This window comes from Rana temporaria, chromosome 3 (assembly GCF_905171775.1).
Source record: "Rana temporaria chromosome 3, aRanTem1.1, whole genome shotgun sequence".
NCBI classification, from domain to species: domain Eukaryota; kingdom Metazoa; phylum Chordata; class Amphibia; order Anura; family Ranidae; genus Rana; species Rana temporaria.
In genome coordinates this window covers 357955369-358027457 of record NC_053491.1, presented here as the reverse complement: position 1 = coordinate 358027457, position 72089 = coordinate 357955369, and positions in this window count along the sequence as shown.

Here is a 72089-nt window from a genome sequence, read left to right as displayed (position 1 = left end):
TAAAAAAAAAACTGGGGGGTTGGCGCTCCGAGACATAAAAAGATATTACCAGGCTGTAATTATAGCAAGGTTAGCTGAATGGACATACAAATACACTAAAAAGAACTGGGCACAGATGGAAGACACAAAAAGTTTGACACAATTAAATAAGAATGTTTGGATTCCACCTAAATTTAGAAAAATGGGCACGGACACACACAGCATAATGAAGAATGTATTTAAAATTTGGGACACACTGTATAGGCGGGAAAAATGGGAATATAACTCCCCATTGATCCCATTAGCAGGCACACATTTTTTTCCACCAGTCAACAAGACACGAATGGGAAAGTATTTGGGTACTAAAAGATTAGGGGAAGTGGTTACACAAGGGAAAATAAGGTCAAGAAATGACCTTCAAACACAGGAAGGGGTTTAACAATTAAGTGATTGGGAATACTTTCAATTGAAACATTTTGTGAGCACTTTACCACAGCCGATAAGAGATGATAAAACTTTAAACTCAATAGAAAAATAATGTTCCATTGGAAAACCATTAAAACATGGAATTGCGGTACTATATGGGATATTAACAGACTTAGAGACGAAGGGAACACTGACATGCGTAGAAAAGTGGGGACAAGACATTGGGAAAAACCTAGATGACTCACAAATGATAGGAGCAGTGTTCAACTATGCTACTTACATTACCACGATTGAGACAAATTATAAATGTATGGCTCACTGGCATCTGACCCCTGAGAGAATGAACAAAATACATCCAAAAAACTCTGCGTTGTGTTGGAGGGAATGTTATCTAGTAGGAACCACGATGCATGTTTGGTGGGACTGCCCGAGAATACAAGAGTACTGGAAAGAAGTCCTAGAATATATAGAAGAAATTACAGGTGAAAAGATCCTGCGAAATCCCTTGACCTGTTTGTTCCACGGACCGGAAAGGTAAAAAAAACAGTATGGATCGACTTTGGTTCCGGTGTTGCTGAATGCAGCAAAGGGCTTAATCCCAAAAAACTGGCTACACCCACAGAGGCCATCCATAAAAGAATGGATACACCGAGTTGATTATATATCAGAAATGGAATATCTGGGACGAGGAGAAATGGGAGGAGAGGCCGGAAGCAGAACAGTCTGGGAGAAATGGAAAGCTTTCAAAACGTCAGAAAAATTCACACAGGCAATGATAGAAATAGACAGGTGAGGCCTAGGTATAAACAGAGAAATTAAACCTAAACAGCGACCGACAGAACCGAAGGGAGGTGGGGGGGGGGTTAGGACTTGGGGGGAACAAAGGACGAAAGAAGAGCAGTAACTCAGGGGCGGGATTCTCTCTATGTAACGAGGGTCACAACTAATAATGTGCATTCAAAAGTGATTGTTCTCGGTATATAGCTGTAAGAAAAGAAACGTATAAAAAAAAGGGAAAAAAAAACATATTATAAAATAAGAAAAAAGAAAAAGAGGTAAACAAATTGATAAACCACATGTGATGCGAGGCCACAGAGGAGACGTAAAGGGCGGATTTACCGCATGTCTCGCTGTCCTGCTTCCTGGTTGAGTCTGATGTGGATAAAAAAAAAAAAGTCACGGGGAAAAAGTATGGGAACTCCCACCCAAGATCCACTCCCCCACCAAAAAAAAAATGATACGCTCATATGCATAATTACTAAACCGCATGTTTTTTTTTTTTTTTTTGATCCACTGTACCTTAGTAATCCTTTATGTTACTGCCCGCTTTCTGTATATGGATTCATCAGGTATTCCGTCACTTCCTCGGCTTCTTTCTAAATCTCTCGTTAACTCACGGCAGACCTCCGCAATGTCTCCTGGGAACAATGACAAAAGCTCCCAGGAGACATTGCGGCATCGAGGAAGTGACGGAATACCTGCACACTACTCGATGAATCCATATACAGGAAGCAGCCAGTAACATAAAGGATTACTAAGGATCGCCTGCCCCTAACAGTGACTCGAGCTGGGCATCGCTGCTTAGTGAAGGATTGGCTCGGGCGGCTCGGCTGCTCTAGTCCTGCAAAGGGAACTGAGTTCCTGCTGTGAAAAAAGTGCAGGAAGTCCGTTCCCACGCGTTCCCGCAGGACTTGAGCCCTGAAAATAACCCCATCATGAACCTAAGGCCATAGCTCCCAATTGTCCCTGATTTTGAGGGACTGTCCCTTATTTGGAATAAAGTCCCTCTGTCTCTTTTTCCTCCTCCCTTTTTTGGTCTGATCTATATAGTTGTATATAAAATGCAATATTTATCTTTCAAAACATGTTTCCCTCTGCTAAACCTTTCTTCCAGTTTCTAAATTGCTGCATTTGTAAATTTCAAAAGCCAATATAAGGAAATAGTAGTGGTAAAACAGTCCCATTTATCTGCCACTCCAAAGACATGCTGGTAGATTAATTGGCTTCTGTCTAAATTGGCTCTAGTATATGAATGTGAGTTAGGGATTTTAGATTGTAAGCTCCTTGAGCATAGGGACCGATGTGAATATACAATGTATACGTAAAGCACTGCGTGAATTGAGGGTGCTATAAAAGTACCTTAAATAATAATAATAATAATCTGCCTATTAGAGAAATGCACTATATTATCAAAAGTATTGGGACACCCATCTTTACACGCACATGAACTGTAATAGCATCCCAGTCTCAGTCTGTAGGGTTCAATATTGAGTTGGCCCACCCTTTGCAGCTATAACAGCTTCAACTCTTCTGGGAAGGCTAAAGAAGAAAGAGGAGCAGAGAACACAGCAGCCCGGGAAGCGTCATCACCTGACATGCTGTAAGTGACCGAGGACACCGTCACTACATACAGACCTAACCTGGCTCTGTATACCACCCTAACCTTTCTCTATATACCACCCTAACCTGGATCTATATACCACCCTAACCTCGCACTATATCACCTAACCTGGCTCTATATACCACCCTAACCTGGCACTATATCACCTAACCTGGGACTATATCAACTAACTACTATATACCACCCTAGCGTGGCTCTATGTCACCCTAACCTGGCACTATATACCACCCTAATCTGGCTCTATATCACCTAACCTGGCTCTATATACCACCCTAACCTGGCACAATATCACCCTAACCTGGCACAGTATCACCCTAACCCGGCTCCATATAACCTAACATGGCACTATATCACCCAAAAGGGTTAAAGGCATATATACCCTAAGGCTACCTACAAGACGAGGCGATTTCGACAAAGTGTTACACCAAAAAGAAAAGTGGTGGATATACACTTTGAAATCTCTGGCGCCCCTCGGAATCAATACCGAGATGAGTATGCAACCTTTCCTTTAAATTAATAGTCACACTATTGTTTTTCTACGGTTAGCCTCGCCATCTTGAATCCCTGACAGTACTCGTATGGAGAATCCATATTTCTGGCTACACTATACTGTGACTACCAGGCACTTTGATAGCCTGGGCGTTGGTTGTGCTCACAATATTGATCGGGGTTCCTAATGTTATATACCCCCTATTTTACTTTTATAACACAATATGGAATGACACAAATCCATATATTCAATTTAAGTATACCTCCTATGGAGGCTGATATCTCAAATTTGCTTGATGTTATGATGTGTGTTGTATGTTTTAATTTTAGTCTTTTGTTGTCTCCTGTTCACGGTCCCCCATAGAATACATACTAAGCTGTACTGTTTGATGATATTATTTGGAAAAATTAATCAGCTTCTTAGTCAACTACGTTGATTAAAACGGGGTACGCATGGCAAAAACATGTTACAACACAGCAAAGATCAAAACATCACAATGCTATTGACACGGCAACCTACTTACATACCATAAAGGAACCTATCAGGTTTTATGAACAATATACGACCTAATCAACAAACACTCTAAAACAAAATTGGTGAACGTATAGTTCAGGAAAGTGGGCGTGCATAGCATAACGCATAAAAAGGAGTGATGCACGGCCCCTTACCAAGTGTCCAGATGAAGCTACGCAAGTCATTTGCGAAACGCGTTGACACACACACCCCTTTCACCAGCTGATGATACTCCGACTTCTATTGTTGACAGTTCTGGACATTACTAGCCATTGGGCATAATTTACCTTTACCGGTGGGCCCTACTATTCGATCCATGCACCAGCCGACATTTGTAGAGTATTTATCATCATATAGACAACAGGTCATATAAGGTTTTCTCCTTTTCAAGCTGTCTGCTCCCCCCACCCCGCAGTGTCACCCCTGTGGTTTGTTCACCATAGACTCGATTTATACCCATATATATTATATTATACTTTTTCCTTAAATTAATAGGGGTTTTCCCTTGGTGAGCCATCACAGAGGTGATATCTTTGTGTCCGGACTGTCTGAGTCTCATTGTTATATGTCTGTCATTGTTTATTGTTTGTTTGTCTGATACTTGCAATACCGCCATCGCGGGAGCATTTTGTTCTACCAAATCAGCTCTGCCACATGTTCAATTTGTATCCACAGTTGATCAGTTTTAATCATGTTTTGTAGCAAACTTAAAATTTTCATTAAATATTCATATTTTTGCACATTTTGAGTATAGTCCTTGTTTAGCTTCCCACCCAGAGGTGGCCTTTCTCCTTAGGGTCACTATCTGGGTATTCTTGTATATATTTAGTTGGCTTTTGGCTACGGCAAATCCCCTTCAAATCATGAGGGTGTGTCTTCTCAGTGTTCTTGCTACTTTTCATTATTAGGTTAGTACATGGGATGCATTTTCTTTTCCCTTTTTTTTTCGCACTATATCACCCAAACCTGGCACTATATCACCTAACCAGGCAGTATACTACCCTAACGTCACGTGACATCGACATGTGGTGCGCTTCCTACCTGCATGGGGGGAGGGTGCCAGATATAGGATCCGCCTCAGGTACCAAATGCTCTAGGTACGTCCCTGGTGTAAAGGTAGGTGTCCCAATACTTTTGGTAATATAGTGTATGTAATTAAGATAACCCATCGCAAATGTAAGGCCTATTTTATATAAAGTGCTGTATTTATTTTTCAAATGTACATTTTTATGTTATTAGAAATCTATGCTTACAGATATAAACTATATAGCCAAAATGTTGTTGACACTGTGTTTCAACCTGGAAGAATAGTTTATAGGGTGATAAGGAAGCAGCATTTGGGGTAAATTGTTTAAGGTTTATAGCCCATAATGGGACTTATATATTAAGGGCTTGTTCACACTGGATAAACACCATTCATCACTAGGAAACATAGACATGGGCGTCCGCAGGTAAGGGCAAGGGGAGGGGGGGCAAGTGCCCCCCCCTGGAATCAGGGATCGAATGGGGGGGTTCCCCACTCTGTCCTAACCTAGGGCTGGGGGCCTCCCCTGAATGACATGTGCTCATGCTAATGGGTTAAGGATAATAACTGTAGTACTTATATGTATATGACAAAACATAGAAAATAGTATAGATTTCAATGCATGGTTATACAAACACAAAGTAATTGTGAATAGCAACGAACAAATCGTTGCTGGATATTTAAAAAAAGGTTTACTGAAAAAAAAAAACAATCAATAAATGTAAATCTGAAAATCATGAATGTATAAAAAAGCTATTAAAAGTACAAATTTTTATATATAAAACCATTTCAAAGGAGTATTGGGCCAGATTCAGGTACATGTACGTTGCTCCGCGGCGGCGTAACGTATCTGATTTACGCTACACCGCCGCAAGTTTACAGCGTAAGTGCCTGATTCACAAAGCTCTTACCTGTAAACTTGCGGCGGTGTAGCGTAAATCCGCTCAGCGCAAGCCCGCCTAATTCAAATGGGGCGGGCACCATTTAAATTAGGCGCGTTCCCGCGCCGAACGTACTGCGCATGCTCCGTCGGGAAAATTACCCGACGTGCATTGTGCTAAATGACGTCGCACGGACGTCATTTGTTTAGACGTTAACGTAAATGGCGTCCAGCGGCATTCACGGACGACTTACGCAAACTACGTGATTTTTTAAATTTTGACGCGGGAACGACGGCCATACTTAACATTGGTTAGTCGAAATAGAGGGCATCCCTAGTTTTACGCGGCGTATCTTGACGGAAACGATGTAAAGTTAGAGCGACGGGTAACGCGGACGTTCGTGAATCGCCATAACTAGTCATTTGCATATTCTACGCCGACCGCTATGGAATCGCCACCTAGCGGCCGGCCTAGAATTGCATTCTAAGATCCGACGGTGTAATTCAATTACACCTGTCGGATCTTAGGGCTATCTATGCGGAACTGATTCTATGAATCAGCCGCATAGATACGACGGCGTATCAGGAGATACGCCGTCGTATCTCTGCTGTGAATCTGGCCCATAGTTACTATTCTTCAAAAAACACACACTTCCACTGACATAAATACAAAAATTGTAGAAAGATACAATAGATTAACCAAAAACAGGCTCATAGGTGCATATATATATATATATATATATATATATATATATATATATATATATATATATATATATATATATATATATATATATATATATATATATATATATATATATAATGCACACATTGCCTTATCAATAAGGAATCAAAAAACAGCCTGTATTAAAATAAAAAAATGCATATGATGTCGGGAATGTGTGAAAAAGGGGGGGGGGGCACCCTAGGCTTTATTTTATGAGATGTGATAATAGAATAATATAATGATATACATTTAAATACTATATTTGAGCAGGGGGACTACATAGACTAGATGAGCAACAGTGTTATACATTTTCTCCCCTGATCATATTCTGACACAGTAGATGTTGGTTAATGGTTGTGCAGCATACAAGGCATATGTCACTCCTGCACAGTGTTGCTCATCTTACTTTAAAAAAATAATTAGTTACTCAGCAAAGTAACTGACTTTTTTTTTGCCGGCGTATAAGACGACCCCCTAATTTTCCAGCTAAAATGTTGGTTTTGGGATATGCTCACTGTATAAGACGACCCCTCACTGTGCCATCATACATGCTTCACTGTGCCAACATACATGCCTCACTGTGCCATCTGTAACATGCCCCACTGTGCCATCATACATGCCTCACTGTGCCGCCTGTAACATGCCTCACTGTGCCGCCTGTAACATGCCTCACTGTGCTGCCTGTAACATGCCTTACTGTGCCACCTGTAACATGCCTCACTGTGCCATCATACATGCCTCACTGTGCCTGTAACATGCCTCACTGTGCCGCCTGTAACATGCCTCACTGCCTGTATCATGCCTCACTGTGCCTGTAACATGCCTCACTGTGCCGCCTGTAACATGCCTCACTGTGCCTGTAACATGCCTCACTGTGCCGCCTGTAACATGCCTCACTGTGCCGCCTGTAACATGCCTCACCGTGCCGCCTGTAACATGCCTCACTTTGCTGCCTGTAACATGCCTCACTGTGCCGCTTGTAACATGCCTCACTGTGCCGCCTGTAACATGCCTCACTGTGCCACCTGTAACATGCCTCACTGTGCCACCTGTAACATGCCTCACTGTGCCGCCTGTAACATGCCTCGACGACGATCTCCCTACCTTCTCCTGTTCTCCGTATGTCAGACGTCGGCGGCCATCCATTATTCAAAAGCCGCGCCTCCTCCTCAGGCTGTTCCGTGATAGGCTGAACAGTAATTATCCCAGCAGAGCCTCTGTTCAGTGTTCCGCCTATCACGGATGTCCTCTCGTCCGAGGCCGTGTTCCATGATAGGTGGAACACTAAACAGAGGCTCTGCTGGGAAAATTAGTGTTCCGCCTATCACGGAACAGTCAGAGGAGGAGGCGGGCTTTTTTAATAATGGATGGCCGACGGCTGAGCTGACACACAGGTACATGTAATTGCGGTAACGCCGCCCAAGTAATGGGAATGGCAGTACCGCGAGGGGGAAGAGTAATCTGGTAGATTACTCGTTACCCTCAAAAGGGGCATCGTTAGGTAACGGCGTTTATTTTAATGCTGTTACTTACAACACTGCTCCTGCACCAGCCTTAAACAACTACAGTAATATTGTAACCGATCCAAAAAGGATACATAATATATTAAATGTCATGGAAACAAAAAGAGAAATACAATGCTACACTACACCAATTATATATGCTAACTTGAGACCATAATAGGAAACAAAAAAATTCAAAAAAGGCTTCAAGAAAACGTAAAAAAAATTGGAAAAATAGTCATATTGTACGGGACCATAGTCTCTCTCAAATTGCTGCAGCCGAAGCCGTAATGCGCCTAATTAGCCAAAAGGGGCATAGAAGGGCAAAAAGTAACCAGCCATAAAAAAACTATAATGGTGATGGATCCAAAAAAAGAAGCATAATACATAAGTGTCGAAAAATAAGAAAAAGAGAAAAATGCTACTCACAACAATTGTATATGTTAGCTTAAAACTACAATTGAAAACGAAAAACTTCAAAAGCACAGTCATATGACACAAGACCATAGTCTCCCTCAACTTGCTGAAGCTGAAGCTGTAATATGCCTAAATAGCCACAGGGGGCATACACGGGCAAAGAATAACAGAAGAAACGAAAATATGTAATTTGTCCTTATGAAAAGATCTTAAAATGAAAGAAAAAATATATGAAAAAATGTAAAACAGAAAGTGGGTACACTGCAGAACGTAGAGAATCTACCTTTTAGAAAAAAATACTATTATGAGGTGAATTTATTCATAAAAATGAGACACATGCCATTCAAAATTAAGTCCATTGGGATGTCTGCTATTTAGAATAAATATCCACCAAACTTCTTGTTTGCACAAAATACCGAATTTAGCACCACCTCTAAGGCCCCGTACACACGACCGAGTTTCTCGGCAGAATTCAGCCAGAAACTCGATCAGATGCCGACGATGAACTCGTCGGGCCGAATAGAGAACATGTTCTCTATTTCCTCGTTGTTCAATGAGGAAAGTCGGCCCGCCGAGATCCTCGGCGGCTTCAACACTGAACTCGACGAGGAACTCGATGTGTTTGGCACGTCGAGTTCCTCGGTCGTGTGTACGGGGCCTCAGAGATCTAACAATTTTTTCTATACCTTGAATACTTAAACTGGATGTATCTTTCTGGTAAAGATTGTTCCAATGGCGTGCAACATTTGTGGCATGGTTTTTCTCTTTGTTACGGAGATGGTCATAATGACAATCCCTAAGCCTACGGATAGTTCTACCGACATATTGGACTGCACATATTGTACACGTGATGACATATACAATGTACTGTGTATTGCAGTTGATGAAGGAATGAATTTTATGTTTGCCTGTGGAAGTGACAACATCACCGCCTTGAATAAAAAAGCAATATGTACAACCTCGACCACCACATTTGAAAGTGCCCTTAAAAGATAGCCAATGGGCGGAAGGTTTCTTGCTTGTGAAGAGACTAGGTGATAATAAGCCACTAAGTGAGGGTGCTCTTCTGGATACGGTGCACATACCTTTGTCTAAAATTTGAGAATAAATGAGATCATTGCACAATACCGGTAGATATTTAGTGACAATTTTCTGTACTTTGTGGAATTTGGCACTATACAGAGTGGAAAAAGTAGGTATTGCTGCCCAAAGACCAGAGCACTTTTTGCGATTCTGGACTGCGTCGCTTTAACTGACAATTGCGCGGTCGTGCAACGTGGCTCCCAAACAAAATTGGCGTCCTTTTTTCCCCACAAATAGAGCTTTCTTTTGGTGGTATTTGATCACCTCTGTGGTTTTTATTTTTTGCGCTATAAACAAAAATAGAGCGACAATTTTGAAAAAAATGAATATTTTTTACTTTTTGCTGTAATAAATATTCCCAAAAATATATAAAAAAAAATGTTTTCCTCAGTTTAGGACAATACGTATTCTTCTACATATTTTTCGTAAAAAAAAATCGCAATAGGCGTTTATTGATTGATTGGTGGATAACACACCCGTTTATTGATTGGTTTGCGCAAAAGTTATAGCGTTTACAAAATAGGGGGTATTTTTATGTCATTTTTATTAATATATTTTTTTTACTAGTAATGGCGGCGATCAGCGATTTTTTTCCGGTACTGCGACATTATGGCGGACACTTCGGACACTTTTGACACATTTTTGGGACCATTGGCATTTTTATAGCGATCAGTGCTATAAAAATGCATTGGATTACTATAAAAATGCCACTGGCAGTGAAGGGGTTAACACTAGGGGGCGGGGAAGGGGTTAAGTATGTTCCCTGGGTGTGTTCTTACTGTGGGGGGGAGTGGCCTCACTAGGGGAAACACTGATCTTCTGTTCATACATTGTATGAACAGAGGATCAGTGTTTCCCACCCTGACAGGACCGGGAGCTGCGTTTACACACACAGCTCCCGTTCCCCGCTCTGTAACGAGCAATCGCGGGTGCCCGGCGGCGATCGCGCCCGCCGGGCACCCGCCCGGGAGTAACGGATGAGCGGGTGGCGCGCACGCGCCCCTAGTGGCCACTAAAAGAGCCGACGTATAGCTACGGGCTCTCACCCAGGAGAGCTGACCTGCCGCCGTAGAATGACGGCGGCTGGTCGGCAACTAGTTAATAACTGACTTCAGGTATCCCCTTTCCTCAAACCTGGCAAACATAAGTGTGGCTTCCTGTTCAAAATCTGACTGTCTGCTACATAGTCTCCTTAGTCTAATGCCGTGTACACACGATAATTTTTCGGCTTGTAAAAAACATTTTTCAGCATCTAGAAAAAACGTTGTTTTTTCCAACCTCATCATTAAAACGACGTTGCCCACACACCATCGTTTAAAAATATGCTCTAGCAAAGCGCGGTGACGTACATCATGTACGACGGAACTATAAAGGGGAAGTTCCATGTGGATGGTGCCACCCTTGGGGCTGCTTTAGCTGATTTTGTGTTAGTAAACGACAATTCGCGCTTTTCTGTCTGTTACAGCGTGATGAATGTGCTTACTCCATTACGAACGGTAGTTTTACCAGAACGAGCGCTCCCGTCTCATAATTTGCTTCTGAGCATGCACGTTTTTTTAACGTCATTTTAGCCCACACACAATAATTTTTTACAACCCAAAAATGACATAGTTTAAAACGTCGTTAAAAAATGCAGCATGTTCGAAAAAAAAATTTTGTCGTTTTTTTAAGAAGCCGAAAAATTATGTGAAGCCCACACACGATCATTTTAAATGACATTTTTAAAAAACTTTGGGCCAGATTCACAGAAAAAGTACGCCGGAGTATCTGCTGATACTCCGGCGTACTTTCAAATTTGCCGCGTCGTATCTTTATTTGTAATTCACAAACAAAGATACGATGGCTTTTGGCTAAGATTCGACAGGCGTACGGCTTCGTACGCCTTCGGATCTTAGGATGCAATACTTCGGCGACCGCTGGGTGGAGTTTGCGTTGTTTTCCGCGTCGGGTCCACGAAGGTACGCGCGTTCGTCGCATTCTCTTATGTCGTCTCTAGTCGGTTTTTCCCGTCGCAAACTTAAGCCTGCTATTTCATGGCTTAGATTTAGACCAGCCATGTTAAAGTATGGCCGTCGTTCCCGCGTCGAATTTCAATTTTTTTTTTGCGTAAGACGTCCGGGAATACGAAAGGACGTAACGCACGTCGCCGTTCAAAAAACACGTCGGGGCGCCGTAATTTCGCGCAAAGCACGGTGGGAAATTTCCTAATGGAGCATGCGCAGAACGTTCGGCGCGGGAATGCGCCTAATTTAAATGGTACACGCCCCATTTGAATTAGGCGGGCTTGCGCCGGACGGCTTTACGCTACGCCGCCGCAAGTTTACACACAAGTGCTTTGTGAATCAAGCACTTACGACAAAAACTTGCGGCGGAGTAACGTAAAGGGGATACGTTACGCCGCCGTAATTGTTCGTGAATCTGGCCCTTTGTTTTTTACAAGCCGAAAAATTATCGTGTGTACGCGGCATAAGAAACTGGCCAACCGGGATACTATTAATTGTGTGTCCCGGATGGCTAGAATCTACCTGCAATAGGCTTTCTATAAAGGTTTGAGGTAAATTCTGTGGACTTCATATCATGTTGTCCCGTGAATAATTTTAGATTCAGCTCATTTTTGTTCATATATTTTAGCCATTCATCTAAACAAATGTGTGGTTCAGAAACTAAAAACAAGAGGTCATCTTTATACCTGCAATAGAACGTAGTGTCTTTTCGACGGGGACTCAAACTCTGCAAGAGCAAAGCAAAGGTTGTTAAAGCGGTTGTAAACCGCATAAACTTTTTTTTTTTTTTTTAAACCTGCAAGGCAAAAGGCATAATCAGCCAGTATGCACCGCATACTGGCTGATTATGAAATACTCACCTCGGAACGAGGTGAGGAACACTTACCTGGTTCACGCCGAGCGAGATGTCATCTCCGGCGTGTCTTCTGGGTATCGCCGCTCCAGCGCTGTGATTGGCTGGAGCGGCGATGACGTCACTCCCGCGCGTGCGCGCGGGAGATTTAAATTCGGCAAGGTCCGGCGGCTGCCGGTCCTTTAGCCGAGGATCCCCCCTGCACATGCGCCGCTGCAATCAGCGGCGCATTGCGAGGGGAATATCTCCTAAACCATACAGGTTTAGGAGATATTCTTGATACCTACAGGTGAGCCGTATTATAGGCTTACCTGTAGGTAAAAGTGACAAATAAGGGTTTACAACCACTTTAATAATTTTGTAATTTTTTTTTTGACTGATGAATTCCCTTTGCGCCTAAGGCTAAAAAATGTGTTAATGCCTAAGCACAATTTTGCACTTTGACATGTGTTAGTATCACAACTAATGTATTCATCCAGGTGGATTATACCTTTTTTTTTCAGGACAAATTTGACTTTCATTAGGTGGTAAATGGTAGTGGATGTCTCCTGATTTGTTTTTATTATAGTAAATAGCAATAAATGTTTTTTTAAATTTAGCTGTATATTTTTTGCTATTACCATAACCTTCTATCAAAGGACAACCCAAAATAAAATGTCCTGCTTCTGATGATCTCAGCGATACCACACCCAGAAACAATAGTGCACATTTTGCTTTTTTTTTTATTCTACCTAACACTGCAATGAAAAGGAGAGGTAGGATATACAGTATCTCTCTCCTCCATTCACAGAGAGAGAAAACATGGGGGTGGGCTTCACAGTGACTGATAAATGTGGGAGCCAATCAGAGGCTATCACAGCGATCAGGTGACCCCCAAATCGGTTGTTCCAGGTCTTGATTGTTCGTTAGCTCTTGGTGAGACCCTGGCCTCTGTGCTGCACAAAGGGAGATACACAAATATACGGCCCCACAGAAAAAAACCCATTCTAGTATATTTGTGGGAGGTGGGCATCAAGGGGTTAAAGCTGGAGTTTAGGTATGACAATTTTTACAAAGTTCACTTGGTCGAACTTGAACTGATAGAAGTATGTATGTGCTGAACCTCTGGGATCCCCGTGAAAGCTGAAAATCACTATAGTAGGCACTATAAAATTCCGAATGGTTAAATTTGAAAAATCGTAAATTCGAAAATTTGTAAATTCAAAAGTTTGGAAATCGCAAGTTTGAAAATTAAAAAATGTGAAAATGAAAAAATACGAAATTAGAAATAAAAAAATCGTAAAGGAAAGGAAAATTAGAAAATTAGAAAGAACAAAATGCTAAAAATCCAAAAATTCGAAAGAATAACTAACTAATAATAACTAACTATTAATTTAGTGAACGTAACGAATATGAATTTATCTGAAGTTACGAATTATCTGAAATAAGAATGCCGCATCTAAACAAATGGACCAAAACTAAATAATAATAAATAATAATAATAATATGTTTTTATTATTATTGTTATTTATTATTATTAATTTGTTACGTTCCATTTGTTTAGATATGGCATTTGTTAATACGGATAATTCATAACTTTGGATACATTTGTATTCGTTACGTTCAGTAACAGCAAAATTTAAAAGGAAATTCCAATACCTATAATTTAATAGTTAGTAATAGTTAAGTTACTATTAGTTAGTTATTAATTCAGATTTTCAAGTTTTCGGGTTTTAGAATTTTTGGATTTTCATTCTTATTTTTGAATTTTCATTCTTTTGAATGTTCAGAGACGTAGTTTTGGTAGGGAGGGGGAGGATGTCGCACCCTGATGTTTAGGCAGGGTTGCTAGTAAATTTATTTTCCAAGTCATAGTTGCCTTGGCCAATTGATAGGTCAATTGATTTCGCCCTAATTCTGGAATTGCTGCACTTCTCTCTTCTGTCACTAGATGGTCGGGTATCTGGTGGCATTAGATAAGACAAGGGCATTGCAAGGACAAATTAGGAATGAATGGGGTGTCTCAGCCAATGGGCAGGGTTTTTCTTGGTTCCTTGGCCTGCTGGGAGAGCCTATTTAATTTGGTGAAGTCAGGAGATCAGGGTTCTGTGCCACCTGGACAGCTGTCTGGGTGGACATGTGTTGTGCTGCCCTGGGCTGCTAGGCCAGAGCCTGAGGCCTATCCCGGGGACATCTGTTTGCTAGGCTTGTCTGAGGGCCTATCCAGAAGCAAGAGAGCAGCGTAGGGTTGGGATTTAGGCGTGCAGTCCAAACATAAGTGCCGGTTCTGCCAGCCGGAGAATCTGTCATGGTCAAAGGTAGAAGGAAAGCTGTTGCCACTAAGGTACCATCCACCTTGTTACCGGGGACCTCTGTGAGTAGCTGAAGCAAGTACCAGAGCAGTATTCATACCAACCGGGGACAGTGAAGAATTGGGAAACTTCAGCAGATGTCAAGCCAGGGACTCAGCCAGTGGAGGTGACACTTGTAGAGCAGTATTGTGTGCCAAGCCAGCAGGGTAGTGGGGTGATGGTTGATGAGTTTCTGTGAGTGCCAAGCTAGGGACCCAGCAGGGATGCGGGGGTGACGCTTGAGGAAGATACTGAATGAAAAGATTGGAAGAGCTTAGGGAATCCAGTGGCAGTGGATCAGCAAGTGTAGAGAAAGACTGGGAGCTCAAAAGATCTACAATAGTAGATTGTAGAAGAAGTGAATAAGTTCATTACAACTTTTTTTAGAAACTGTTTAAGATTGTTGCCATTGAAGACAACGGTCCTACTCATGCAGATGTGGTGTCTTGCTTATGCCTTTCCCTGCATGGCTGTCTGAGAGTCTCAGAGTCTGCCAATTAGCATTGCAACTACTAAAGTGTGTCCTGACCCTAACCCTCTCTCCCCCAGTTCTGTTTAAGAGACAATAAATCTCTTGGCATTCAAGAAGTGTCTTGCGCCCATTAATCTACCTTGCATTGCACCCACCATGCCTCATAAAACACTCTACACAGAAGGATGTCAGCTGTCCTTAAAGCGGTTGTATACCCTTTTATATATATTTTTTTTACACCTGTAAAGGAAAAGCCATAATGAGCTAGTATGCACTGCATACTAGCTCCTTATGAAATACTTACCTTAAAACGAGGTGAAGAGAACTTACCTGGTCCACGCCGAGCGAGATGTCATCTTGCTCCGGCGTGTCTTCCGGGTATCGCCGCTCCAGCGCTGTGATTGGCTGGAGCGGTGATGATGTCACTCCCACGCATGTGCGCGGGAGACTTCAATTCGGCAAGGTCCGGCGGCTGCCGGTCCTTTAGCCGAGAATCCCGCTGCGCATGAGCCGCTGCAATCAGCGGCGCATTGCGGGGGGAATATCTCCTAAACCATACAGGTTTAGGAGATATTCTTTATACCTACAGGTAAGCCTTATTATAGGCTTACCTGTAGGTAAAAGTAAAAAATTGAGGTATACAACCAATTTAACTCTGAAGGTCACCATTAGGCCTGGAGAGGCCCGTGACTTGGCTACACAAGCATAAGCCCACAAGGGTCCACCAGTATCTATGGCCATTTGGCGGACGTTATCTTTTATTAGCAAAAGCCCTTGCTTTGTAAAATTAGTCCTTTCCACTAAATACCAACCCTTTTTGTTCCTGCTGTGTCACGGTTGATGCAAGAACACATTTTAGGACACGTTCAAGGGTTGAAACATACCTATCCTCTTTCTCAATATTGCCATACTTTGAATGTAAATGACATTCATGACTGTAAAGCCTTCCCCATATGTAAATGATGAAACTATAGTAAGAGATGGGCAAAAAAAAAAATCTGCGCCTACGCGTAACATTTAAGAAGAAAGTTAAATGGACTGTTTATTCTATCTATACAGTCAGTGATGCAAATAACAGGTCATACCTGAGCTAGCAATTGTAGCTAAACTGGTTTTGCAAGACACAATTGACTTCATAACTGCAGCAAATAACACGTCTGCAAAATATTTACTATCAAGAAATATCCCCTGAGAAGATCTTCTAAGGGCCTTTACACAGTTTTGTCGTTTAAAATGTCTATTTCCTCGTTTAATAAATCGATGACATGGTGACAGGTAGTGTCACTGCATATCTGTCATCTGACTAACCCATTGTGTCAATTATATCTTAAAAAGACAACAAACGTTTCAGCAAATAGACAGGAAATAAGTTATTATTCCTCTCAACACATTAGGCTTTTTTGCTGAAAATTAAATGGAGGTGGCAATGTCAAGGTGACCTGCGCATACTGTTTAACCACTTCAGCCCCGGAAGAATTTACCCCCTTCCTGACCAGAGCACTTTTTGCGATTTGGCACCATGTCTCTTTAACTGATAATTGTGAGGTTGTGCGACGTGGCACCCAAACAAAATTTACGTCCTTTTTTTTCCCCACAAATAGAGATTTCTTTTGGTGGTATTTGATCACCTCTGCCATTTTTATTTTTTGCGCTATAAACAAAAAAAGAGCAACAATTTTGAAAAAAAAGCAATATTTTTAACTTTTTGCTATAATAAATTACCCCCAAAAATATATAAAAAAACAAATTTCTTTCTCAGTTTAGGCCAATTTGTATTGTTCTACATATCTTTGTATTGCACCTGTAAGGGGCACCATGGTCACCAGCCCCCCCCCCCCCCCCTGCTTATTATCTTGCATCAGGAGAGAAGAGATTTTTCGTCAGCACCCCCCCCCCCCCTTTTAAAAGTGTTTCCCAGTGCTAAACCTTTCTTCCAGTTTCTAAATTGCTGCATTTGTAAATTTCAAAAGCCAGTGTAAGGGAAAAATAGTGCTAAAAAAGCACTTGTAGGTTTAACTAATCATTTTTTTTTAATAATTCCCCTTTAAGGAGGGGGCGTGGCAGGGTGTGTGTCCTATGCCCATTTAATCTTGCTAATAGATGTCCCCTCGTTTCCCTTCAAGTTTCCATACTACACACCAAGGATGCACAGTCCTATTTATCTGCCTATTAGAGACATGCACTATATTATCAAAAGTATTAGGACGCCCGCCTTTATACGCACATGAACTGTAATGGCATCCCAATCTTAGTCCGTAGGGTTCAATATTGAGTTGGCCCACCCTTTGCAGCTATAAAAGCTTCAACCCTTCTGGGAAGGCTGTCCACAAGGTTTAGGAGTGTGTCTATGGGAATTTTTGACCAATTTTTCCATAAGCTCATTTGTGAGGTCAGCCACTGATGTAGCCAAGAAGGCCTGGCTTGCAGCCTCTGCTGTATCCCCCATAGCTTCTACCCTTTGTTCACTTGACCCTCCCTTCTAGATTGTAAGCTCTAACATGCAGGGCCCTCTGATCCCTCCCATATTAAATTGGATTATAATTGTACTGTATTCCCCGACTGTTGGCGCTATATATATCCTGTATAATAATAATAATAATATTAATGGACCATGTTTGTGCATTGGTGCGCAGTCATGTTGGAACAGGAATGGGCCATCCTCAAACTCTTCCCACAAAGTTGGGAGCATGAAATTGTCCAAAATGTCTTGGTATGCTGACGCCTTAAGGGTTCCCTTCACTGGAACTAAGGGGCCAACCCTAATCCCTGAAAAAAAAACACACACCATATTCCCCCCTTCACCAAATGATTCGGACCAGTGCACAAAGCAAGTTAAATAAAGACGTGAATGAGCGAGTTTGGGGTGGAGGAACTTGACTGGCCTGCACCTAACCTCAACAAACAAAACACCTTTGGGATGAATTAGAGCAGAGACTGTGAGCCAGGCCTTCTCGTCCACATCAGTGCTTGAACCTCATAAATGCGCTCCTGGAAGAATGGTCAAACATTCCCATAGACACACTCCTAAACCTTGTGGACAGCCTTCCCAGAACAGTTGAAGCTGTTATAGCTGCAAAGGGCCAACTCAATTTTGAACCCTATGAACTAAGACTGGGATGCCATTAAAGTTTATGTGCATGTAAAGCAGTGGTGGGGGGGGGGGGGCTTTCCACCCCGGGTGACACACATTGTGGGGTGTCAGGCACTGTCCAGTGACCCTGGGTGCATGTGGGGCCCCTTCACCTTCCCTGTCATCGCAGCTTTTTAAAAAGTTGATCGGATCTGCACAGAGCCCAGCGGTGTGGGGGAGGCTGTCTCTAACTCCCATATCAACTTATCAAGTTAGGATTTTCCTCTGGGATGTTCACTATCTCCCAAGGCAGCCGGAGTTGGTGGGCGGGGTCAGGGTGTGGCTGCCTCCTCCACTTCTCCTACAGACTCCTTCCCTCAGGCTGACCCCCGCAGCTAAAGAAGAAAGAGGAGGAGAGAACACAGCAGCCCAGGAATCGTCATCACCTGACATGCTGTAAGTGACTGAGGACACCGTCACCACATACAGACCTAACCTGGCTCTGTATACCAACATCACCTGGCACTATATACCCCCCTAACCTGGCTCTAAATACCACCTTAATCTGGCACTATATAACACCCTAACCCGTCTCTGTATACCATCCTAAACTGGCTCTATATACCACCCTAACCTAGCACTATATCACCTAGCCACTATATATCACCCTAACCTGGATCTATATCACCCTAACCTGGCACTATATACCACCCCAGCCTGGCACTATATCACCTAACCTGGCACTATATCACCCTAACCTTGCACTATATCACCCTAACCTGACTCCATATCACCTAACATGGCACTATATCACCCTAACCTGGCACTATATCACCTAACCAACCACTTGACGTCGACATGCCTGCCTGCCTGGGGGAGGTTTCCAGATATAGGATCTGACCCGGGTGCCAAATGCTCTAGGTACGCCCCTGGGGTAAAGGTAGGTGTCCAAATACTTTTGGTAATATAATGTATGTTTTTAAGATAACCCCGACACAAACATAAGGCCTATTTTATATTAAGACCATGTTCACACTGGGGCAACACGACAGGCGGCTCAGCCTCCTGACGTGTCGCGTCCCATTCAATGCAATGGAACCGTTCTAATAGGAGCGATGCAAGGTTCCTGTACGACTTTGGGGGCGGCTCGGGGCGACCTGCATTGACTTCTATACAAATCGACTTGCAGAGTCGCCCCCGAAGTTGTGCCGCTGCTGTGTGAACCGACTCTTAGTGCTGTATATATCTTTCAGATGTACGATTTTATGTTATTAGAAATCTATGCTTACAAATATAAACTATATAGCCAATAGTTTCTTGACACTGTGTTACACAAACAGGGGTTTCAACCTGAAAGAATAGTTTATAGGATGATAAGGAAGCAGCATTTGAAGTAAATTGTTTAAGGTTTATAGCCCATAATGGGACTTATATATTAAGGGCTTGTTCACACTGGAAAAATACCATTCATGACTAGGACACATAGGGGGTTATTTACACAAATCCACTTTGCACTGAAAGTGCACTTTCAAGTGCAGTAGCTGTAGATCTGAGGGGGACATGCAAGGAAAATAAAAAACAGAATGTTTACTTGCACATGATAGGATGATAAAATCAGCAGAGCTTCCCCTCATTTCAGATTTTTCCCTCAGATCTACAGCGATTGCACTTCCAAGTGCACTTGTAGTGCAAAGTGGATTTGCCTTTAGTAACACTGTAACCACAAGAAGCGATCGTAATCACTTCCTTGTTCCGGGTTCAGCAGCGGTGGAGCACACAGGTGTACACACCGGAAGTGACCTGTGCGCTCCACCACTGCTGAACCCGGAACAAGGAAGTGATTACAATCGCTGCTTGTGGTTACAGTGTTACATGCCGGTCGGCTGAGACGGTGAAGTGCTACTGATTACACTTTCTAAGCTACATTGAATGTTATTTTTTGTACGTATGTGTAGCGCCTGTATACTTTTCAGTACAGGTGCTATGTCAAATTTAGTGGGATGAGAGAGTTATTTGCTCTCATCCATGTTGATTTGTTTAAATTCGGCTGTTGCCAGCCCTGAACTGGCCTGTGGGTCATTCTGTGCTCCAGAGATGTAGTTCCATCTCTGGATGGCAGGTGGCGCCAGAGGGGTCCAGGCAAAGGCGCCCTTTCTCCAGCAGCCAATTAGAGGAGTGTTTCCCTCGCGGGGCATGCTGGGGGAGGGTATTTCTGTGACAGACGCCATATTTCGGGGTTCTTCGTGGGTTACTGGTTCCAGGTGCGGCACCCACCTTTCGGGTTTTCGCACATCACGGGCCCCCGGCGATATGGCCTACCAGGCCGGGGCGCACGTGCTACGTGGATTTCCTGACTCTGGGCCCTCATGGCCTTGAGCAACTGATGCTGCCAAGGGGCCCCAGTGACTTACTGGGTCCCCCCACTCTATTAAGAAGATCCCAAGCGAGTTGTGCTGTTCGGTGGGGAGTCGGTCATCCAAGGCATGTCACTACCTGCCCGTGGAGGTAGTGACTTGGAGTCGTTATCGGACGATGAGACCATCGACTATTTGTTTGAACCCATGTTCCCGGAATCCCAGGGCTACGGAGGATTTCAAGCCCCCCGCACAAGAAGGAAGAAGCGCTCTGGCCGGAGTGCGTCTACTGGGCCCAACGCCTCATACCCGAGCGTCCCGCAGCTGACCTGGGGAGTTGGTGAGTCTGTTTCAGTTTCCTCTTCTCTCACCAACCCCATTACCCCTACTGTGTCCCTGCTTAGACGGGCACCAGACGCTATTGTGCTGCCGGGACTCGGAGATCCGCGCATGCTGCCCAACTTGGCTCGGTTGCAGCGCGTGGTAATGCGCAGAGTTGCTGCCAACTATGGATGGGAATACCCATATGTCCCGCCCGCCATCCTTCTGGAAGTCGACCGAGAACGAGAGAGTTGGGGCCATGACGAAATATGGTCCCATTTAAATGTACCCCGGGTTGTCAAGAGCATGGATTTGAACCTTACTCATCTGAATCTGAAGTTTGAGTGCTGCCTCAAGGAGTGGAGCTGGGGCCATCATATTTTTCGTAATCAATTGGTCTTGAAATGCCCTGGAAGAGTTGACCAGGTTTTCTCAGTGATTTCCACAACTACAAGAGGTGACAAAATTTACCTGCCTGACCCACGGTTTTACAGATAGGCCTCATGCCTGTATTTCCACACCTGTTGCTGCTTTTTAAGAAGTCTTGGACAAGGATCCTCGCCCCCATTCAAGTTTGTTTTTGTTTGCCCTTCCGGATCCACATTTCAGTGTATGTTAAGAACTTCGGGTTGGGGTGGTTTCAGCCAGTTAGAATGGGGCCATGCCAGTTTCTTCCCAGCATCAGGAAAGACTTCAGAGAAGAGAATGTCATTTTTTACATTTCTCTTCTCCTACTTTACATTCTAAAATGATTGTCGGACTGCCGTGTAGTACCAGCGCACTGACCACTAGGGGGACCACTTTTTTTTTATATATTTGCAGGACTCCAATGTATATTTTGTGTTTTATCTTGCAGCTCAAAAAGATAGTAAAAGATATGCTCAGCACTTAAGGATAGCTCCCTGGGAGGAGGGGAGATTTCACGCTCGGGCCCGAGTGTGCAGTCTCAACTCTGACCTTGGAGATTGTAAATAGAAAATAATATATATATTAAAGTGTATATTTTGTGTGTGTGTTTTGTTTTTTTTGTTTTGCAGGTTGCTGATCCAAACTACTATCAATGCTGTCGGAGACTGGGGCAGATTAGATAGATAGGAATGTATATTCTGTTGTTTCTTATTGTAGTGTTGTGTAATGCCATAGTTCTTACTATAGTATTCAAGGAAGCTAATATTTGTAACTCAAAGTTATGTACTTGTTTTATTATTTCCTTTTCTTTCCCCCTTTTCTCTATTACTGTTTATCAGATTTAGGCTGGCATTCAGGATTGAATGCTTTAGGACACTGGGGACAGTGTCATTTCAAATGGGGGGAGTGTGTAGAGCCTGTGTACTTTTCAGTACAGGTGCTATGTCAAATTTTGTGGGATGAGAGAGTTATTTGCTCTCATCCATGTTGATTTGTTTAAATTTGGCTGTTGCCAGCCCTGAACTGCCCTGTGGGTTGTTCTGTGCTACAGAGATGTAGTTCCATCTCTGGATGGCAGGTGGCACCAGAGGGGTTCAAGCGGAGGCGCCCTTTCTCCGGCAGCCAATTAGAGGAGTGTTTCCCTTGCGGGGCATGCTGGGGAGGGTATTTCTGTGGCAGACGCCACCTTTAGGGTGTGCGCTCATCACGGGCCCCGGCGATATGGCCTACCAGGCCAGGGCGCACGTGCTACGTGGCGTTCCTGACTCTGGGCCCTCATTGCCCAGAGCAACTGATGCTGCCAAGGGGCCCCAGTGACTTACTGGGTCCCCCACCTCTATTAAGAAGATCCCAAGCGAGTTGTGCTGTTCGGTGGGGAGTTGGTCTGAGGTGAACCCGGAGGCAGGTGATCCAATAGGGCTTAGACGAACCATCGGGGATCTGGGTGACCGGACACTGACAGGTTGTATGCTGCAAACTGTCAGTCGGTGGTCCTAAATATAACAAGACTACCTAAGGAAGATTCAGGCGAAATTGTGTTTACTGGGAGGATTCGCTCTAACATCCATGTCCATGAGGATTGGTTTGGTTGCAGAGGCCCTTTACTAATCTTAATTTAACCAGAGCCAAGTCGGTGGCAGAGACTTGTTCCTTTCCCAGCAGTTCCGAGTGACACCCTGGCTGCCAGGCCTGTGAGAGGGACCTGTCCAGGGGCACTATACCCACTCTGGCTGGAGTGGCGACGAAACAAGATCAATCATTGGAGGCAGGACTGCTTCTCTTATCCATAGCCTGAATCTGAAAAGTTCTCTCCTTTTCACCAACCTATCCTATCTATCTCAAGTAGACTGTTGGTCATGTTTGACCCAAAATAAAGGCACAGAAAATGTCAACCAATCGTCTGGACATTCTGTCATTGCTCTTGTCATCGTCATTACCCCTAGACACATTACAGAGGTAACACAATTATGCCGATCCCAAATCTAAACATCGGCCCCTGAGAGGGTAACGCTACATATATATTTATAAGGGGATGTTTGATGTGAGGGGATAATTTTAATATAAATAAACGGGATTACGCTATGTGCGCTCTCTTTTGTTTATGACCTTTATTGGAGCTCCTACTATCCATGTATCTCCGGGAATGATGCTGACTGCAGTTTATGGTTCAGATGAATACTTCTTTTAAAGGCTGGTAATATATTATGCTCTGGTGAGTTTAACCCCCTGAGGGGAGTGTGTTCTCACACGGTGGACTTTGAGAGTTTGGTGAAAGGTGCACACTGCGACTATTTTTAGGATCACCTATGGACACTTTCTGAATCACTGTTTTGTTCACCATCTTTCCAAAGACTTGGTTGTGGAATTGGCCACATGTTATTTTTACTCAACATTAGCGCTGTTTGTGGTATATGACTGATACAGATTTGAACTGTTTATATGTTTTTCATACAATTCCGATATTTAACCACTATTACGTTTTTACATTTTTGGCTAAATAAACCAAAAAAGACTGAATAAAAAAAATAAAAAATAAATGTTTTTTTTTTCATTTCTGTTATAAAAATTTGCAAATAAATAATCTATCTTCAAAAATGTAGCCCAAAATATATTCTGCTAGTGTATATTATTTAGTCTGTAGGACTATGGTACTATGGTATAAATATCTGAAATCCTGATGTACTGATGGCCTATCTCATTTCTGAAAGTTGACAGTCAAATGTATTTATTAAGAGGTATGGCAATTTTTTTTTAAGTTGTAATATTTTTTTCACAATTTTCTTTGCCACTGGTGCAGTATAGCATTATCATATAACTGGTGTGGCAGTGATCAGGGACACATCAGAGAAAATATGATTTTTTCCTTTTCTACTAAAATTTTTTAACACACTGTGCCATAAATGCAGCCTTACATGTGCCATTAATGCAGCCTTACATGTGCCATAATTGCAGACTTGCATGTGCCATGAATGCAGCCTCACATGTGCCATGAACGCAGCCTTAGGCCTCGTACACACGATCGAGAGACTCTTTGTAAAAGAAACATCGTTTTCCTCGACGAGTTCCTTGTCAGGCTTGTCGAGAATCTTGTCAAGCTTTCTTTGCATACGCACTGTCAAGACAAAATCTCGTCATTCTCAAACGCAGTGACGTATAACACGTACGATGGCACTATAAAGGGGAAGTTTGATTCCACTGGCGCCACCCTTGGGGCTGCTTTTACTAATCTCATGTTACTGCGTGTTAAGTAAAAGTTTGGTGAGAGACGATTTGCGCTTTTCAGTCTGTTACAGCGTGACAAATGTGCTATCTCCATTACAAAAAACTACTTTTACCGAAGATGCGCTCCCGTCTCATATTCTGAGCATGCATGGGTTTCTAAGCATACACACAAACTAATTGAGACTCCCGACGAGAAAAAAGAGAACTTGTTCTCTTTTTTTCTCGTCGAGATCCACGACAGTTTTCTCGACGAAAAACATACACACGACCGTTTTTCTCTGCAAAAAAGCTCTGCCACCAAGTTTCTTGATGGATTTTGTCGAGGAAAATGGTTGTGTGTACAAGGCCTCACATGTGCCATGAATGCAGCCTTACCATTGCCATCAGTGCAGCCTGATCGCTACCCATCTGCAGCCTCGGAGGGGACGGGGGGGCGGGACGAGCACCAACAGATTACATACAGGAGAATCTCCTGTTAACTCGGCGGCCTCTTTAATACAAAGTCCCATCTCCTATAATAGACAGAACAGTCGTCCAATGGCAGCCCAGGAGACGGAACTTCCGATTACAGACGCAGCTGAGTAAACAGGAGATTCTCCTGTATGTAATCTGTCTGAGCTCTTCCCGCCTCCTCCCTGTCCCCTCCAAGGCTGCAGATGTGCATCGATCAGGGATCATGCTCCCTATCCCCTTGAGACAGCTCCGAGGGGCCACAAAAGATATACATATCCAAATCACCAAGGGGGGCTTTATTAAACCAGAACAGAGGTCGCAATTGGCCTGCGGGCATTGGTGGTCAGTGAGAATGCACAGAGCAATAGTGATCAGTGGTAAAGTGTGTAGGACATTGATGGTCAGTAAAGTGCACATAGACAGTAGTGGACAGTGGTGAAGTGTGCAGAAGATTAGCATTCAATAGTGCGATGGTGCAGTGGCAAAATGCATATGCCACACAGGGACAGTGGCAGTCAGTGGTGAAGTGTGTAGGAAAATGGCAATAGAAAAGTGTGTAATTTATTGATGGTCAGTTGATAAATGTACAGTGGTCAGTAGTAAAGTGTGTAAGTCATTAATGGTCAGTGGATGAATGTTCGGCGGTCTGTGGTAAAGTGTGTAGGTCATTAGGTGTCAGTAAATGAATGTATGGCAGTCAGTGGTATAGTGTGTGGGACGATCATTGGTGGTCAGTGGATGACTGTACGGCAGTCAGTGATAAAGTGTGTAGGTCATTGGTGGTCAGTAGATAAATGTTTGGCGGTCAGTGATAAAGTGTGTAGGCCCTTGTTGGTCCCCCGCCCTGTGGTGCTGATGGCTCCTCTCCTCTTCCCCTGGCTGCTGTGGGGGTTGTTTCATGATGGAGAGTGGGGGAAGGGGCTAGAAAATATGTAATTTATTGGCCCCTTCCTTTTCTAAATGAACACAGTGAACACACTCACTCACTGAGTCCATTAAACTGAAGCATTGTAAACTGTGTTGCATTAGGTAGCTCAATAGATGGATATTTGTAATTTCCTGACACACTTTCCAGAACAACAACTTTTCCTGGTTGTTAAAGCAGATGCACAAATAATAGAGATGACCCACTTCTGCACCCTGGGCCTGCCACAGGGTTAAAGCTGAATGTTAGGTATGACAATTTTTACAAAGTTAATTTGGTCGAGCTTAAACTGATAGAAGTATGTATGTGCTGAACCTGTGGGCAGTGCTGGGACAAGGTCATTTGGTGCCCAGGGCGAAGATGGCAAACTGGCAGCACACTGACGGCAATTGATGGGGCAAACTGGCAACAATTGATGGGCACAGTGGCTGCATTTGATTGGCACAGTGGCTGCGTTTGATGGGCACAGTGGCGACAATTGATGGCACAGTGGCTGCGTGTGTTGGCACAGTGGCTGCATGTGATGGCACAGTGGCTGCGTTTAGTGGCATAGTGAGGCTGCAATTGATGTTTTTTTTTGCTAGTCAGAGAAAGCAAGCATGGCTCAAAATAACACAATTTTATTTTTTTATCTGCCATTTTTTATTAACAAAGTGCTGGTCACCTCAGTCAGCCTCCTCGACCAGCACACTGGTGGCAATTGATGGGGCAAACTGGCAGCACACTGGCGGCAATTGATGGGCACACTGGCGGCAGTTGATGGGGCAATCTGGCAACAATTGATGGTTACAGTGGCTGTGTTTGATGGCACAGTGGCTGCGTTTGATGGGCACAGTGGCTGCGTGTGATTGGCACAGTGGCGACAATTGATGGCACAGTGGCTGCGTGTGTTGGCACAGTGGCTGCATGTGATGGCACAGTGGCTGCGTTTAGTGGCATAGTGAGGCTGCAATTGATGTTTTTTTTTTTTTGCTAGTCAGAGAAAGCAAGCATGGCTCAAAATAACACAAACACTTTTTTTGTATCTGCCATTTTTTATTAACAAAGTGCTGGTCACCTCAGTCAGCCTCCTCCACCAGCACACTGGTGGCAATTGATGGGGCAAACTGGCAGCACACTGGCGGCAATTGATGGGCACACTGGCGGCAATTGATGGGGCAATCTGGCAACAATTGATGGTTACAGTGGCTGTGTTTGATGGCACAGTGGCTGCGTTTGATGGGCACAGTGGCTGCGTGTGATTGGCACAGTGGCGACAATTGATGGCACAGTGGCTGCGTGTGTTGGCACAGTGGCTGCATGTGATGGCACAGTGGCTGCGTTTAGTGGCATAGTGAGGCTGCAATTGATGTTTTTTTTTTTTTTTGCTAGTCAGAAAAAGCAAGCATGGCTCAAAATAACACAAACACTTTTTTTTTATCTGCCATTTTTTATTAACAAAGTGCTGGTCACCTCACTCAGCCTCCTCCACCAGCACACTGGTGGCAATTGATGGGGCAAACTGGCAGCACACTGGCGGCAATTGATGGGGCAAACTGGCAACAATTGATGGTTACAGTAGCTGTGTTTGATGGCACAGTGGCTGCGTGTGATTGGCACAGTGGCAACAATTGATGGCACAGTGGCTGCATGTGTTGGCACAGTGACTGCGTGTGATGGCACAGTGGCTGTGTTTGGTGGCATAGTAAGGCTTCAATTGATGGTTTTTTTTTGCTAGTCAGAGAAGGCAAGCATGGCTCAAAATAACACAAAAACATACCCACACACATAACAAGTGTACTGGTCTGGCGGCTGCCTGTGTGTCAGAACTGCGCCCCCCTCCTATGCGAAATGGTAGCGCCCAGGGCACTCGCCCCATCCGCCCCTGCGTTGTACCGGCCCTGCCTGTGGGATCCCCGTTAAAGCTGAAAATCACTATAGTAGGCACCGCTACTCCTGTGATTTCCACTAGCATCCAGATTCCATGCTGGATGGTTGCCCTTCTGTTTAGTGAACACAGGAGGTCGCTCACTTAGCACAGGCACCATTCAGGGAATGATCTGCATTTCCATAATAAATGAAGGCATTCTCTGATTGGACAACCTGGAGAGGTAACACAGTGATGTTATAATCTCCACATCACATAATCAGAGAATGCTTTGCATTCATTAAAAAAATACAAAGTGTTCTCTATATGGTTCTCGTACCGAGGGATCAATTTCCTATGTTCACTAAGCAGCAGGACCCGGAAGTTTAGGGGGCAATCCCAGTGGTAGTGGTGGTTACTAAAGTGGTTTTCAGCTTTTATGGAGATCCCATAGGAATGGCACATACATACCTACATCCAAGTTGGACGCCAAATTACGCTAGGTATATAAAATGCCTATTAAATTCCCATGTGCATGAACCCTAATGGAGTACATTGCAGGTACAATCACTACAGAATGTGTACAGTGATATGTAGGTTTAAACTCTAACCATGCTCCTTTAAACCACTCCCAATATTCAGAGCAATTTATCCATAGCGTCTCTGTCCCATGGTATCCCTCATTTAAAACTGGAAGGTATAACTTTAACCATTGACCATTCAGATAGATTAAATGGATGGGTGGATGGCTAGAAAAAGTTTAAGACGGACAGACACATGAAGATTTTGTGGTGGAAAAGTCTTTACCAATCTTAAAAACAGCCACTAGAGGGAGACATTCTACTGCCTATGGCCGCAGTTAGAAAGGAAAAGCGAGGATGGGAAATCAAATTTGATTGAAACCAGACAAGTCTGAATCTTCCATTCTGAACTGTGCCATCCACTTTCCCATGGGTTCTAACACTCACGGACTCATAAATAACTAGTCGCCTTAGCTCTTAAGTGCTTCAGGCTTTCAAAATAGCTCAGACTTCTTCATGGGATTTGTTTTGTAGAAAATAATCAAAAAATGTATTTCGTCTATGAGCGTAGCTTGCTTCAAACTTGCCTATGTCATGTCTTTTAGCCAGCAGACTTTTTCAGCTGCTGTGGGAATTGGAGAGTCGTATTTAGAGTTTTGCTAGATGTACACATTTAATAAACAGCATGGAAGTGAAATTGCCAAATGCACATTCTGTTTCAGCAGAAATATGTTGAACTTCTTCAATTTTCTACAATTTTATAATTTGCAGACTTTTAAATACATATAAACTTAAAGCGGAGGTTCACCGGTAAAATCCTGTTTTTACCCTTAGTCTGATGCTCATTTAGTCTAGGGGAATCGGCTAGTTGTTTTAAAATCAGAGCAGTACTTACCGTTGTAGAGGGCGATCTTCTCCGCCACTTCCGGGTATGGGTCTTCGGGACTGGGCGTTCCTTCTTGATTGACAGTCTTCCGACAGGCTTCCGACGGTCGCATCCATCGCGTCACTTTTTACCGAAAGTAGCCGAACGTCGGTGCGCAGGCGCAGTATAGAGCCGCACCGACGTTCGGCTTCTTTCGGCTACTCGTGATGCGATGCGACCGTCGGAAGCCTTTCGGAAGACTGTCAATCAAGAAGGAACGCCCACTCCCGAAGACCCATACCCGGAAGTGGCGGAGAAGATCGCCCTCTACAACGGTAAGTAATGCTCGGATTTTAAAACAACTAGCCGATTCCCCTAGACTAAATGAGCATCAGACTAAGGGTAAAAGAGTAAAAAACAGCATTTATTGGTGAACTCCCGCTTTAAGTAAACTTAAAATGCATGCAAACTAAGTACATTTCTTTTATTTGTTCTCTTTTAGTCTAAGTTCTAGGTCAAAATCGCATATCAAAAGGCACCAATGTGAGCCAGGGTTTAGACAGATTTGTGAACAATATTTGAGAGAAATAGGTCTATTGTGTACATAGAAAAAGTCGAAGATCTTTGAGTTCAGCTCATGATAAAAAGGGGCAAACACAAAAAGTGGCCTACTGAGGAAGCCAATCACTTGGCGATACGCGTGTAGGGGAGAGGTAGAGTTCTGTGATGTTTACCGGAGTCTCATTTGGCGAGGTGGTGAGCCGGATCTGCTATCACATACGATTTTTTCATTGCATTCTTGTAAGTGTATTTTAAAGCAGGGTTTGGCAATAAACTTTTCTTTACAAAGTACACTACGTTTGTCCTTTCTACTTCATTATGTATATAATCTAAGGAGAGTTGTGAGCACAGGATTATATATCAAAGAGGAGAGAAAGATTGGAGCCCTTTGCCTGGGTGGAGAGGAGACAACAGCCTGCTTCTTTCAATATTGATTCCTTATCTCACTAAGGAGGAAACTAGGAGTGGAGCTGTCTGATCGGGTTGTGAGGAGATACAAGCTTACTTTTTATCTACACAGAGGTGAGCAGGCACTGTGCTAGGTAGAGGATTATCACACCGTTTTTAAAAGTTCAGTCACTGGATACATTGAAACAGTATACGGAATTCACAGAGGAATTATATTTACAGAGGACTGTTCACATTGTTATTTATTTATTCACTTATTGATAAATCATTATGAAAGAATTATTTATTTTAATATATTTTATTTTGCTGCGCTACACTGATTTATATATACAATAGTGTTGCGTTTATAATTGTTCTCAGTGCGTGTGTGTGTGTATATATAAATATATATATTTTATATATATATATATATATATATATATATATATATATATATATATATATATATATATATATATATATACACAGCGGGGAAAATAATTATTGATTCCTTGCAGATTTTGTAGGTTTGCCCACTTATAAAGAAATGAAGGATCTATAATTTTTATCATAGGTGTATATTAAATGATAGAGACAGAATATCTACCAAAAATCCAGAAAAAACACGATACAAATGTTATAAACTGAGTTGCCATTTAGTGTCATAATTTTAGCGCCCCTGTTCCTCATTACCGCACCCGGGTGTTGGCTGTTGCTTTTTCCATGTCTGTGTTCACCTACAAGATGATTGATCTGATCAGTCACCTGATATAAGCAGACCGAACACTTTATCCCTTGCTTGTGATAGAGACAGAGTTACCTGCGTTGTTCCCGATCAAGCCTCCCGCTTGTCTGCCCTGCTTTGTTAATCTGGATTTCCCTGTGTATTTAGGGCCAGATTCTCAGAAGAGTTACGACGGTGTATCTCAGGAAACACTGTCGTATCTCTGTTTTTTGACCCGTGTATCTATGCGAGTGATTCCTAGAATAATTTTCGCATAGATACGGCCAAGATCCGACAGGTGTAAGTGACTTACACTGTCGGATCTTAAATGTAATTCGCCGCTGGCCGCTAGGTGGCGTTTACGTTCAGGTCTCATTTGACTATGCAAATAAGCCTGATACGCCGATTCCCGAACGAATTTGCGTTGCGTAGTCGTCACTTATTCGTAAGGTGCTATATGAGGGGTAACCTAAGCCAGTCCGCCGTATGCCATGTTAAGTATGGCGTCGGGTCCGCGACGTCTTTTCCCGTCAGGTACGTCGTTTTCCTAAGTCGTTCTTGAATACGACTTTACGTTTAGTTTTCCCTCGTGAGCCAGCGCATGCGCAGTTCAATCGACGCGGGGGCACGCTTAATTTAAATACAAGCCGCCCCCTTTGAATTACGCGAGATATGCCCGGCCATTTACACTACGCCGCCGCAAACTACGGAGCAAGTGCTTGAGGAATACGGCACTTGCTCCAGTAAGTTGCGGCGGCGTAGTGTAAATGGCTTACGCTACGCCGCCGCAAAAGTACGAGAATCTGGCCCAGAGTCTTTAGCTGGTTCTGGTCTATAACAATCAGGTATAGCAGTAAAATATCATTATAAACATATTAATAAGGGGACCTATCTTAAAAAAAAAAAAATCAAATGTTACCACAAAAAAATGGGTAAAATTATTGACTCAAGTTTAAGCCTAGGGTGGGAAATGCAGCAGCTACTGTCAATGGAAAAGAGGGTCAACAATGCCCATCTGCAACCTCACTGTGCCCATCTGCAGCCTCACTGTGCCCACCTGCAGCCTCACTGTACCCATCTGCAGTCTCACTGCCCATTTGCAGCCTCACTGTGCCCATGTGCAGCATCACTGACAATTTGCAGCCTCACTGTGCCCATCTGTACCCTCACTGTGCCCATTTGCAGCCTCACTGCCCATTTTCAGCCTCACTGTGCCCATCTGCAGCCTCACTGTGCCCATTTGCAGCCTGAAGCTGAAGCTGCTGCCTGTTCACTTCCTGGATTTACATGGCACACCTCCAGCTCTGCAGCTCTCATTGGCCCTCTTATGACTCCCCCCTCTCTTCCTGGCAAACTCTCACGAGAGTGAGAGAGCTGTGCATGATGTCATAAGCCTAGGATTTTTACCAGACAAGAAACAGGCTGTATAAGGTATTTACTGGCAGAAAAAAAAAATGTTTTACTATCCAAAGTTAAAACAACAATGGCAGAAGATTTAATAGATGGAAAATTGAAAAAATAAAAGAAATTCCACTTTAAGGAGGTATCATCCCTATTTGCTAATCCAATATAGAAAATATAGGCAGAGTGGGACTTTGTATATACTCCCAAAAGCAATAATAAATATATTTTATAAAAAAAATCTAATTTTATTCACAAAGACAACAAACACATAGAGACATTGGCCCGGATTCACAAAGCACTTGCGCCAACATATTTTGAGATACGCCACGTAAGTGCAAATATGTGCCGTTGTATCTGTGCGCTGTGCCCACAAAACTAGATACGCCTGAAAATAGGCTTCATCCGACCGACGTAACTTGCCTACGCCAGGGTAGAGTGGGCGCATATTTATGCTGGACGTATTTGGCGCTCCCATTGATTTTCTATTCACATATGCAAATGAGGGAGATACGCCGATTCACGAACGTACGTCCGTCTGACGCAGTTCGCGTAAAGTCATACGTCGGGCGCAAAGTTATGCCCCATAAAGGAGGAGTAACTCAGCAGCATCCATGCAAAGGAAACACAAGCCAATGTATTTTACGTCGTTTACGTAGGACGTGAATATGACTAGGCGTAGGTTACGTTCACGCTGTGGCAGTGATCCGGAGTATCTTAGGGAGTAGTTCCGATGTGATTGTGAGCATGCGCACTGGGATGCGTCCACGGGACGGCGCATGCGCCGTTCGTTATACGTATCTGTCTGGCGCGCGGCCCATCATTTGCATGGGGTCACGCCTCATTTGCATGGCTCATGCCCACTTCCACATACGCCGGCTTACGCCTAGGAAACCCAGCGCAGATTTGGCAGCACTGGCTTTGTGAATCCAGTGCTTGCCTCTCTGCGCTGCGTCGGCATAGCGTAAAGAAGATACGCTACAACGGCATAAATATGCGTCAGTGTCTGTGAATCCGGGCCATGGTTTTTAACAACGTTAAGACTATAATTAAACAAAATATTATAATTAATGGTATGTAAACAACATAATTCCATACAGTCATAATCAGAAAGATATGGGTTCAATGAAATAGAGGACCAATGAGCCAAATATCTAATAAAGCATAAAAGGTATCTTAAAACATGTCACATGTATATGTATGTCACATAACACGTGGTAGGGGACAGTGCTGTTTTCTCAGTCCTGGGTGGCCCATGGGGTAAAGTGACAGATACCACCCTCACAGATGATAAAACCAAATCCAATCAGTAACTAAAACGAATAGGTCGAAATAAAGGAACAATGATGGTAAATTAGAATGATGTATATATTAAGTTTATCACCCTCCAGTGCTATAAATGTACATAGTTTTTGTAAATGTAGGTACATTTATGCAGGCTTGGCTGGCAGCCAAGCCTGTCTGTTTTGTTTCCTGGGTTGGCAGAAATGCAGGCAAAGCTGGATGACTCACAGGTAGCATCACTGAGACCTCCTCCCTCTTTCTAGAATGTACTAGAACCTTCTGGAAAGGAAGAGGGTAAGTAGGGTGGAGCTGCCTGGAGTATTCTGAGGGCCCTTACCAATTCCCAACCTGGATTGGCAGGGGGCAGGCCCCCTCAAATACTCAGTCCCTAATTTCCTAGCTTCAATCAAGTGGGCATCCCATATGTACCCTATCTCCAAGTTATACCAAGTTATATCCGCTCAATAAAAAAACAAGGACTGATTCTTGACTAAAGTGTGTCTGGAAATTCTGGGTTTAGGTGGGAGACAGACCACAGTCACCAGCAGCCCCTACAGGTGTACCGCTACATACGATATACATATGTTCCTACATATCTCATGGTAATGTGCAGCCCATTAAGACCTTATGCACTAAAACTCACAAAATGAAGTACAAGTGCCATTTTTAGCAATGCACCGCAATGCAAGGTAGTAAATTACTGTGTGTTGTGGAGTTCTGCAACACAGGTGTGTTGGGGTAAAAAGACATGGGCGTAGCATAAGGGGTTGCAGGGGCCACAATCGCAACCCTGCCCCTAGCTCCAGGGGGCCCCTGTAGCCTCCCTGTCAAATTATCATATTCTCCACAACGTCCAGCTCTGATTTGTCATGCACTTTCTGCTTTACAGCATGGGTGGTGCTCTGGACATCTAATCTTACAGATACAACCGACCCTTTGAGGGCAATCATAATGCTGATGCGCCCAGTAATGAGTTGACTCTTGATGAACATGTTCTTAATATCTGTTTAGGTAATATATTTTCCAACGCAATTTTATTTCTGATAATTGTACTGTATTTGTCTTGCTTCTGATTCTGATAACTCATGAATCATTCTCGTGTCCACAATTTAAAAGCTAACGTAAGCTAATTTTAAATACAACTGATTCTCCATGATTAAAATAATTTAGGAACAAAAAAAAAATAAAAAATTTATGGTCAAAAGGGTCTCTGTTTATGCTGATGAGACTAATGCATAATTCTCTAAAATTTGCAAAATGTCTGGCGCCATCGAAAAATGTCAAAAACATAGCTCGTTTTTTTTCATCATTTCTGCTAATCTAAGTTAGTATGTGCAGTCTTTTTAATTAAATGTTCCTCAATAAAAGCTAAGAGGAAAAGAATGGATTAAATAAAAGACTGATGATAATTACCCAGAAAAAGGCTTTCATCTGGTTCGGATGCAGATTAAATTAAAATCAGGTTTTTGTCCAAAAAAGGCTATATAGTCAAGACAGAGCTACGGCTATTATCACAACAGCTTCAGCTTTGGGTTTGCATGATTCCGAAAGCTGCCAGGAAGACTACTGACACGGTACACACTTAAGTCTCTAGACTAGGAACACAGTTTAGGAGGATGGAGCATGAGATTGCTAAAGAAAAGAGTTTACTGGTTGTTTTACAAATTTCTACACTTTTTCACTGTATTTTACACAAGAATACACTGTTTAAGCACTGCGTTTACATGCATTAAAGAAGTGGTAAACCTCAGACATGTCTCAGACTTGTCTCAATACAGAGCACTAAAAGTGTCATTTATGTTTGCATCTTCTTTCCTCTATCTGCACCTGTCACTTCTGACAAGTTTTCCTGACGCCAAAAGAAAAATGGTGACAGGGGAGGGATCTCTGGCAGATTGACAGCCTCAGCTCTGTTACTGTGCACGGTGTGGATAGGGGTGTGTCCCTTCCATCCAATCAGCTCTCAGAGCCAGTGGCGGCTGGTGCTCAACATTTTTGGGTGAGCACAAACTTACTGAAAAAAAAACATCTATTGCAGCCTCACTGTGCTATCAAATGCAGCCACTGTGCCATCAAACGCAGCCACTGTGCCATCAATTGTAGCCACTGTGCCCATCAAATGCAGTCACTGTTCTATCAATTGCAGCCACTGTGCCATCAATTGCAGCCACTATGCCTATCCAATGCAGCCACTGTGTCCATTAAATGCAGCCACTGTGTCCATTAAATGCAGCCACTGTGACATCAATTGCAGCCACTTTGCCCATCCAATGCAGCCACTGTGCCCATCAATTGCAGCCACTGTGCCCATCAAATGCAGCCCCAATCAGCTCCCAGAGCCAGTGGCGGCTGGTGCTCAACATTTTTGGGCTGGCACAAACAAATTTACTGAAAAAAAATATCAATTGCAGCCTCACTGTGCCATCAAATGCAGCCTCACGGTGCCATCAAATGCAGCCACTGTGCCATCAAATTGCAGCCACTGTGCCATCAATTGTAGCCTCACTGTGCTATCAAATGCAGCCAATGTGCCATCAATTGCAAATACTGTGCCCATCAAATTCAGCCATTGTGCCATCAATTGCAGCCACTGTGCCCATCAAATGCAGCCACTGTGCCATAAATTGCAGCCACTGTGCCCATCCAATGCAGCCACTGTGCCATCAATTGCAGCCACTGTGCCCATCAATTGCAGCCACTGTGCCCATCTTGATGGCGGATCAGGCAGCAGGTGACAGTGGCGAGCTGTGGGAGAGGCAGCGATGAGCTGTGTCTTCCATGCATCTCTTCTTTCTTCCTGCTAGGCGTACAATAGCATGACTGTAGTTGCACATATTAAAACTTCATGTACACTGGGTGTTAAAAACTCCACTTTTAGGAGTGCTTGACTCTTTTTCTGCCTCTAAACGCCCCTCGATTTTAGCCTTTGTGTCCTTGCACACACAGACATTTACAAGTGTTTAAAGGCAGGAAAAAAGCAGCAGTGCTTTGGCAGAAAAAATGATTGATGTACTTAAACACGCGTTAACGCTTGACGTTAATGCACCTTTGTTTTGGCCAATGAAATGATTTAACAACTGGGTGCTTGACGTGCCTAAATGCATCTAAACAAGTCCTAAATGCATTTACTAAAATGCAGATTTAGGTACGTTTTTGATGTTGCTTTTCTCCTACCAGGAGAAAAGCGTTCAGATCTGGGCAAACGCCCAGTGTGCACGAGACTTGAAGCAGAACAAGATTTAACAGTCACAAGGCCAAATAGAGAGGCCAAAACTCCCTAACAAGAACACAGACACCAATAAATCAGACAGGTGTTCTAATCCCTCTCAATTCTATCTGAAACAAAAAAAAATGTTTGCCTTCATTTTCAGTGCATCCGGAAAGTATTCATTATTTTCCTCAAAATTCTACAAACAATACCCCATAAAGACATAAAAATGTATTAAAAATAAAAAAGCAAAAAAATCTGCAGGCATCATTCAGATATGCCACCACAAAGCCGAGGACGGCTTTAGATGTCCAGCCATCGGCAAGTGGTTAAGGAGTTAAACATGGCACACTGTTCAATTAAGAATAACAGTATTAGATGGAGTAGACCTTGACAACTACTTATTTTCTATGACAGAAAAACTATAGTGTTGAATTTGACCACTACTAAAAAATATTAAATCATGCATGCATATTTGCTCAGTAACATTTTACCCCTTTATAGGCTGGTCAACAATGTTTTGGTGATGTCCTAGGAAATATGGCAAAATTTGTGGTGAATAAGTAAACTACCCAAACTCCTGTGAGCAACAGCTTCACATCTGATGTAATAGATGACACCAAATTACCTTACTACTCAGAAATGCGTCTGCACCATTCATACTAATTAGGGATAAACGCAGAAAAGACATTCACAAGGATTAGTTGAGTTGGCCATCCTTTTAACAGAAGCTGCAATACTGTAAATAACTAAGCTTGCTAAGCACACTGTATCTTTTATTGTTTGCTGTACTTGTTACTATGTACAATCTACTTGTTTATTTTTTAATAGCAAATTCTTGGATCCTTTACCCAGCTGGAGCACTGACACATGTTCATATACACAAAATCCTTATTCTGCATGTCTTTAAAGTGGTTCTAAAGCCTAAATACTTCATACCTTAATGTGTTCCTTGCATTAAGGTAAAAAAATGTTTAGGCAACTGCATTTTCCCCTCAACCCCCTTCCCCTTTTACTTACCTGGGCCCTCATTCGATCCAGCGATATGCACGTCTGCAACTCTTCTTTCCCCTCACTTATATATCTCATTGGCTTTGCTGGGCACCGGAAGCCATTGACTCCCACTGCTGTCAATCAAACCCAGTGCCAAGTCCCACTGTCTGGAAACAGATGCAGCAGCGGGGCTTGGAAGTGAGCACGTACAAGTGCCCCCATGGAAAGAAACTTCCCGTGGGGGCACTGGACATACAGGAGTGCCATGGGGACCTGAGAAAAGAAGGTTTGGGGCTGTTCAATTCCATTGCACAGAGCAGGTAAGTATAGATATGTTATTTTTTTTCTTTATAATCACTTTAACATTGTTTACATGTACTGTACCTCTGTACTTGCTGCTGTAATACTGCTAATAAAAAAAAAATCATTATAAAAAAAGAACAGTTATAATAATGTTAATTATTATTATTATCATACAGAATGTATATACCGCCAACGGCTTACGCAGAGCTTTACAATAAAAAAGGGGACACTACAATTACAATACAGTTCAATACAGAAGGAATAGGAGGGGCCTGCTCATGGAGCTTATAATGTAAAGGGAGGGGGAGGTGGTACACAAAGTAATAGCTGCAGGGGATGATCTGATGTTGGTGACTCAAGTACAGTTCCTAGGTGGAGGTGGGGTAGGCTTCCCTGAATAAGTGAGTTTTTAAGGATCATCTAAAGGCGGACAGGGTAGGAGCTGACTGGACATACTAGGGCAGGGAGTTTCAGAGGATGGGATAGGCTCTGGAGAAGTCCTGGAGACGCGCATGGGAGGGGGTAACAAGGGAGCTAGAGAGGAGGAGGTCCTGAGAGGAACGGAGACAATGCTTTGGGCGATATCTGAAGATGAGGATGGTGATGTAGCTGGGGGAAGATGTTGTGGGTGGATTGTATGTTGTGGTTAGTATTTACAATTTTATTTGATGGGTAGGCGAAGACAGTAAAGAGAATGACAGAGAGGGGCAGCAGTCACGGGTCAGTTAGTAAGATGTATTAGTCTGGCAGCAGAATTCATAATAGATTGAAGAGCGATAGCCTGTGTAATGGTAGGCCAGTGAGGAGGGAGTTGCAGTAGTGAAGGTGGGAAATAACCAAGTAGTGAATAAGTTGTTTTATGGTATTATTAGTCAGAAAGGACCAAGTTCTGGAAATGTTGCGGAGGATAAGGCGTTAAAACTTTGCCAGTGATTGGATGTGGGGGCTGAGGGAGAGGTCAGGATTATACCCAGCACCCTGGCGTGTGTGGAGGGACCAATGGTTGTGCCGTTGATCTCAATGGTAAATTCATGGGGAGGAGGAAATATTACAAGCTCAGTTTTAAAAAGATTGAGTTTGAGGAAGTGGTGTGACATCCATACTGATATGTCGCTCAGTAAGTTTGTGATATGTGAGGAGATTAAGGGGGTGAGTTGACTAGTCAAGAGGAGAACCATAAAAAGAGCAGAGTCACGGAGGCCAAGGGAGTGAAGTTTGTTAAGGAGGAGTGAGTGGTCCACTGTGTCAAAGGCAGCAGAAAGGTCTAAGCATATGAGTATGGGGTACTGGCCGTTGGTTTTAGAAGTTTGTAGGTCATTGGTGAGCTTTAGTAGGGAAGTTTCAGTGGAATATTGTGGAAGGTTGTTGTCAGTGAGGTAGCAACTCATGCAGTTGTGGACAAGGTGTTTAAGAAATTTGGAGGCAAATGGGGGAAGGGAAATGGGTCTTAAGTTATTAAAACAGGTGAGGTCCAGTGAGGGTTTTTTAAGTACGGGATTAACCAGTGGATGTTTGAGTGTAGAGGCAAAGGTACCAGAAGAGAGGAAGAGGTTGAAGATGTGGGTTAGAGAGTTTAGGATAGAGCAGATGGGCACAATAATTGTGAGGGAACAAGGTCCAGGGGACAGGTGGTGAGGTGGGCTATGGAAAGGAGTTTGGCAACTTCCTTAGTGGTAACAGTGTTGAAGGAGTAGTGTTGAGTGTTGGACCTGGTGTGTTGGTTGGTGGAGAAGGCTGGACACAGGATATCTCAATTTTGTTTTTGAAGTAATTGGCAATCTCCTGGGCAGTATGCAAGTTGGTGGGTGGAGGCAGTGAGGGTGACGTAAGGAATAAGGGTATAAAAGAGTTGACGAGGTTTGGATGAGTGGGTTTTGATGAGAGTGGTGTAGTGGGCTTTTTCAGCAGAGTGGAGGCAGGAGTTGTATTTGAGAAGGACAGATTTGTAGAGGGTGAAGTCTTGGGGGGCCAGGGGGGAGGAAAATATGTGGGGAAGGGGTTTCCCATCTTTGCCATGGTTGCTTTTTACATGTATGTCCAATAAATACAATTTTGTATTGAGATCGATAGCCTTTGTAGGTGCGTTTTTCCTTTGGTGTTTTTGGCATGTATAGTTTGGAATCACCTTCCCTCATTTAATAGGGTATAGGCCCCTTTTCACAACACTCCCAGGACCAATATAATTGTGTTATTTTTTTATCGTCTTTCGTAGGGTTTTACGCCACTCTCGCTCAAGAGCATGGTTGCGTCTCTTGCGACTTTTGATGTCGTCTGTTTGCCAGGGTTGTAGCAGGCGAGGCCTGGATCTACGTGTAGAGAAGGGAGTGAGCATTATTATTTAAAGCGTTTGTTGTAGCCCAAACCTTATATTTTGGTTTAATATTAAGTTTAGAAGGGTTATAACTCTTGTCAGGTTATTTTTTGCCTTCTGTGTCCTGTTGGTGATAGTTCCCTTCACTTCCTATCTCAGAGACTCAACAGAAAATAAGTGGAAATCTCCAAAAGTGAGAGGAGTTCTACATTTAGATAGCTGTCACTAGAACATTTATCTGCATAGGAAGTCTTGCCCTTATCTCTTATTTGTGTGACAACACAATTGTGAATTTTGCATCGCTTCCTGCCTTGGTGACAATGGACAAGCAACGTGGTGAGTTTCCCAAACAGAGAAGTCGCTGATCTACAGTAAAAACAAATACTGGCACACTTCACTCAAATGTACTTACAGTGTCACCGTCTTTTGATTCATCTTGCCCAACATTTCTGGGTACTGTTCCATCAACTGGTCATTCTAATGAATAGAGTAGAGTGTATGGGCAGAAATATTTTTTGCATGCCAAATTCCAATTTCCGTCTAGAGCTCTACATACAGTAGCTCTAGGTTGTTTCTTCTAAACACAAGTTGCATTCACAAGCTTCCCCTGACCTATCTATAAGATAAATGACAACCAATTTTAGGTTGCCAGTATGGTAAACATTGCTTATTTTAGGAAAGGGTGTGTTTCATGGACTTTCTGGCCCTTCCTAAAAATGTAAAGAACTTTTGATTGAAGACCTAATTTAGTCTATTATGGCCATTCTCCAAGACAGATTAGTACTGTTACCTTGGGGCCTTAATTGCCACTGTTGCAAAACATCATAAATATCATTTTGACAAATCTAAATAAACACAAACAAAAACAGTTTGTAGCATAGAATGATGCATGTCTACATTTTTTGGTGAACGCCTACATTAAAAAAAAAGAAATCAAACTCACGCTTCATTTATTTATTTATGTAAGATCATAGAGAATTTTTCTCATTAGATTAAATGTTATTCTATGTTAGGTAAATTTAGGATTGAAAAGGTCCATGCTCACCAAGGGAAATGTAGATTGATGTTTAATAGTTGTTTTGAGCCCTGTCTAGGTAATTTGCGCATGATTTATAGCAGAAACATTTTCCTAATTGCTATAAAGGTTTTTAAATTGAACCACAAGGCCTCGGTCATTAAAACAAAGCTAAAGTCTAAAATTGTGTGTCTATTTGTAAAGTTAAAAATGTTCTTGTATAAGTGTTCGCCGTAGAGGAAATGTGGTGCTCATAACTAGCATCCCAAAAACAGAGATTGCAAGTCCTTTTTTAATGCAAGGAAGAAGACAGTATGGGTATTTGTTAGTTTGTTATAAAGAGAGCATCTGCTTCAGAGTAATTTTTGAACTGGGTCCAGAAACCTAGCCCATCCAAACTTTAACATCATTCTACTAAATATCTTAAAGTGGATCTGAACACAAAAGCGAAGATTTATTATGGTATAGGAAACATCTGGAAATATTAATTGTGCCTAAGTAACAACATGAAAGATTTACGTTTTGTCTGGAAGTCTTTCTAATATCTAGCAGTGTACTTTTTTGCATTGAAAGGTATCTAGACACTTCTGTATCTACAGATTAAAGTGGTTGTTAAGCCACTCTAATCTGTATACACCATCAGCACTGCCTCCTATTATAGTATCCCCCCGTGTGTGTTTTTTAAAAAAAATGTTGCTTATACCTAATTTCATTGCCGCCGAGATTGCAATCACATGACTGGCCAGCTTTCTCCTTTCTTGCTCTGAGAGATGCAGTGGGCGAGGCTGAGATTCCACTGCTGATGTTTGGAGGGGAGGAGGAGAGAGCTGGCTGGTCATGTGATCGCAATCTTAGTTCTTAAATGGGTATTTACAGCATTTATATTTATAAATCATTCATAGAGGGGGTCACTGCAATAGGAGGCAGTGCTGTTGGTGTATACAGTTTAGTGTTATGAGACAAGCAGGAGGGGGGCTCACACATAGACAGAGAGGGGAGGGGGAGGAGTACACAGGAGCAGAGAGGGGAGCACATAGCAGGCTGCTGATGACGGAGGCACGTAAACTGACCACATTATCTGGTCTCAGCAGCCATGATACACTGTGGTCAGTTTACAGAGGGGAGAAACTGTCATGATTAACCAGGTTTTTTAGGCGTTAACGGGGACCAAATGACACAGGACAAGGACTGCGTCATATAACATGCTTTAAAGGAGCAAGATCAATTTTTTGGGGGATTAACAAACGCTTTAATAGCTGTATGTTGGTAGTGTGAGAGGCACTGCTAGCTGTGACTTCTAGTCTCACCATATATGGAGTGAGACTTGGTAATGTCACTACTGTGCTTCTTGCTGGAGGGAAATCTGTACCTGAGGGTCTGCACTGCATGAATCTCCCAGCCTTTGCTTTGTTAATTCTGTAGATCTGAGCTTCCTGCAGTACCCACCCAGTCATGAAGGGGGCTCTAACATGAGAAAGCAAAGCCTGTTCCTCCAATAAAATGGCAGCCTTCATAAAGTTGATTTATTAAAGACAAAGGGAAGTTGTACTTTGCAAGGTAATTCGCTGCAGATCTTAGTGAATATGGTGAAATTCCACTTTGCAAAGAATACCTTATTACATGGAAGGAAAATAAAAAAAATAAACAGCATTATTGTTTGCACATAATTGGATAATGAAAGTCAGTAAAGCTTCATCTCATTCACTAAGCTCTGGGGAAAATTCCATTGAAAAGTGCAATTTCCCTTGCAAACGGAACAACCTTTTTGTTTATTTAATTATTTATTATAGATATTTGTATAGCGCTAACAATTTACACATCACTTTACATATATATTGTACATTCACATCAGTCCCTTCCCTCACAATCTAAGGTCCCTAACTCACATTCATATATACAGTGGGGATCGAAAGTTTGGGCACCCCAGGTAAAAATTTGTATTAATGTGCATAACGAAGTCAAGGAAAGATGGAAAAATCTCCAAAAGGCATCAAATTACAGATTAGACATTCTTATATGTCAAAAGAAGTTTGATATTATTTCCATCATTTACACTTTCAAAATTACAGAAAACAAAGACGGCGTCTGCAAAAGTTAATTAATATCTTGTACTGCCCCCTTTGGCAAGTATCACAGCTTGTAAACGCTTTTTGTAGCCAGCCAAGAGTCTTTCAATTCTTGTTTGAGGTATCTTTGCCCATTCTTCCTTACAAAAGTCTTCCAGTTCTTTGAGATTTCTGGGTTGTCTGTCACGCACTGCTCTTTTAAGGTCTATCCATAGATTTTCAATTATGTTGAGGTCAGGAGATTGTAAAGGCCATGGCAAAACCTTCAGTTTATTTTGATGTGTGTTTAGGATCATTATCCATTTGTAGAAGCCACCCTCTCTTTAACTTCAGCTTTTTCACAGATGGCATCAAGTTACCATCCAAAATTTGCTGAAATTTTATTGAATCCATTTTTCCTTCTACTCGTGAAATGTTCCCTGTGCCACTGGCTGCAATACAACCCCAAAGCATGATTGATCCACCCCCATGCTTAACAGTTGGACAGAGGTTCTTTTCATTAAATTCTGTGCCCTTTCTTCTCCAAACGTACCTTTGCTCATTCCGGCCAAAAAGTTCTATTTTAACCACATCGGTCCACAGAACTTGTTTCCAAAATGCATCAGGCGTGTCTATATGTTCATTTGCAAGGTTCAAACGCTGATTTTTGTGGTGAGGACGTAGAAGAGGTTTTCTTCTGATGACTCTTCCATGAAGATCATATTTGTACAAGTATCTTTTTATAGTGGAATAGTGTACCACAACTCCAGTGTCTGCCAGATCTTTCTGGAGGGATCATGCAGTCAAACGTGGGTTTTGAATTGCTTTTCTCACAATCCTGCAAGCTGTTCTGTCTGATATTTTTCTTGGTCTTCTAGATCTTGCTTTAACTTCCACTGTTCCTGATGACTGCCATTTCTTAATTACATTCCGAACAAAGGATATTGACATCTGAAAATGCTTTGCTATCTTCTTATAGGCTTCTCCAGCTTTGTGAGCGTCAACTGTTTTCGGTTTCAGTTTTCTAGACAACTGCTTAGAAGAACCCATGGTGCTGATTGTTGGGGCAAGGTCAGATGAGTCTGGGCATTTAAAACCTTTGAGATTGACATCACCAGGTTTTCCCAGACGATGATTGAGAACAATCCATGACATTGGCAGGTCTCAGCTTTGCAAAGGGGGCAGTGCATGCTATAAATTCTGCAGGGTGCCCAAACTTTTACAAACGCCATATTTTTGTGTTCTGTAATTTTGAAAGTGTAAATGATGGAAATAAAATCTAACTTTTTTGACATATTATAAGAATGTCTAATCTGTTATTTGATGCATTTTGGAGATTTTTCCAGCTTTCCTTGGCTTCGTTATGCACATTAATACCAATTTTTACCTGGGGTGCCCAAACTTTCGATCCCCGCTGTACACATAGTAGGGCCAATTGTAGGCAGGAAGGAGCCAATGGACCTACCAGCATTTCTTTGGAGAGTGGGAGGAAACCAGAGTACCTGGAGCAAACCCACACAGATACAGGAAGAAGATGCAAACTCCATGCAGGCAGTGCCATGGTTGGAATTCAAACTGAAGACCCTAGTGCTGCTAAGCAGATTTGCCTTTAGTACATCAACCCCACAGTGCAGAATAAGGCATGGTAAGTTTGTAATGGGAACGTGGAGCATATAAGCAAGACTGGTGATTAGTTCCATTGCAGTGTTGCAATGCCAACCTAGCAAATTAAAATTTACTGACACACCACCCAATATTTACTGGCACAGCCAAGTTTTTACTGGCATATCCAAATATTACAAAATTAAAGTTTTATGTGCAAATTTCAGTATTTAGGCTACAAACCAATACAATATCCAATTAGCAAAGTGATTTAAGGTAGATGTTAAGGCAAAAACATATTTCTTATTTTATTTTCGATATAGTAAATAAGTAGCTCAGGGACAGGAATCGAGAGGGCAAGAAATTAGAATGGGTGGCACACACACATGAAATGCAGAAGCACAGATGATGATGGCACCTCACCAACATGACACGTCCCCTCCTGAGTAAGTGACCCTCTCTCTCCATGCCAGGCGGTCCCTTCAGGCCACTCCCCACTTGCCTTCCTCCCATTCCACAGACCTGCACATGAGGCTCCGGCTGCTCTGTTCCCTTGCATCATGACTTCATGTAACACACTGCTGGCACAGTCCCAACACACTATAGCAGGCACTCGGATGGTCTCGGACAAGATTCACAGACATATTTTTTGCTGGCAACCTTTTTCTTTCACTGGCATTTACTATTATCACAGAAACCATGATTTCCATATATTACATGAAATTGTAAAGAGAACACGGCAATGGACATAACTACTTAAAGTGGATTTCCAACCACATAGCGACAATGTTTTTTTCAATTCATATATTTACATAATAAGATACAATAATGGCAAGCATTATTCCTAAGCATTGTGCTGCTCCAATAATTTTTTTATGAGAAAAATCCCCTTTTCATTTTTGTTCTTGCAATTTTACATCTTGCTTGTGGGCATGTGAAGCCCACAACCATTTACTTTCCCTCGAGATTAGGTGCTGCTGAATATCCAGCATGCACCGCCCATTCGTGCGCATGCGCAGTATGCTACACTCGCAGTGCAGGAAATTAGTCAGGTTGCCTTTACAAAGGCTGTCCTCGTCTGAAGTACCCCCATTGTGATGGCCGCGTATGCCTTGTGTACCGACGCTGTAGTAACAATGGCAACTATACACTGGTTGCCCGCTTTTAAAATGGTGTTTGGCAACGCCTTATATCGCATCACTTCTGGTTTTCGAATCTTGTGATGATGAGCGGCGGTGATCCACACTGACTCCTGGGAATTATGACACTAAGCTCCCAGGAGACAGTGAGCTGCAGGAAATGACAGAGGTAGCCACTGGTGGGAGAAGACGGGAAGGGAAATTGAAAAGCTTACAATCATGGTAAACTGACAGAAAAAATAATAATGACCATTGAAAATATTGCCATTTATACTATATATTGATTAAGTTTACGTTTATAAAGTGGGTGGAATTCAGCTTTGAAACGAACTTACCGACCTAGGAGCCTGTAAAAAAAACATGCTTTTGCTGCTGGCCAGCAATGCATCCTGTCTGATCTGGGTGGGCCTCCAGACTGGAGTGAACTCTGCACTATGATCAACATGAGCAATCTGTTGGAGCTCAGATTTGCCTTCAGAGGATCTGTTTTAAACAAAATAAGGACTTTGACATTGTGCTCTATATTCTAAAATTGTGTACTGGAGGGTAGGGGTGTCCACAGAAAAAAAGCCTAAAGCAAATATAGAAAACGAGGACTAAATTGTGCACAGTTGTGGGTGGGCCAAAATATTACTGCGTTGCAGTTAGATTAGCTTTTTGAAAGTGTAACAAACCACCCAAAGCAGCAACACCTTCCATAATGAAAATTTCAATCTGAGAAAATATTATCCTTATAAAATATTTTTTAGGATAGGGGTAGTTTCCAGAAATTGGGTTTTAGCAAATTAGTGGTACATGCCACCTCCTCAGTGTACGATGTTAGCAGCTTTAGCATGTGATTGGGCCCTTCTTGCCACTTATGGAGCAGAGGTCTTCAATGCGGACTGCAAAGGGATGGCATAAGGATAGGTGGGACAAGAACCAATTGGTACACATTACATTGAACCCCACATATAAACAGAAACAGTGGATTACACCATGTAAAAATAAAGATTAAGTTGGGATATACATAGCTCACCAGACTATGGACCTCATTACACTAATCACAGCATACACTAAACACATATACCATAATAACTTAACACTGATACTTAAAGGGGTTGTAAAGGTTTGTGTTTTTTCACCTCGCTGTCACTGGCCCCCCAGTCCCCCCGTTTTACTTACCTGAGCCCGTTTACCTGCTGTGCGTGTCCCCTGGTATCCTCTTCTCCACATAGTTTAGTCATTGATTGGATAGATTGATAGCGGTGCAGCCATTGGCTCCCGCTGCTGTCAATCACATCCAATGAGGTGGCCACCGGGGGGGCAGGACTGAGTCATACACTTAGCACCTATGGACTTCAAGTGTATGACACGGGAGCGCACCTACAAGCTAACCCCCTCGGGAAAGGGATTTCCAGAGGGGGTTAGCTTTACTAAGGAGGAGCCAAGACAGCCGCCGTGGAACCCCAGAACAGCAGAATTGGAGCCACTCTGTGCAAAACAAACTGCACAGTGTGGGTAAGTATGACATGTTTGTTATTTTGTTTTAAAAACAAACATATACAACCCCTTTTAATGGGGCAGAGCCCGCAAGTTCTTCCTCCTACTGCGGTTCTCTTGGTCTTCCAGTCTATATCGTGTGTTTCTAATCTCAATCCAATCATTATCTACACGGCCTCTCAGTTCATTAATTGCATTTTTGTGCTCTTCCAGTTGCTCTTCTATTCCATCTACCCTCTGTAACACACTCTGTATGTCTTTCCTTGTTGCGCCCATCTCCCCTTTTACTGTTCGTTCTAGGCTTAGTATCATCTCCATCATATCTGTCATATCTTGCTTGGTAGGGGCTTGTGACCCTTCAGGGGGGCAGTCAGATTGTTGCTGTTTCTCTGGGGATTTTTGGTCCTTGCTTGCCCCTTTGCCTCCCGGTGTTTTCCCATTTTTACCCTTATCTTTATTCATTCCCGAAATCCCTTCCAAGGCGTGATGTACTTCTGGGTCAGTAGTATTTTTTACTGGGGAAGTTACAGTCCCTTTTTTCCTCGGGCTCTCCGCCCCCTGACCAGAACCTTCAGACACTAGATAAAATGTAATTGTATTACCTTTAGGAGCCTTCTTCACCATTCTCCTTTACTGTATTGTTGCGGCAGTTTAAACAGTTCAATACCGTCAGGTAACAATCAGTTGATTCGGGTGAATTAGGGTATACAGAAAATAGACTCTACCCGGGGGCTTCTTAGGGTACTCAGAGTACACCTCCCTTATGTACTGCCCCCCTTAATATATGCAGTCCCCTCCAGAAGACAAAGAGTGAATCAGAGGGGGGCCAGATAGCTAATGTCCTCCACTTTTCTCTTCTGTGTTTGCTAAGTTCGGCCAAAGTTTTTTCTGCTTACTCTGCGCACAGATTACTTCAGTATAGCGGCAGGCAGCCAACAGCATACATGGGAGGACAAAGATAAATAGATTGAAACAGTCTTACCAGCTTCTTTGCTGTTCACCTCTCTTGCTGTATTCTTTGTAACTGCTGTTATTACTGGTGGGCTCCTTCAGGTGTCACTACCGAGTCAATTTTCCTTCTCCAGTACTGTCCTTCCTGATGGCACTTGATGGCACTTGTTGGTCCCAGGCACCCCTCCGCAGCTCTCCACTCTCCACAGCCCGAGATCCCGAGGACACCTGCTCTGCTGGTGGCTCGACGGCGTCCGCTTCTGACGATCCCCGCTATTCACAGCGCGCCACAGCAAGGGAGAGCCGACCTCCTCCTCCACCCGGGGCCAAACGCCAGATACAGCCGGGTACAGGTAAGGTCACCCCCCGCTCAGATATCCCGCTCGGGGGTCCAATCAGCCACCAGCAGCCTCCCTTCGTCCCGCGCCGGCACCGAGCACAGGACACCGCCAACCCGACCGGGATCAGACAGGACAGGATCAGGCAAGCCAAAACATGCCGCACACGGGGTCCGGGAACTGCACACCAGCAAACACCGCACGGACACCTTACTGCTGAACTGAGCCTAGGTTAGTGAGAACCGTCCAGCTCCTTCATAGCTCCTTCTTAGCTTCGTTCATCCGGTCATAATTAGTCTCATGGGGAGAGCAGGAGAAGGACCGAGCACGCCGCTCTCCTACCGCGCCATGTTAGGTGACTCCGCCCCCCCCCCGCAGTAGGAGGAAGAACTTGCGGGTAAGGGGCCTCTCGGAAGAGGTAAAGGATGGAGAACTTGGTGGGACATTGCGATAGATATTTAACAAAGTGCTTAAACGAGAGCCAACTGCCCAGATGCATTTTGTAAGGGTTCATAGAATACAAGGGCCATATAAGGCCCAGAGGGACTTACCAAGGGACACCATAGTAAGATTTCAGGACTTTGATCAGAAAGAGCTGGTGTCCCAAAGTACAAGAAACTCAGTTTCATTGGACTATAAAGGCTCACCGCTACTTATATTTTCAGATCTATCCCCTGAAACTTTAGCTCGTAAAAGGGCGCTAAAACCAGTGACGAATCATCTCCGGGAAAAAAATATTATCTATAGATGGGGGTTTCCTGCTTGCTTGTCGGCTAAAAATCAGGGGGTGTCGGCGAATATCCGGCTCCCCGAGGATGTAGAAGAATTCTGCGGTAAACTTTGTATACAGCACATTAAGGTCGATAACTGGGAAAGAAGACCCCCTGGGTGGAAGAGGTGGAAGGATCAAGATTGGAACAGAATGTAGCGCTCAGAAATTAGGACATGAACCATAAGAAACTGAGGAATCCGAGAGACAACTCTCCCCTGATATTTTTTTTGGGGGGTGCCCTTTTTGCTGACTTTCTTTTTTCTTTTTGGAGGGTGTCCTTTTTGCTGACTTTTTTTTTTTGGTTGGCGTAAGCTTCTATGTCTCTATGCTGGGCTTTTTCCCTGGGTTCTTGCCCTCCTCTGCTCCTCTCCTCCCCCCCCTCCTGAGGGGGGGGAGGGGGGGATCGGCGGGGGGGAGGGAGGGAATGTATGAAGGACTAAGGGTTAAATGGGTCCGGTCAGGTCTATGGGGGGGGGGGAGGTACGGAGTAAATATGTTTCACCCCTCGGCCTGGGGGATACCCCTAATTAGGGGGGCTGAAACCGGTTGAGGGGGGGACATATTACAGGCCCCTAGTAAGGCCCGCTCGGCAAGCCGCCTGGATGGGCGTAGATCGAGGGAGCCTAAATATTGTTGTACAATGTGTTCGGGGTTTGGGTAGGGAGGAGGGAGGGGGGTATATGTGGTATATGTGGTCTCTAAAAGGTATGTTTTTTAGGTCTTTTGGACTATGTTGGTTAGTATCGGCGGCCCTAGAATTGATCGGGAGTGTCTCCTATTTCCTGCAGGAGTCGGATTTAAGATATGAAAAGAAAAGATAGAAAATGGCGGCATTAAAAATTGCTACGTACAATGTGCGGGGTCTGAACAACCCAAATAAGCGATATCAGATACTGCAGGAGGTGAAGAGACTGTCGATCAATATAGTGTTTCTACAAGAAACCCATTTAAAAATAACATCCAAGACAAGATTGAAATCAAAAGATTTCCCTACTTGGTATCACAGTTACTCCCCGAATAAAAAATCAAAAGGTACTGCAATTGGGTTTGATAGAAATACACACTTTATCCCTGAAGCCATAGAAATGGACCCTGAGGGTAGATATCTATTCATAAAAGGTTCTATGTTCAATCTGAAATATACACTAGCAAATGTGTACTGCCCTAATGTGCGATCGGCAGTGTTTCTGAAGAAAATCCTGAACAAATTAGAGGGATTTAGAGAGGGCAATGTGATCCTTTCGGGAGATTTCAATTTTGTCTTTGATCCATATCATATCCGGTATCACTGAGATCAGAGGGAAAATACCTTAGGGCTATCAAACAGAAATTCCACCAAATGCAATTAGTTGAAGCCTGGAGAATTCTACATCCAAGGGAGAAAGATTTTACATATTTTTCACCAGTTCATAAGTCATACTCAAGAATTGACCATATCATTCTAGATCATCGGTTATTAGAGGGATTGAGAAGTGTAGATATAAAATCTATAACGTTGTCAGATCATGCCCCAGTGGTGATGTCTCTAGATGTGGGGGAGGTCCCGCTGGAGCAGAAAATATGGAAAATAGATGAATCTCTCCTAAATAACACCAAGATAGCCGAGGATCTGGAAAGAGATATGTGCCTATTCTTTCAGGAAAATGACATAGAAAACGTTGCCCCCTCGACCTTATGGGAAACACACAAGGTTTTCATGAGAGGGAGGCTGATTGCAGAAAAAGTTAAAAGAAAAAAAATCAGGCAGGCACAGAAGCAAGGGCTACTAGAGGAAATTTGGAGCTTAGAACAGCTACATAAAAAATCACAGGTAGACGAGGTCTATAAATTATTGAGTAAGAAGAGAGAGGACCTATGTAACTTGTTAGAGCTGGAAACAAAATGGGTATTTAATAAAATGAACAATAATTTCTACGCTTTGGGGAATAAACCAGGGAGATTTCTGGCTAGGACTATTAAACCACGAAACTCACAAAATTTTATTTCAAAAATAAAAGATAAAAAGGGAGAACTGAGACACTCTACGAAGGAAATAATCAGTATATTTCAGGAGTATTACCAAAATGTATATAAGGTCAATCAAGAACAGGGCATAATAGACACCCAGAATAAGAGAACGAAGATTAAACAATATCTAGAAAAGATAAAGCTCCCGGGCCTATCGGAGGAAATAATCAGCGGTTTAGAGGGGGAAATTACAAAAGATGAAATAAGTCAAACTATAAAGAGCATTAAGATGGGAAAAAGTCCTGGCCCAGATGGGTATACATCAGCCTATTATAAAAGATTTGGAGAGATTCTGGGGCCCTTCTTCCAGAAGTATATGAATTCCATCGGGGGAGGTATGAGGATATGGGAGGAGGCCCTAGGGGCTCACATAACCCTGATTGAAAAAGAAGATAAGGATCCCTCACTATGTGCAAGTTATAGGCCCATATCCCTGATCAATGTGGATATAAAAATTTACTCAAAAATCCTGGCTGAGAGAATAAGACCACTCTTGCCTGAATTGATAGAGAATGACCAGGCGGGATTTGTACCGGGGAGGGAAACGAGGGACAATATTCTGAGAGCCCTGTTCTTGATACAAAAGGCTAAAAAAAGTAAGAAATCAACACTGTTCTTGTCATTGGATGCCGAAAAGGCATTTGACAGGGTGGACTGGGAATTTTTGCTAGCCACCCTGTCATATGTCGGAATGGGCCCAAATATGCTTAGGTGGATAGGGGCATTATACTCCTGTCCCTCGGCCCAGGTTAGGGTAAATGGCACCCTGTCAGATAGATTCCCACTGTACAACGGGACCCGTCAGGGATGCCGGCTTTCCCCTCTCTTATTTGTCCTGACATTGGAGCCGCTGATGGAGACAATAAGAAGGAATCAGGAAATAGAGGGGATAGAAGCGGGGGGGAAGGAGCATAAGATCTCTGAGTTCGCGGATGACATGCTGTTGTATGTATCTAACCCGAGGGAAACACTTCCAAGGATAATAGCCGAATATGAAAGATACGGGGAGATCTCAAATCTAAGAATCAATCAAGAGAAAACAGAGATTTTGAGTATTTTGGTAGGTCATGGAGAACACAGAGATCTAGAAGCTCTATATCCATTTAGATGGAAGCAGAGGAGAATGAGATACTTGGGGGTACTCCTATCTACTATTGATAGGTACATATATGAAGATAACTATATACTCCTATTAAATAAATTAAGATCAGAGCTAAAAGGTTATAGCATAAGTAGAGTGTCTTGGTTAGGAAGGGTAAACACAATAAAGATGATGATATTACCTAAAGCTTTATATATTTTCCAAACCCTCCCGATAGGAATCCCAGAAGCTTTTTTTAGAATTTTAGGAAGGATAATTGGGGGATTCATATGGAGAGGTAGGAAACCCCGTATAGCGGTAGAAACTCTGAACAGACCCAGACAGGAAGGAGGACTCCCACTGCCCAATTTTAAACGGTACTATGAGGCCTCAGTAATGAGGAGGATGACGGATTGGTTCATGAGTGAGGGAAGGGAGAAAAAGAAATGGGTGGAAGTAGAAGAAAGTTTAAGTACTAATAAACTAGGAGAAAGAATATGGGTACCGAAACAGTATAGGGGGCTGCCCCAAGATATCCCAACAATCACAAAAGAAACATATAAAATCTATGATAGAATCTGTAAAAGGGAAGAATGGCCATACAATAGTCCATTGATGCCTCTTACGGGTACAGAGTACTTTGAGCCAGGCAGAGAAGGAGGGATATACCTGAGGTGGGGAACTTCAGAAACATTAAAATTGATGGATGTGATGAAAGGTGAGGGTCTATGTTCCCAGTCAGAACTACGAGAAAGATATGGAGTATTCTCAGGAGACACTTGGAGATATAGGCAAATTAAACATTTTTTAAATACCCTGCCGAAACCATTACGAGCCCCAAGTGATTTAAACCAATGGGAAAAATGTACTCTCAGGGGAGGAATAGGAAAGCAGGGACTTTCTAATATCTATAAGATCCTGACACCTAATGGTAAGCTGGAGGCATTTAAAATGGTTGAAAAATGGGAAGCAGAATTGAACCAAACAATCTGTATAAAAAAAAAAGGAAGATACTTGAATATGTCTATTCTACGTCAATGGACGCTAAGATCAAGGAAATGAATTATAAACTTCTCTGTAAATGGTACTATGTTCCAACAAAAATGCACAAGATAGATAGAGGGATATCACCCCTCTGCTGGAGAGAGTGCGGGAGGGAAGGGTCTCACGCTCATATATGGTGGCAGTGCCCCCTGATTCAGGAATACTGGAAGGAGGTACTGGCACAGATAAAGGAGATCAGTGGATATGAGGTGAAACAAGATCCCTGGGAATGCCTTTTTCATAACTCGGAAATGACTAGGAAAAAATATAGAGGGTCTATAGTCCCGCATTTATTAAACGGAGCTAAGATACTTATTCCTAGGAGCTGGAAGAAAAAAGAGGCACCCACTATAGAGGAATGGTTCCGTGAAATAGACAGAATCAGAAGGATGGAGGAAATGTGGGCATTCCATGGTAACTTTAGGAGGGGACAGGAGGAGATGTGGGAGGGATGGAGGAGGTTTAGGGAGGGGGAGGGAGGATTTGGGGGCGTAGATGTGGGAGATACCCCCTGATTACCCTCCCCTTCCCCATTTATCTCTATTATTTTTTATTTTTTTCTTTCACGGGGGGAGGTGGTTAGGAGTAGGCGTACCCCCCCCTAGAGTTAAGAAGGTCTAGCACTTACATATATACAGTGGGTAGGTTTGAGTGCCCTCGGTGGTTTGAGGTGGAGGTTAACTGTGTTTCTTTTTCTTTTCTTTTTTTTTTTGACCACTAAGAGATGATGTAGGGAGGAGGTGGACTCTCAAGAGAGTTAAGAAGATTTAGCACGTATATATATCAGGGGCGTACCAATAGCGGTGCGGGGGGGGCGGACCGCCCCAGGTACCACACATTGGGGGGTGTCAGTGGCCGAGTGACTTCGCTATATGGGGTGCGCTCCGCACCCGAGTCGGGTCACACTGTCCAATCATCCCAAGGGCATCCCTGCTGGCTCTGGCTGCTCCATTTTACTTTAGGTGTTTTCTAGAACACCCCCATCGCCGCGGCCGCAATGGACTAGTCCAGATCGTCCACTCGTTCATTGACTGAATTCCCTCCTGATAGCTCTGCCTCCACCCACCACTGCGGCCTCAGCCTGTGTCTGTCATCTCTCTCCGCTGGGGCGGCTCAGCTGCTGCTATCACACACAGACACAGGCAGGATCAGGGATCTAATCCGGACCTCCCAAGTTACTCCCTAGCAGAGGCAGAGGCTGAGTCTGAGAGCCTGAGGCACAACAGTGGTGAGAGGGGGGGTGGTTGTAAGAAGAAGAGCCTGGAGGAGTGTGTGTGTGTCTGTCTGCTCTGCCACCATGTGCTGACCTAATTTGGGGGGGGGGGGTGATTGCTGTGTCCACCACCCCCTGCCATGTGTACCAGCACTGTATGTAGCTGACCTGATTTGGGGGGGGGGGTGATTGCTGTGTCTGCCACCCCCTGCCATGTGTACTAGCACTGTATGTAGCTGACCTGATTTGTAGGGGGGGTTATTGCTGTGTCTGCCACCCCCTGCCATGTGTACTAGCACTGTATGTAGCTGACCTGATTGGGGGGGGGGGGGGGTGATTGCTGTGTCTGCCACCCCCTGCCATGTGTACTAGCACTGTATGTAGCTGACCTGATTTGTGGGGGGGGGTGATTGCTGTGTCTGCCACCCCCTGCCATGTGTACTAGCACTGTATGTAGCTGACCTGATTGGGGGGGGGGGTGATTGCTGTGTCTGCCACCCCCTGCCATGTGTACTAGCACTGTATGTAGCTAACCTGTTTGGGGGGGGGGGTGATTGCTGTGTCCGCCACCCCCTGCCATGTGTACTAGCACTGTATGTAGCTGACCTGATTTGGGGGGGTGATTACTGTGTCCGCCACCCCCTGCCATGTGTACTAGCACTGTATGTAGCTGCCCCAGGGCTGTCTTAATGAGAGGGCACTCTGGGCACTGCCCAGGGGCCCCAGTTGCATGGAGGCCCCTGCTTTTTCCCCAAAGCAGCTGTTCCTTGGGCCCCGGGCTGCCCCTCTACATCCCAGATATCCCTCCAGCACTCTGACCCCTCTTCACCCTAGATATCCCCTACCTCCTACCTACTTGATGTCTGTTTACCTGCATTGTCTCTATTGTAGGGGCCCCAGAGCATTACTTTGCCCAGGGGCCCATGATGCTATTAAGACAGCCCTGATTTGGGGGGGGGGGGGTGATTACTGTGTCCGCCACCCCCTGCCATGTGTATAGTGTAACACTGTAGCTGACCTGATTGGGAGGGTTGCAGAATGTAGGCATATGCAATTTACAGTGTGCAGAATGTAGACACGTGCGATTTACAGTGTGCAGAATGTAGACACGTGCGATTTACAGTGTGCAGAATGTAGACACGTGCGATTTACAGTGTGCAGAATGTAGACACGTGCGATTTACAGTGTGCAGAATCCAGGCGTTTGCAGTATTATCTGTTCAGTAAATGTTATAAATAATTGAAATAGGTTTAAGTAAGTTAATAACTTATTTTCTAATGTTTTTTTATTTTTTTTAAGTTGATGTAAAGTTTACAAATTCGTGCAATAAATGTTCTTGAAAACATGAAAAAAAATTGTGGGTGTTTTTCCAGGTAAACGTTGGGGGGGGGGGGGGGGGGGGGTGCCAGATGTAGGATCCGCCCCGGGTGCCAAATGCTCTAGGTACGCCCCTGATATATATATATAAGGGGAAGGTTATCTTTTCCCTTTCCCCTTTTTTTTTTTCTATATAGATCACAAGGGTTGGAGGTAAGGGGCAAGTACAGCCCCCTTAGAGTTAAGAAGGTCTAGCACAAATATAAATATGATGGGAAGGTTTAATTGCTTCCCTCGGCGGTGTGTGGTGGAGGTCACAATGTAATAGAATCCTTCAAATTTAAAATAGGAAGGTCATTATGAAAAATTTTATATCCCATTTTTTTTTTTTTTTTTTGTCCTCCCATTTACTCCTTGATTTGTTCTCAATGGGAGAGAGAGGAGTGGGAGGATGAGGTCCTTTAAACTCACTTTGCCCTCTGAAAGGGAGTCATTACCTAGAAATATAAATTATAATAGAAATAAACAGTGCACTTGGGTGGTTTCGATTAAGGAGATGACATAGTCACAGTTAGGAAGGGGATGAGGTGTGTCCCTTTTTTTTTTTTTTCTCTCTCTCTCTTTCTTCTCTCTCTCTCTCCCCCATTACCCTTCCTCACACACTTCCTACCTACATACATTCTACTAGTACCTGTAACAGGAACTTTGCCGTATCTATTAGTACGTATCCCAGAGAGGTCCAAGGAGCGGGAGAAGATGAAGTACCTTGTCCTCTTGTTTGAAAAATAAGGGCCACCAGAGAGCTACTTACATAAGGGATTATCAGGAGACCATGTATGTATGTGTTGGTATATGTATGTCAAATTATAAATGTAAGAATGTGTATGTTGATGTTATGTCCTTGTTGGAAAAAAATATTTAATAAAAATTTTATTGGAAAATGGGGCAGAGCCGGTTCACACTGGGGCGACTTGGGATCCGACTTGAAGTCGCCTCAAGTCGTCCCAAGTCGCGCTGTCGAGAAAAACAATGCAAGTGAATGGGAGCGGTGTTAATACACAAGACTCGAGTCGCTCCGACTTCAAAAGAAGTTCCTGTACTACTTCAATCCAAAAATTCAAAATTTGTACCCATTGATTTCAATGGAAGTCGCCTCCATGTCTGATCCAAGTCTGATCACTGTCTTAACTGAAGCGACTTTCCAGGAAGATAACATACATTTCTCAGGCAAACCTCTCCTTCCCCCTCCCTCCCCTAGAGCTGATTGTTGTTTTATTGGCCACTGGAAAGTCTCCTGTCCTGGAGACGACTTCAAGTCGTGTTGTAAATCGCCCCAGATCGCCCTTTGGTTCATGCTCAAGTCGTGTCGGAGTCGCCTCTGAAAGTCGCGCTGGAAGTCGTGTCGCCCTAGTGTGAACCGACTCTCATTGTGATGAAAAAACAGAAGTTACCTTTAGTGAAATATTTATTTTTCACCAATCCTTATAGGAGGAATCCATGACACTCTAATAAGAAGCAACGTCCTTATGCTTGTTGGCACCCTGTGTATAACTAACTAAACCAGACTGCAGTCTTTGTAAACTGATTTCTCCTGCTCATTTGATCTATTACACTATTTAGCTATAGCAAAGAGCAAGAAAGCTGGTTCTTGGAGCTTGACACCGGCTGACTGAAAGTAGGAAATAAGAAATATTCATAGGTATATTCATATTTAACATTTAGCCAGGGGTCAAGTCATGGGGAAAAAAGTGTGGGAACTCCCACTCAAGATCCACTCCCCCACCAAAAAAAAAAAAAAAAATGATACGCTCATATGGATAATTACTAAACCGCATGTTTTTTTTGATCCACTGTACCTTAGTAATCCTTTATGTTACTGGCCGCTTCCTGTATATGGATTCATCAGGTATTGTGTGCGGGTATTCCGTCACTTCCTCGATGCCGCAATGTCTCCTGGGAGCTTTTGTCATTGTTCACAGGAGACATTGCGGAGGTCTGCCGCGAGTTATCGCGGGATTTAGAAAGAAGCAAGTTCTTTCTAAATCCCGCGATAACTTGCGGCAGACCTCTGCAATGTCTCCTGGGAACAATGACAAAAGCTCCCAGGAGTCATTGCGGCATCGAGGAAGTGACGGAATACCCTCACACAATACCTGTTGAATCCATATACAGGAAGCGGCCAGTAACATAATGCATTACTAAGGTTCACCTGCCCCTGACAGTGATTTGAGCTGGGCATCGCTGCTTAGTGAAGGTTTGGCCAAGGTGTGGCTCGGCTGCTCTCGGCTGCTCTAGTCCTGCAAAGGGAACTGAGTTCCTGCGGTGAAATAAGTGCAGGAACTCCATTCCCACGCGTTCCCGCAGGACTTGAGCCCTGCATTTAGCCAATTTAAAAAAAAAATGTTTTTGTTTTGGCACAGAACATAGCAAGTAATGAAAAAAAAAGTATTAAAACACTTCTTTAAAACATTATCATTTTCAATAAACCATAAAGCAAAATGTATTACATCATAGTCACTAAGAACTATATATGTAGCTATTAGAATATTCTAATTTGCAAAAAAAATATTCATTCCTAGGGATTCAAGATTTTGTGCCATTTTTTAATGCTAAGTACGACTTGGATTGCCTGTAGCTGCCTAAATATGGTCAATGACTCCACACAGTAAATTACCATATGCAGCATCGATCTATACGACCTAAACAAAATGACCTTCTTCATGTAGTAATCAGGAGAGGAAGTATGAGCCAACATTTTTTAATAACAAGTCACTCTTATTCCTTACATAATTGCATGGATGCATAACAGAGACAGGGGAGGGTGCCAAGACATAGTTTGCATCTGGGGTAAAGTTTTTGTCTCCGTACTAAAGATGAGTGTATTGAAAATGACTTTCTTGTTGAATTTCAACAAGCACAAATATGCAATACATGTACTCCTGGCACGCAAGGACGAATGCTAATGGGTTGGTGGTTTAACTACCCATTGTCAAAGTCATGTACAGTCATTCATAAAATACCTGCTTTGCACGCTAAGCACTGATTTGGGTCTGTTGAAAAGTACACAACTGAAAGCCCTGAAAGGGACAGCAAAGGTTTGGGGCAGTAGGAGGATGGGGGCCAATCCACTTGTCAACCACAGCAGGGTAGGAGCTGATCTATTGACCTACAAAGAGTGGAGTGGGGGCCTAAAACATACCACCGAAGGAACGTGTGGGGACCTGATCCACATACCACCAATGGAAGGGTGAGGCCGCTTTACTAACCATTAATGAAAGGGACTGTTCACTGCTCATCGTCAGACGGGGTGGGGCCGCTTCACTGGTCTCTGACTCTTACTTACCCCCAACGGAAATGGTGAGGTCGTCTTTAACATACTCTGACAGAAGGGGCTGCTTTACCAGTCACCGACAGAAGGGTTGGGTGCCACTTTACTGGCCATCGACAGAAGGGGTGGTCTTGTCTGGCCACTGACAGGCAGGGTGGGGGCCACTTCAGTGGCCTGTGACAGATGGGGTGGAGACTGTTTCACTGGCCTCTGATGGAAAGGTGTGGGTCTCTTCACTGGCCAATAGCAGGGGTAGATAACACTTGAACAAACAAATGGCCAATGGCCACTGCCCCCACCTATAACTGGCCTTTGCAGCAAGGAGCACATGGAAGGATGACGCATGTCAAACAAAATCCCCCAAAAATTCCCAGCTAAACTTAAAGACTAGCTTGCAACCAAATAAATTATCCTGTCTAACAGTATGCGTTAAAAACAAGGGTTTAGTTTGCCCACATTTGAAAATTCATGCTTAAGCTGCAGAGTCACTTCATAAACACCCCAGTATTATCTGCAATCCTAACTCTATACATTTTCGAGAACCTCCACAGTGGAAGCATATGCATAATAATGGATAGATGGAGGGCAGGTGTGCCTGGAGGGAGCCCACCCCTACTTAAAGGCACAGGGGTGCACTGGACACCCAACATATAGAACAATGGCATCAAAAGTGTCCAGTGCGTCCCCTCACCAGTATTCCAGCAGTAGGGGCATTCTCTCACCAGTATTTCAACTGCAGATAATACTGGGGTGCAGTGAAGTGGTTCTGCACCTTATGCATGTATTTGCAAATGTGTGCAAACTAAACCCCTGTTTTTAATTTGGTTGGTAAGCAGACTGGTTGGTGAGTTGAGCTGGGAATTTTCTTTGGTGCTCTTTGACATACATTGCCCTTCCATGTGTTCCTTGCTGCAAAGGCCAGTTATAGGTGGGGGCAGTGGCAATTTGTCTGTACTGTTGGTTATTTGGTGAGGGGACACATTTTGTGCCACTGTGTTATATTCTAGGTCACATTCTTTTAACTGGGGATGAAATAGGATGACTTTTTTCCACACTGATAGACCCCTAAAATTTGTGACTATCATTAGAAACCAGTGATGTCTGGTCAACCTATTTTAATTACTTGTTTACAGTGTATCTATAGCTGTTTGAGTTTTTCTTTCACTTCCTGTCTGGTAAAAAGGTTATAATGGCGGTATTATAATAACAATCAGATATCAGAAAACATTTTCAGTGGTTATGTAGCATGGCACCCTAAGGAGCTGCTTCTATTTACCTGCTCATCTGCATTGCCATGACCTGGTGAACATTCCAACCCACCTGCACTCTGGGTTCAGACATCTTTGCACCACCTTAAAGCAATAAGTCAGATAACTTGGTGCGTTTATATTCTGATAATGTTTACTAGGACAGTTCAAAGAAGATATTGACACAAAGAGGAAATAGATCTGCTGAGTTTTGGGCAACAGCGCCAACTCGGCAAAGGAATTCCTCAGAATAACACAGTTACAAAGTCAAGATATTTGCAGGTAAACAGCCTATTATATACACATGTACAGTGGATTACTGCTCGCACCTGAAAGAATAAACAAAGTTACATGGTTATACTGACAGATTTCTAAAGGGGAACCCTCGGCCAGCCTATAAACCTTTAACCCTAATAAGAGGTCATACTTAATGGCAATGGTATAAGGACCCTTGTAGCAATAATGACAGAAATGTCTCCATTGCAGATCTGATGGTCTTTACTGGCAGTAGGATCTCATTAATTGTATCCAATAAGGTGTAATAGCAGACAATAAGGTTTCTTGAAATAGTAGAAGCTAAAGGTGTCTATACACAGTGTTCAAGATAGGTTCAGTAATGTACTCCCAGGGTAAAGTTGTCTGTGCAAGGTGTCCCAGTTAACCCTTGAGAAAAGGATTTGTTAAGGTGGGCAATTGCTGATTTTATTCCCTCCGGACAGCAGCTCCTGTGCAGCGGATCCGCCGTATCGATCTCCCGATGCAAAGCTCAGAACACAGGTTGGCAGGTGACCAAAATGGTGCTGAATGGATGTCTGACAAACAGGAAGCAGTGCTAGGCCCCTCTCATTCGGGTTGGAATGTTATACACCACATAGTAGGCCACAATCTCTCTCTCTCTCTCTCTCCATACACAGAGAGGTCCATCTTGCGACAGGCCCAGGAGAAAGAGAGCACAGGGCAGGGGTTTGGCTTCTTATATAGTTCCTCCCAGCAATATCTCTGATGGTAGCAAAGATCCCTGGGATATGTAGTCCAGGTACAGAGTCATGCACAACATTTATCAGTCTAAGGAACTACTCATCCCACAATCCCTTTAGCTTGGCTCACAAAACATGATGTCAGTTGATAACACTGGTCACTAGAGGGACATGCAATGCATAGAAATACCGGAGGAACACTGTACTTTATAATTGGTTGTATCTATTCATATGCATATATTTTTAATTTGGATTATGGGACTCATGTCTTGATCCCACTAGAACGCCTTTTTTCATTATGTACCTTTTTAAATAAATGATTTCTTCAACTTTTGAACCTATTATCATTTTTTTATGTAACTCAAAGCCCCCTAGGGTACCTTTCTCTTCTACATTGCTACATCTATTATATATCACAGTGATTATTGTATTCTCATATGCATGGTATGGAAAAGATTAAAACGTAGTAACTACGAGGAGGTGACTGTAAGGTTTTACATACAATTAAATAAAAGCTGAGAGAGGAAGAGTCGATGCATTTGTATTGTAGTGCGGGAGAATATGGCTCACAGATCCCTGGATGGGGAGAAGATCAATTCACTCAATAGTCTAGGAAATAAACCAGATTGCTCCTTGGAAGGGTTGATCATGAAGTCAACACTCAAATACATTTGTAACTTAATGAGAAGATAGGATTTCTCTGGAGGAGACTCTGGTGCTGGGGACAAAATTGTAGAAGGAAAAAGATGAGATTGCATGTATTGGGATTTTGTCTTTTTTTTAACAAGGGCTATTTGATATACAGCAGGGGTCTCAAACTCAAATTACCTGAGGGCCACAAGACGAGTTTTCATATCCCATGGGGGGCCGCATGCAAACTTTCAAACTTCAAAAACAACAGTACTGGTGTCAGTGAACGCATTATTAACCCCCCAGCACTGGTGTCAGTGGATGCATTATTAACCCTGACCACTACACTGCACACTGACAACTACACACTGACCACTGCACACTGACCACTGCACACTGACCACTGCACACCGACCACTACACACCGACCACTACACTGCACACTGACCACTACACTGCACACTGACCACTACACTGCACACTACACTGACCACTACACTGCACACTACACACTGACCACTGAACACTGCACACTGACCACTGAACACTACACACTGACCACTGACCACTACACTACACGATGACCACTACACTGCACACTGACCACTACACACCCCACTGACCACTACACTACACACTGACCACTCACCATCAGGGCACAGCACATCAGGTCACAGAGCCCAGCACATCAGGGTACAGGGCACAGCGCACATCAAGGTACAGGGCACAGCGCACATCAGGGTACAGGGCACAGCGCACATCAGCGTACAGAGCCCAGCACATCAGGGTACAGAGTCCAGCACATCAGGGTACATGGGGCACATCAGGGTACATGGGCCACATCAGGGTACATTGGGGAAACAATCAGGGCACATCAGGGTACATGGGGCACATTAAGGCACATGAGGGCACAATCAGGGTACATTGGGCACATCAGGGTACATTGGGCACATCAGGGCACATGGGGCACATCAGAGCACATGGGGCACATCAGGGCACATGGAGCACAATCAGGGCACATGGAGCACAATCAGGGCACATGGGGCACAATCAGGGCACATGGGGCACATCAGGGTACATGGGGAACATGAGGGCACTCTCAGGGTACATGGGGCACATCAGGGTACATGGGGAACATGACGTCACAATCAGGGTACATGGGGCACATGATGGCACAATCAGGGTACATGGGGCACATCAGAGCACATGGGGCACATAGGCCACATCAGGGTACATCAGGGTACATGGGGCACATCAGGGCACATGGAGTACAATCAGGGCACATCAGGGTACATAGGGCCCATGAGGGCACAACCGGAGTACATGGGGCACATCAGGGTACATGGGGCACATCAGGGTACATGGGGAACATGAGGGCACACTCGGTACATGGGGAACATGAGGGCACACTCAGGGTACATGGGGAACATGAGGGCACACTCAGGGTACATGGGGCACATGAGGGCACACTTAGGGTACATGAGGGTACATGGGGCACATGAGGGGTACATGAGGGCACAATCAGGGCACATGAGGGCACAGAGTACATGGGGCACAGGTCAGCGTTTACTTGTGGTTTTCTTCACATGCAGAGTAAAGCAGGAAGCGTCTGTCATAAGTTCACTTCTCTCTCAGGTCACGCTGCGGCTGCTCCCCGCCCCCCGGCGGCCCCCCTCTCTTCTCGTCCATCCCAGGTGATATCACAAGCAAATTGGGATGGACGAGAAGAGAGGGGGGGCGCCGGGGGCGGGGAGCAGCCGCAGCGTGACATGACAAACAAGTGAATTTATTACAGACGCTTCCTGCGCTACTCTGCATGTGAAGAAAATCTACACCCCCCACTTCCGTGGCACCCCCTGCCCTGCCTGCGGGCAAATGGCCCGCGGGCCGGTACTTTGAGACCCCTGATATACAGAGACTCTCTAATTAGATGTGTCCATTGCATATCCTTTTGCTGCTAAAGACATTTTTTTATTATTTGCACACATCACACAAAATTCCTATTTTGGGCCTTATGATTATTAAAACCTCCAAACATTATATATATTTCTGAAAGCAGAGTCACTGTAAAATAAAATGGTATTGTGGAAAAAAGTGTTTAAAACTGCCCTACCTAGAAATAAATAAACACTAGTCTGCGCTCAGGAACAAAACACGATGGCCCGGATTCAGAAAGAAGTTACAACGGCGTATCTTTTTTCGGCGTATAGTTACCCCTGCTCTATGAGGCGTAGCCAATGTTAGGTATGGACATTGGGCCATCGTCGAATTTTGCGTTGTTTACGTCGTTTGCGTAAGTCGTACATGAATAGGGCTGTGCGTAAGTTACGTTCACGTCTAAAGCAATGACTATTTGCGGCGTAATTTGGAGCATGCGCACTGGGATACTTTCACGGACGGCGCATGCGCCGTTCGTTAGTAATGTCAATTACGTGGGGTCACGACTGTTTAGCATACAACACGCCCCCTACCAGCCTACTTAGAATTACGCGGGCTTACGCCGGCCCATATACACTATGCCGCCGTAACTTCGGGCACAAGTTCTTTCTGAATACGGGACTTGCCTCTCAAAGTTACGGCGGTGTAGCGTAAATGAGATGCGCTACGCCCGCCTAAAGATAGGCATTTGTATCTGAATCCGGGCCAAAGACTATTAAATACAGTAAGATAAATGCCTAATAATAGTAGCAGCTGTTAAAATGAAATACAATTTAAAATAAAGCAGTAACATTCAAAACTTAAAAAGTCCAAAATAATGCTGCAACAGCGCTAAAGATCAAACAGCCGCTTGAAAGTCCTCTATAGATATTATATATAGGAATAGATAGCGGTTCAAATAGGGATGGATGTGATGTGTCATACGATCAGTGCCCAGTACTCCTTTTCACCCGAGATTTATCACCACGTGGGGGGACAATCCCCTTTGGGGATGCACTTACCGAAGGTAAAAATTCAATCAGCATGAAACCATAACCATCTCTTTTGCAGATTGCACTGTCCACCATGAAACCTTTGTTTGTTATGCGGTCCGCAGGTCACATGTGAGAAAAAAGGAATTTCCACATAGAGCAGTAACGTTTAAAGATTTATTAAAACCCCCCAATGTTACCCCCTTACCATACATTGCCTGCAACTTGTGTTTGTGCGGTACGCACATTTGTATAAGGGGTTAACATTGGGGGGTTTTAATAAATCTTTGAACGTTACTGCTCTATGTGGAAATTCCTTTTTTCTCACATGTGACCTGCGGACCGCATAACAAACAAAGGTTTCGTGGTGGACAGTGCAATCTGCAAAAGAGATGGTTATGGTTTAATGCTGATTGAATTCTTACTTTCGGTAAGTGCATCCCCAAAGGGGATTGTCCCCCCACGTGGTGATTAATCTCGGGTGAAAAGAAGTACTGGGCACTGATCGTATGACACATCACATCCATCCCTATTTGCACCACTATCTATTCCTATATATAATATCTATAGAGGACTTTCAAACGGCTGTTTGATTTTTAGTGCTGTTGCAGCATTATTTTGGACTTTTTAAGTTTTGAATGTTACTGCTTTATTTTATAAAATAAAATGGTAGTTGCAATTTTTTATGTGAAACAACAAAACTGTTTATCAAACCTATATTTTCAGGTAGAGATACACTAAAATTAATTTTAGGGCACACAAAACCAATATAATACCCCATTTCTAGGCAAAATATAAAAGATGTGGTTGCGTCAAGTATATAGATAACCAATATGTTAAGCCCTAAAATTGCGCATGCCTGTGAAACAGCGACAAACTACAGTACAATAGACGACGCTTTAAAAGCCTTTACAGTTTATCAATTTAAAGTCAACCATTATGACAGCTCTAGAATTATTGCATTTATTCTTGTGTGCATAATTGTGGCATATTTGTCATACTTGCACCCAACTCACGTGTTGATGTTTGTATGTGCTTGTAATGTGGAGGCAGGGAGCTTTTAAAAAATGTTTTTTTCATTTATTTGATTAAAATTACATTTTTTTTTTATTATTCTGTCTTAAATTCACTGCTATTACAAGGGGCAGATGACAGGTTCTCTGTGGGAAAAAGCAGAGAGTGGGAGATTCCATATATTTGTATTGTGGTGGTATTAGTCCCCTATTGTCTTCCCTTTTCTTTTTTTAAACTGATCATGCACAAATCATGGCCACAGTGATTGTGAAATGCCAGTTCTGAAACCGGAAGTGCTGAAAAGCTTGTCACTTTTGGCGTCATTCATCAGCGGTCCGTCCGAATCACTTCCACTAGAAAGCTGACAGTAAGCTGAAAACTAGACTCCTTGCTATAGTAGCTATAAGTCTATTTACCTTAGGTTCACCTCTCTGCTTTCTGTGTGGGCATGGAGTAGGCTGCCGTGCCTGCGTTTCTGCAAAAAAAGTCGCATGCACCTTTTCCACAACGCAGCCACAGGAAAAGTGCACGGTCGATTTTACATGCGTGGGGGTGCAATTCAGAATAAATGGCAGCCCTGCAAGTTTCCACTGCTGTTTTCACTGTGGGTGGCTGTGGGAATCTCTGTGATTCCCGCACCCACAGTCACACGCAGAGATGTGAATGTACGGTAAAGGCTTATGCTGATGGTTGTGCTGCCAATCAGCAAAGGCATTATATCTTAGGGTTAAGAGAAAAGATGGTCCGCAACTCCTTGCTTACTCTTTAAAATCTTCAAAATGTATTGATTCTCCATAAAAGACACAGACAGCAGATGTAAACATAGTTACATAGTTACATAGTTAGTCAGGTTGAAAAAAGACACAAGTCCATCCAGTTCAACCACAAAAAATAAACAAACAAAAGAAAAAACACAGTACAATCCCATACACCCAACTCCATACCCACAGTTGATCCAGAGGATCAGCCTTGCGGGCCTTGTTCACTACAAATGCCATTTACAAAAATGCCACAATATATAGTGTATAAACCCCTCCTTTATTCAGCTTTAGTTTTTGTACCCTACTTCTGCTCTAATCTTAGGGTTAAACCTGTGTGTTCAAAAAGTGCCAAAAATACCTGTAAATCCTGCCCGAAGTATAGTGAGCTGATATTTTCCTTTTGCACTCTACGTCTGCTAAATTCTTATCAGTGGCGGCCGTTCCATTAGGGGATACAATACATTCACCCAGCCCCTTATCTGCATGAAGGGAACTTTTTTCTTTCTTTCTAGAAGCACATGATTAGAGCCTGAGGCTCTAATTGGCTTTAAAAAAGGGTGGGCTTGTGGTGCAGAGCACTGCCCCCTGAGCCAACCCAGTTACATGACATTAGCAAATTAATATTCACTAATTACTGCTTCTCTTCCCAGCTAATCAGAAAGTGGGTCCTGAGACCCGATTGGCCGGGAGTCTTAGCCAATCGGGTCTCAGGACCCTTTTCCTGTTTGGCCAGGAGGAGAAGCAATGGCCCCAGCTCTTCCCTCAGCAAGCTGGAGCGGGCAGAGGTGCAGCAACAGCCGCTTCAAGGAGCCCTACCCTGAATCCAGCACCACCTCATCAATGGAAGATAAGGACACAGATCGCCACCTTCCTGTCTGACCCGCCGTGGGGGTTGTTTGCCTCCATGCCCCAAAAAATATTTAGCACCAACCATCACTGATTCTTATCATTTAGCAGTGTTCCCAGTGTTTTTTTTTTATTACCTTTCAGGCTTGCACATTAAAGTCAATGGGCCTGCACTGCATCTGGGAGCCAAACACTTGGCTTTCAGTTGGGGTGTGTTATTGCCATTCAAAATTGGCGATTAGTTAGCAGAATGTCCTCATGAACATCTGTAAGCCACACATTGGTTGCCCTCTAAAAAGCAATCCAGTGCGGTTTGGTTATCAAGGACAGCTCTAGTGTGAACCTATCCTATGTTAATGAAATAGAAGAGGGGGAGGTGTTCTACAGTCCTAACACATTTCACATCCGATGGTGACAATTCTGATCTTCCATAGATACAGTAGGTAATCTTTCATTTAAATTAAACTAAAGGAAAAGAAAACTGAAAAAAGAAAACTAATGTAGGCATAGGCACCACATCTAAAGATGGGTAAGCTGCAATATATTGTTCTAGATATACTTTAGGGGGGATTCAGACCTTTGTCATGCTTTACTGCACTCATCCTATTTAAAGCTTCTCACACAGCTTTGCTTTAATTGGAACAGATGGCATGTAAAGAGAATTTTCTTCCCATCAAGTAATTTTTGACAAGTTCCAAGTTTACATGACATACTCGTGTAAATGTGTGTGATGTCTTCTATTAGCTAGCTGCCAGTACATTTTTTTTATTATTACTGTATATAGGTCAACAGCACTTTACACTATTATCCCTCTGCACACAACAATAATTAAGCCATTACAGGGCAGCATACTAAACAAAATTGTAACACTCAATACATTTTAATTATTATTATTATTATTTTTATTATAGTACAGGATTTATATAGCGCCAACAGTTTGCACAGTGCTTTACAACATGAGGGCAGACAGTACAGTTACAAAACAATTCAGTACAGGAGGAATCAGAGGGCCCTGCTTGTTAGTTAGAGATTACAATCTAGGACACGGTTAGATCATGTAGGAAAATCTGAAAAGTCAAGGCTAATAGGTTTACTTGCTTTCTCTTGTTCTTATTGTATATACTCTTACATCTCAAACAATGACATAGATTTGTTCTTTAAAAGAAACATAAAGCAGATTTGTATATACATTATTTCATTTAGGGCTTGTTTACACTTGTGGTTGGGGGAGGATGTATTGTAGAAAAAGGTCGTTTAGCTGCATTGTTACTTCCCCCTTGCCCTTACCCCTTTAAACTGCAAAGGCAGCTGGACAGGGCTATACTTTAATTATCCTAATTGTGTTGGGCTGCCAGCAAATGAAAAATGTGTCTGCATGGCAAAGAAATAATTAGTAATATATAAATAAATAAAATTCACAAAGGACCTATAAGATTCATATAAGTGCTCATGAGAATAACTTCATTATAAGTCCCACATGATTATAAAGTGCTAAGTGCAAAGCCCATAACCAAAAGAAAACATCTGCAAATAGTCCCAAAGGTGAGTAGATGTTTTACCACTTGTATGCACCAACAGTCAGAAACTGCTTACCAGATCATCAGACCTCAAAGAGAAGGAGACCTGGCTACGCTTTAATGGAGAAAACCCAAATGGATGGATGATGGCTTCCTTCTGTGTCAAACAGGGATCATCTCACCAACAGCAGCAATCCACCATATGATAAGCCGACTCTATATATGTCAATGACAAGCAAGAGGAAGATCTCTCATGGTGTATTATTATTTTTTTTTATATAAAATAAGAGAATTACTCACAAGCTTCTCAGTAACAGTAAATCCCAATCAGCTCCTGATGACGTCACGTCTGTAGCGCTGTCCGATGTGTTTTGTCCTGTTGGACGTCATCTCTGCGGCAAAAGAGTATAGCGGTGATATACAGAATAAATATGCTCAGCTAGCAGGAACCACTAGAGGGTTTCCACTTGCCGACTCCAGAATCGAAAGCTAATGGCCATATTGCTAAAGCCCAAAAATCAAAAAGACTCAGAAAACAATCAATACTGTAAGTAATTCTAGAAATTTCAAAATAAGAGATGCCAATAATAAAAAAGATAAAATAATAATAATCATAAATACAAATGCATAAAGTTAAGATCAATGGTGTTGACATGAAGATGGTATCGCTACCTAGAGGTTATTTAAAAAAAAAAAAATATATACATACAAAAAACTAAATTAAATAAAAAAAGAGGATACAAAAAAATATTATAAAGAGGACACAAAAATTATAAAAATAAAGCAAAAAGGAGAAAAAGGATAAACATTATAATTAAAATGATGGGACATTACTGGCTCATACTGAAGCCAAGCATAGGTCTGAGACGCTGTTTGCAGAGGGGGACAAGAATGGAAAACTTCTTGCCCGATTAGTGGCGGATTTTCGCCAAATGGTAAGTATTCCGGTTATTAGATGTGCTGACGAGGGACTGGCTAGTGACCCGGGTGAGATACTTTCAGTATTTCAGAACTATTTTTCGACCCTTTATGCTCCCATCCCCGTTTATAATCGGTTGGAATTGGAGGCGTTGTTGGGGGGTCTTTCGCTTCCGAGGCTTTCTGATGAGGATCGGGAGGTTTTGGAGGCGGAGATTACAAACAAGGAGGTAGTTGCGGCAATTTTTGCCTTCCCTCCGGACAAGGCTCCTCTAAATGATCTTGCTTCCTAAGCCAGGTAAAGATCCTCTGGAGTGTGCATCATATAGGCTGATTGCTCTTTTAAATATGGATCTGAAAATCCTTACCAAGGTGCTGGCCAGGAGACTGGGGGGAGTCATCTCGTCCTTAGTGAACATCGATCAGACGGGTTTTATGCCTGGTAAGTCTACGGACACCAACCTGAGACGTTTATTTACACATCTACAGATTCCTGGTTCTGCCTCTTCCACTAGGGTGGTGGTTTCAATTGATATAGAGAAGGCTTTCGACTCTATCGATTGGAACTACATGTTGGCGGTATTGGAGGAAATGGGTTTTGGCCGGACTTTTTGTAAGTGGATCTCTTTATTATATACCAATCCTAGGACGGCAATTCGCATAGGCAGCCACACGTCTTCTTTCTTTCAAATTGGTAGAGGCACGAGGCAGGGTCGCCTTTTTTGTTTGCCCTCATGATGGAACCAATTGCGGTTGCCTTGAGAATGTCAGGGGAGGTCAGGGCGCTCAGGGTGGGGTCTGTGGATGAGGGCTTGGCGCTCTATGCAGATGATTTGCTACTGTTTTTACAGGACCCGAAGGGATCGTTGGGGTCGGCTCTGGGTATTCTGAATACATTTTCACAATACTCCGGGTTGAGGGTTAATTGGTCAAAGTCATCTATCTTGCCACTGGATGAGGGGGCCAGGGCCTTTGCGGACCCGGCCTTGCCGTTGCAGTGGGTGGAACAAATCACTTATCTGGGGGTGAAGATTAAGGTGGATGTGGGTGACTACGTTTCCCTTAATCTCACGCCGCTTTTGGGCCTTTTTATGCGGAAAATTCAGCCATGGCAGAAACTCCCATTATCATTAATGGGAAGGATTAACCTACTGAAAATTAAAATTCTCCCAGTAATCCTTTACTTTTTGCGTAACGCTCCTTCCTGGATCCCCAAGTCCTTTTTTAAAAAATTGGACAGCCTCACTAGTACATTTTTATGGGCCCCTGGGCAACCCAGAATAGGATTGAAGATCTTGCAGGAGCCATGGGGTGAGGGGGGGTTGGCCCTGCCGGATTGGCGGAAATATTATTTGGCTGGACAATTGGTGTTTTTTCACAGGCGGTTGACATCGGATGATGGAGACTCGGCCACGGTATTGGAGGCGGCCCACTTGGGTTCATACGAATCGCTACGGCTGGCCGTTCATAGGGGGATTTAGATGGACCTTCCACTCACAGCATCTATGAAAGCTACGATTAAGGCCTGGGGGGAGGCGGTTGCTATGGCATGCCTAAGTTATAAGGGTTTTTCCCCATCCACTCCGTTGTGGATGAATCCTAGGTTGCCACACTTTTACTCCTTTGATGATCCTATGAGCTGGGTGGTAAGGGGGATTAAGACCCTGAAGGATATTACT